Source organism: Ursus americanus, chromosome 12 (genome assembly GCF_024610735.1).
Source record: "Ursus americanus isolate L20-20 chromosome 12, mUrsAme1.1.p, whole genome shotgun sequence".
Taxonomy (NCBI): domain Eukaryota; kingdom Metazoa; phylum Chordata; class Mammalia; order Carnivora; family Ursidae; genus Ursus; species Ursus americanus.
This window is the reverse complement of record NC_142138.1, coordinates 62,497,446-62,568,873: the sequence shown is the minus strand read 5'-3', so window position 1 is coordinate 62,568,873 and position 71,428 is coordinate 62,497,446. Positions and strand designations below refer to the sequence as shown.

The 71,428-nt window shown below is 45.6% G+C and overlaps 1 protein-coding gene across 3 annotated transcripts; it reads left to right on the top strand.

Moving 5' to 3' along the window:
- Positions 1-16,148: 16,148 nt before the first annotated feature.
- On the top strand, positions 16,149-70,527 carry TSPAN2 (tetraspanin 2). Of its 3 annotated transcripts, XR_006780305.2 has the most exons (9): positions 16,149-16,287; positions 32,039-32,141; positions 42,424-42,521; positions 44,290-44,364; positions 45,636-45,734; positions 46,993-47,064; positions 66,811-66,894; positions 69,213-69,411; positions 70,286-70,527. XR_006780305.2 is itself a non-coding variant. In XM_045801437.2 (8 exons), the coding sequence occupies exons 1-8, from the start codon at positions 16,219-16,221 to the stop codon at positions 69,276-69,278; spliced, it is 666 nt and encodes a 221-aa protein (XP_045657393.1). In that variant the 5' UTR covers positions 16,149-16,218; the 3' UTR covers positions 69,279-70,527. The 3 variants fall into 3 exon arrangements, 2 of the variants coding, with proteins under 2 accessions (XP_045657393.1, XP_045657394.1); XM_045801437.2 differs by having other exon boundaries at positions 69,213-70,527; XM_045801438.2 differs by lacking the exon at positions 66,811-66,894 and having other exon boundaries at positions 69,213-70,527.
- The last annotated feature ends 901 nt before the right edge of the window (positions 70,528-71,428 follow it).

Sequence of the window (71,428 nt, the reverse complement as noted above, 5' to 3'; positions counted from 1 at the left end):
CGGGTTCCCGGAGATGAGTGGACATCCAAGGCAGGGGAGGAGGAGGGGACGGGGTTGTTTGGGTCCAAAGGCTATCAGTACTATTCAGACCCTGACGTAGTCACTCACCAATCACAGGCTTCCAGAAAAGTCCTTTTTCCTGGATGGAGGAGAAAAGGAGACATTTTAAAACATAAACACCCAAAAAAGCCCCTGTCCATCTTCCTAAGATTAGCCGGGCTCTCTGTGGGTAACCTGCAGGCATTCCTGAGCTGCCCACGACCGAGGAGTCACTCGATCTTATTTGAAGTGTTCAGACTTAGCCTCCAGGGAATTTTTGGCTTTGACACTTTCTGTCATCTCTGCCGAGAAGGGAAGCGGTAAGCAGTCACTGCCGGCAGAGCTTGGGCCTTGGGTAAACCTCCTGAATCAGCTCATCCTCTACCCCACCTGCCCCAGCACCCCGAAGAGGTGGCCTTATGCTGAGCCCCGCACTGAGAGCCACAAAACCAGATCCCGCTCGAGCTAGTTCCTCTCATCTGTCTAAAGAAGTTTTGAAATGAAACACAACCCAAAAAATTGAAAAGCCATCGGGCAGAGAATGAAGTCCCAGCCTGGTCTTTATCCTCTACCACCTGCCACAGAAAAGTATAAAGGGGACCTCTGTGCCCTACAAAATGCCACGAGGCACCCACAGGGATCTCCCTCAGCTCAGAGCCGATCTGCCGGCCCCACAGACATCACGAGACCTGTGAGAGGGAGCATTTCCCCTCCAGGTTTCCCTGCTGCTCACCAGTCCACGGCCATTTCAGGAAATGGGGTCCCTCGAGCAGGCAGGACATGTGTGGGTTTAGCTCCCCCGAGTAACTCTGTAAGAAAGGGAGCCCCACACCCAGATTGTTCACAATGAGCCGAGCCCTGGAGCCCCAGCTCGAGACTCTGCACACACAGTGGGGCTTACCCGGAGCATCTGAAGGGTGGGAGTGGGAGACGGGGGTACGTGTCCTATCTTCAAGGATCTCCCAGTCCAAAGAAGACATCATGGGTGACAAGTCTCCTAATCTGAAAGGTGGAGGCGAAGCCCCTGCTGTCAGGAGGGGAGCCTCCTCCAGAAAGTTCCCAAGCCCCTAGAGGCCCCTGATGGGGCCAATGAGCACAGAGTTGCCAGATTTAGCAAATAAAGATACAGGGCATCCAGTTAAACTTCCATTTCAGATAAATAAGGGATCTTTTTTTGGTATGTATTATATAGGCCATACTTAAACTAAAAAAAAAAAAAAAAAGATTCCTTGCCTATTCAAAATTTAAATTTAACCAGACATCTCATGTGTTATCTGGTAACCCTAGAAGAGAACAAAATCACAAGGCCCAAACCTCAGTCTAGTATGTGGCAACACACGAGCAAATGAAAATTCAAAAGGCACGGGGTCGTAATGCTGTGGGTCTGTGGGCAGCCAGGGGACGCCTCGGACTCGCCCCATCACCGCAGGTCGCTGCCGGGTACATCCCTGTGCAGTAAGCAGCTTGAGACCCAGAGAGAGAAGTCCGGGCCTTGGCAGCCAGCTGTGTCCTCTCAAGCCAGAACTGAGGCCAAGCACACCAGGAGGGAGAAGATCACGGGTGGGCCCTGGGGGAAGGCAAGCCAAGATCTGGGGGAATGCAGATGGGTGCCCAAGGGACAGTGCGTGCTTTCAAAATGAAGAATAATGGGAGGTCTTCTTGATTGCCAGGAAACAACCCTCCATGAGAACGCTGCTGCTAGGGGTGCTGGTAGCAGGGGAACCTCGAGTGGGGGAAACAGGAAAACAGGAAACGGGCACCATCCAGACCTGAAGCCACAGACTCTGAAGGTCTGAGCTCCCTGCCACGCTGGGCAGCCCAGGCCCTAGGAGCCTGGCACCAGGAAGCCCTCCGGACAGGTTTCTGCCCCCACACCCATGGTTCCCCAGCACCCACCATGTAAGGCAGAAAAGCAGTTCACCAAGTCCAGAACTACTCTGAAATATCTAACCACTCTTCTCCATCAGATCAGTGAACTCAGAGTGCCCCCATCTAAGGAGGTCAGGGGTCTCATCCTATAAGAAGGGACAAGACACAACATTCAGAAAGGCAGGGGTGGTTTCAGCAACCTCAGCTCTCAGTGGCCCGAGGCCTGAGAATCACCAACACCAACGAGTTAGCAGAGCGGATGCTCATGTCCAGGGAGCTGCCTGGCACTCGCCTTGCCCCAGCCCAGCCTTCCTCTTCCTCTCCTCTTCCTTGATTTTGGGCACCAAGCTCATGGCTCCTGGTGCACTCCTGTGAGGAGGGTGAAGAGGGCTGAGAACGTCTCAATGCCGCAGAACATCCCGGAGTCAAGGAGGCTCTCCTCGCCACTGAGAGTCCCACCCAGGGCTGAGGAGCTTTGAAAAGGATCACAATTTGATCACTACTGTTATTACTATTTACCAGTCACTAACTGTACACCGGGCAGTGTTAAGAACTTTATACCCTGCCTCGTGGAGTGCACAACCTGTGAAATGGGCACCATCAACACTATTTTATAGATGAGGATCTGACAGCCGCAGGCGTCTACCAATCTAGACAGTTAACCCTCGGGGGTAGAGGAGACCAGTGAGACAAAATCTCAGGCTTTGGAATTGAGCATCGGGGTTAAACCCCCAGTTCTTGGGAGAACAGGATCAGGACAGAAGTTGCTACGGGCAGGTTCCAAGTCCTTACAACACTGATCTCTGCCAGCAGGGGGCGCCAATGCCTGCAAAAAACTACTTGCCACAGAAAATGTAGACCCCATCCATGCAGAGGAATACAGATACCAAAGGGAAGAAGGGGGGATGATCCCTATGAACCCCAGGAAGGAAAATCAAAACAAAGGTGGCCTGTGCAGCAGGCCCAGATTTAGAGAGAGCTAGATTCCGGCTTATTGAGCCTTCTTATCAGCTCCTCGACAGCTCAGCAAATGCTCCGTGGAGACCAGCCTTGCCTTCAGGGCCCCTCTGGTTTCTCTGGCCTACCAGCCTCTCCAGATGGCCGCATCCTCTGGTTTCTCTTTCCCTCCGTGGAATCTCTGCTCACTCAGACCAAGTGTGCACCTGTGCTCCCTCCCGGCAGATGCCCCCAGGGAAGAAAATGAGCGGGGATCAGCTGGCCTAGGAAAGGCTCTTCCTTCGCTAGTTTAGTTGCTTCCTACTTATTGCCTCCCAGGCTCTCCATTGTCTTTCCAAATATGCTTTGAACAATGTATCCAGTTTTCCTCTAGGTACCGCCTTACTGCAACAGTTGTGGTGGCCTGTTGCAACTCCATATCTCACCCAGAAGCAGATGTCCAAGTTCCCTCCCTCAGCTTCGGCTTCCTCATTTGTGAAATGATGATGATGGTGTGACTTTAAACGAGCAGCGGTCTGGCAGTCAGCCACCCACAGTGCCCAGAGCACAGTGGGCACTTAACAGCATCTGACCCGCAGTCAGCCACCTAAGGGATTTGCAGGGGGAGGCACTGTGGGTCCTGCTGCAGAGCACTGGACTTGGAGTCTGTGGGTCCGGATTTGAATTCCAGCTCCCCATTTTGCAAGTTGTGTGATCTTGAATAAGTTGCCTAACCTCTCCTAGCTTCAGTTTTCTCCTCAAAGGAGGAAAACTCATGTCCCTCTCACAGTCTTGGTCGCATGAAATGAGATCCCATATGGGAAGCCTTCAGCAACCTGCGTGCCTGGCTCTCGGTGGGCATTCGGTGGTAACTAGTAGTATATCTTCTCTCACTTACGAGATGAAGGAAGAGCAGGTGGATTAAGGCATTACAGCATCTGGAGAGCACCTAGAAAAGACTAAATGTTATAATGGATATCAGAAAGATATAAGGCGATGATAAATATTTCTCACATTTTATATCCACTTACCAATTTCCCCAAGTGTTTTGACACTAGCTCTTCATGTTCTCATCACCACCATCAGGTATGAAACAGTAGAAAAAATATTACCCCCATTTTAAAGATGAGGAAACTAAGCTTCAGGGCGATTAACTGAATTAGCTAGTCAGGCACAAAACCAGAGTAAGAATAAGTCTTCACACCCCTGGTTGCTGCCTTTAAAGATCTAATAATCCATGGGGCGCCTGGCTGGCACAGCGGTTAAGCGTCTGCCTTTGGCTCAGGGCGTGATCCCGGCGTTATGGGATCGAGCCCCACATCAGGCTCCTCTGTTATGAGCCTGCTTCTTCCTCTCCCACTCCCCCTGCTTGTGTTCCCTCTCTCGCTGGCTGTCTCTATCTCTGTTGAATAAATAAATAAAATCTTTAAAAAAAAAAAAAAGATCTAATAATCCATGAAATGAGCCTCTGTGGGAGAATATAATCAGGTGGTACACGGTGAACATTAAGCAGGCGTATGAGAGAAGGTCAAAGAGAGGAGAGCTGTGGGAAAGCTTCCCAGCCACGACTGTGTTCACGGGTTTGATTAGAACTCCAGCCACCATTGCCCAGTGCAGACCAGAGCCCTAAAGAGAACAGACGAAGCCCAGGAACCCTGATAAGATGGAGACTGGGGGCGAGTTCATATCTCAGGTGGTCTGGCAAGGTCCAGTTGCACGTTTTTTCTGTATTCATTCAGCAAAAATGTTTTGGACTCTTAACCTCTAGCAGGTGTTATGTTAGACACAGTCAGGAGCAAAAACACAGTTCCTATCCTCATGGAGCTTATGGTCTAGTGAGGGAGACACACAATGATCAAATAAGCCACATGCAGATATATGATTACAAAATACATGTTATGATGAGAAAGTACCAGATGTGTTAAGAGAGCCCCTAGCCGACAAACCCGGGCAAGGGTTGGGAAGGGCATGAAAAGGCCAACTCCGAGAGCGCCGCAGGCAGAAGGCAGCACGGCTGAATCCCCACCCAAGAGTGTGTGGAACACACAGTGAAGGAGAGAAGGCCAGGGAGGTCGAAGACAGACTGATCACCCAGGAGCTGGGGCAGGGAGGCCCCCGGGGCCCATGTGGCCTGGGCCTGCAGGCTGCTCTGGGAGCTGGGTCTTGCTCTAAAAGAAATGGGAAGCTGCCAAAGCCGTTAGCAGTGGGGGGGCTACAAGAGACAGAGAAAAGAGAGCAGAGGGTGGCCTTTTCGAGGTTCTTTGATCATAAACAACAGCAACAGAGTCTGGCTTCCTTCAGAAAAGCTAATTTACTGGAAGCAGATGTTGTGGCATCAAAGGAAAGGCTAAACAACGGGGTCTTGAGAATGACAGGAACAAAGGAAATGCCACAGATCCCAGAAGTGGGATTATAGACAGTCACCATGTCCCCAAGAAGCTGCCTGACCACGTTCCAGTCCTTGTGCGCGTCTCTTGGACTCCAATTCCCCAGAGACAGACTCTGACAGCTCGGTTTGGGTCACATGCTCACTCTTGGCCACAAGACGACACACCTGCACTGGCAGACTCTCAGTTAGACAGCTTCCAAGGGGAGGAGGGTTCCCCCAAAGGGAAACAGTAGAGAAATTGGGGAGATGTTCCCAAAGAAGTGGGAAGGGATTCTGGACCAAAAAAAAAAAAAAAAAAAAAAAATCAGGCATTTAAAACAGACTCTGGAAAAAGGCTAGAGGATCATTAAGGACAAAGTGAATTTACCTGTGATTTTGCCTAAGAAACAAAGTCAGGCAGCACCATGTCAAGGCGTGGGCCATAGGGGAGGTTTGGGAGACAGGAAGTAGAAAAAAGAGGTACCAGATGGCACCTCATATCAGGTCACATGCCACACAACCCTCCCCAGGCCTCATTCTCTGACTCATCCGTAGCATTCAGACAGATAAGGTAACCAACCACTAAATAAATCAGCCGCCAAGCGATGGAAGGGTGGCAGAGGAAACTGAAAAGGAATTTATTTATTCCACCAATAATTATGTATAAACATGTCCATCTAAGGAAGAAGGCTGACTCTGAAGTGTCCCCCTGCTTTGGAAGGTTGAAGGAAGGAGTAAGCATTACCCATCCATGATATTCCGGATGTCAGAACAAAAAGCCAGGAAAACAAGCTGACAGACTCTAAGCAGGAAGCACCCAGAGACAGGCCAGAGCCACTTCTCTTGCTCCTGAAGGTCTATCACGTTAGAAGAGCACCGTGGTTTCCTTCCTGGACAGGCAACTTCCCTCACCATACGCTAATTCAATGCTTAATTTCTCACAGGAAGAACATTTCATTGTGGGTTGCAGGATCTTAAGAAATCCACAACGCTTCAAAGAACGTAGACATTGCAAAAGAACTACAGATAAAAAGGGCACAGGCTTGGACATTAGGGTGGGACGGAAAGCCTTTGCTTGCCTCTGTGCTATTTTGTTTCGCTGGAATAGAGCTCAAGGGTTTTTGTGCAATTCCAAGGCATCAGCCTGACAGTTTCAGAAGCTCTTATTGCTCCCCACCCCCCCACCCCCCACACACACTTTTCACGGAAGACTTCTTTCATTGCAATGAGATGAAAACTTTTTGGTGCAGAAAGAGTGGCTTGATTCTAAGGAAAGAGCTCAGAGATGAAACTGACGTGTAATGTGTCAAATCTTCAAAACACCGCTGCCAAAACCAAGAGATGTCTATTTGCAGAAAGGCAGTGAGGAAAATTGCGGCCACTTCCCACGGCACATGTTGCTTCCACGTGAAGCAAGTTGATGAATGCACAATAAGACCTTGAATATAGGAACGTGTGAAGGAAAAGTAGCGCGTGCTCCTTAAAGAGGAAACTCTTACTACTAACACGTTACAATAGTTTCCTTACTGGTCTCTCCAGACTAGATCACTTTTTCCACTTTACTCCACTTTATACCAGCTCCCAGATTGATCTTTCTACCCAAGCACCACCCTGAACACTAGTGTGCTTACCCTCCTAAATCATTCTAAACTTAGCCCACTTGCCCTGAATTTTTCCTTGATGATTTTTGTCATATCTGTGCACCATCCAAAGTATTACTTCGTGAATACTGATTCAATTGCCTCATTTTCTTTCCTTTCCCTAATTGTAAGCAATATTATCATTACCGTTTAAATATTTCCAGTGTACATTAATATAAATGCCTAACTTATAAACTCTAAAGTGTCCATCATATGCCACCAAAAACCATCTCATACGTCGTCTAGTGGCACCACACTGTCCCCGGCTCCCACCGAGTGCCCTTCATTCATACACCCTGCACTCCAGCCAAAGCAATTTGCCGTTCCCCCACACACACCACTCGCTCCAATGTTTGTCCAAACACCCAGCTCTGCCTCTCAAATCACACTAATTATTCAAACCCTCCGCTGCCACCCCTTCCTGAAGTTTCCCGGAGTCACTCAGCTGGAAGGAATCTTGTCTCCCCGAGCAATCACTGCACTGGAACTTCTCACTTAGGATTCTCGGCTGGCCTCTTCAAAGTACAAGGTTTTGGTAGACACCTTTTCTTTCAGAATATCCGGAGGCTTGCTGAGACCAGAGGTCACATCTGGTTACTTTGCATAAGGTCTTGCTCAGTTAACACTTGCTGAATCAAAGCAATCTCCTCGCTGTCCAGTGTTCTTTTTGGCAAAACACAAATCTGCTCATATCATTCTCCTGCTCCCCACAAAATAAAGTTTCGGTAACTTAGTAGACATAAAGAGACAGGGTCCTTCGTGATTTGGCTTGAGTTGCAGGGGAAAGCATTCTCTTCCCTCTCCCCTCACTCTCCCCTCACCCCTCTCTCTCCAGTTTGTCGATGTATTTTTCTCCTTCTTTCATAAAGCCAAAGTGATAAGGGATGCCCTTAGCTAGCAGACTAGGTTTCATTTAGTCCCTTTGTGAGTCCTGCACAGACAGAAGGATGGTTATTTTATCTGTCAATTGGACCAGGGTCAGCGTGCCTAGATATTTGGGCAAACATTCTGAGCATGTCCGTGAGGGTGCTTCCGGACAAGATTCACAGCTGAGTTGGTAGACTGAGTAAAGCAGATTACCCCCCAATGTGGGTGGGCCTCATCCAAGCAGTTGAAGATCTGAATAGAACAAAAGGGTTGAGTAAGAGAGACCTCCTCCCACCTGAATGCCGTAAGCTGAGATATTGGTCTTTTTCTGCCTCCAGATTTCCACTGAAAAATCAGCTCTGTTTCAATCTTTTTTATTTTATTTTATTTATTTATTTGAGAGAGAGAGAGAGCAAGAGAGGGGGGAGGAGCAGAGGGAGAGGGAGAAGTAGGCTCCTCAATGAGCAGGGAGCCTGACGTGGGACTCTATCCCAGGACCCTAAGATCATGACCTGAGCTGAAGGCAGATGCTTAACCCTCTGTTTCAATCTTAAGCCTGCCCGCTTTTGGACTAGAAGTATGCCATTGACACTGCATCTGCAGACTACAGATCTTAGGACTTCTCAACCTCCCCGATCATGTGAGCCAATCCCTTATCATATATATTCACATACATTGCTTTGGTTCTGTTTCTCTAGAGAACCCTACTAATACAGACAATCATACACCTTGCTTTAGAATATAAAGGTCCTTAAGATCTTGCTCTCAGTTTTGGGGGCCTCTGTCAAAACTTAGAAACAATAAGAAAAGTCACACAAAATTAAACCAGTTTATTGTTCTGTAATTTTTTGAAGTTTTTCCTAATCCAGGTGATGAAAATCTGTGAGATAGGATCATCTATGAGATATGATAAATATTCAGACTTGGGCCTTGAATGGGTTATGTTCTCTCCCTTCCCGACCCCCTGTAAAAGTGAAAACAAAAGTGAGTAGGTTACTCCCATAGGGCCCTATGGAAGCGATCAATTATCCTTTGCGTTTGTTCCCTCTCCTGTTTCCTGGTGGCTTCTCTTGCTTCACACATGTCTGCACAAGCAGGTGTGTGTTCCTTCCCCTCACCAGCAAACACAGAAGCGAAATAAGGATGAAAGGGAGCTACTGTTGCCCGCACGCTACATTGAAAGAGGAGATTCCAGGGACCTGTAACCAAGGGCTTGGGCCGTAATCAGGAAACCAAGGCCCTTGCCTTCCCCCTCTCTCTGGGCATCCAAGAAATGGCTGGTTTACAAACGCTGAGCCCACAGACTATTTTCCAGCAACAATGGCATAGCAACAGTATTCATGCATTGCAAACCCAGGAGTCAAAAACTGTTCACATCCTGCTTATCAAAACCGAAGTTATGGGCACGTGGGTGGCTGAGTCGGTCAAGCATCTGCCTTCAGCTCAGGTCATGATCCCGGGGTCCTGGGATTGAGCCCTACGTTGGGCTCCCTGCTCAGTGGGGAGTCTGCTTCTCCCTCTGCTTCTTTCCTCTGCTCATGCTCTCTCTCTATCTCATATAAATAAAATCTTAAAAAAAAAAAGTTATGATAGCAGAAACACCAGCGGTAGAGCAGACTTGATATCCCAAACTACTTTCTCCATTGAAACTAAAACACTGGATAAAATACACCAGCATCTTTTTAAAAACACGTTGCTTAGCTAGCACAAAAGAAAAAGAATCTACAAAGGCCAAAATGAAGTGAAAGCAAGAATCCTGGGAAGTAAAGGCGCCGAGGCCGCCTCCGGCCCCAAGTTCCCGTTTCAACAGCTGCTAAGTCGTACAGTTCATGAAGTAAAGTGTGAAATCCCACTAAGGTCAAGAGTCTGTTAGGAACCCCTACCCAAACCTGGCGTCCCTGCCCAAGGGCTATGCTCTCAAGGTAGGCAGAGTGAGGAAATAAACCCAGCACACGAAAGGGGCAACAAGGAAATGGATGGTATGATCTTGAGGTCTGGGGGGGCCTCAGGGGGAACCTCTCCTGGGAACTTGTAAAGCCAGCCTTGAAATGGGTTTGCAGTCTGAAGTAGCACGCTGTGGCCGTACTTGAGGTGACTGATCTGCAAAAGTCCAAGTAAATCCTCTCCGGAGAAACAAAACCTCAACTCAAGACACAAACATTTCCACAATCTTCCAAGGAAAATGAGCCACTTACCGTAAGAAAAGAGAAAGAAATCACACAATTCACAAAGAAACAAGATACTAAGATCAACAGGCAGAAAGTTCCACAGGCAGCAAAATCAGGTGGCAGAGAGCTCAAGGGTTGAGATTAGGCAATCTAGAAAGTCGGCTTTTCCTACAACACCGTCCTTGTCTGTTTTCTCCTGTTTCCAAATGTAAATTTCCATCAGTCTCCGTCTCTCCACACCTTTCTATTTCTCCCCGAGGCTCTGCTCTTGCTTCTCCTTCAACCTGTCTTTCTCCACAGGCACCTTCCCAAAGCACTAAAAACATGTCCAAATCTTTCCATTGAGAAAGGAAGGAAAGAATAGAAAATCTGCTTCCCCCGTCCCGACTTGCTCTACCACTCCTATAGCTGGGCTTCCCGAAGAGCGGCTACAGTGACTCCCCCACTGTCCATTCACCCCTAAACTGCAGCCCAGCTTCCACCCCTAACCCCACTCTTCTGATGTAGCCCTTACCCCAGAGTCCTGAGGGACCAGAGCACCAAATCCAGTCAACTCTTATCTCACCTGGTCCTGCTGAGGTTCACACATCGTGCCTATTCCTCCCATTCGGAAACTTCTTCCTCCCCCCCCACCTCTATGACCTCACTTTCTTCTGATTTTGCTCTTACATCTCCCGTCATCCCCAGCCAGTCTCCTTTGAGTGTTATGTCTCCTCTGCCCACTTCGTAAAATGTAGTTGTTTTAAAGTTTCCACTCTCAACACTTCACATCCGCCCTGGCCACATCATCCACTCTCATGGCTTGGAGCAGCCGTCTCACCTCTGGGACATGCATAACCCAGCAGTTTAGGAACTCCAGTATTAATAGTTTCAGAGAATCCATTTCCAGATCCCTCAATCGCCATGCGTATTCCTTCCTAGAGTCAATCTGCTTTGAGAATATGCGTGGGATCAAGCCCGTCTTCCGTCACAAGCTCCTTCTCACGCATCCTAAATCTGAGAAGGGCACATCTCTTCAGAGTTTATGGAAAAATCTCTGGGCCAGCAACTTAAAAAACAGCTGTCAGAGAAAAGAGTCTGGTGGTTGCCAGGCGGGAGGTGGTGGGGGATGGGCAAAATGGGTGAGGGGGAGTGGGAGGTACAGACTTCCAGTCATGGAGGGAGTAAGTCACGGGCATGAAAGGCACAGCATAAGGAATAGAGCCGACAGTACTGTGCCGGCGTTGTGTGGGGACAGATGGCAGCTACCCTCGCGGCTGAGCACAGAGTACGCGGATGGACTTGTCAAGTCACTACGCTGTACACCTGAAAGCAATGTCATATTGTGTGTCAACTATGCTTCAACTAAAAAAAAATTGCCGTAGACTCTGAGACTACCTACAATGACTGTAATACAGTGAATGACTATAATATGGGTAATAAATGCTCTTGTGAGTTAGGAGGGCTCCGGCTCTGCTTTCAATAAAACTGAAGAAAGACCAAATGGAGTTGTCAGCTTATCGATCATTTGATGATAGTGTTTGATGAGACATCTGTATGTGAATTGGGGTTTATAATTCCGAAGGGGTTTAAAGAACTGGTTGGCATTGCTATAACAACTTCTTCCATCCTCATCCACTCACTGATCTAAACAACGTTTCTCAGCATTAATATCAAAGCAATGAGAAATATTAAGAGAACTTATGCTGAGCCCTGTGTCGTTCTAGCAATAAGGAATATCCATCCATGGATACATGAAGTAGTAGAAAAAAATCCCAGCCCCACCAATCTCATTAAGAGACGCAGCTCCAGTAATATTTTACTTTTATGTTTACTAATTACATATTTAAACTATATTGTTATTTTAATCAGTAATCAATTGTGTACTAAGAATAGTTTTAATGACAGCTCAAGCTAGAATAAATTAATTAACACTTAGAGCGTTAGGGTCTTAAGAAGCAAAATTTCTTTTAATAAACATATAATAAGATTTGTTCAGACAAGTGTGGAAGGAGATTCAAGAAAAATGTTTCAAGCATAAAAATTACTTTAGGATTACATTTCATGGAAAAGATGGAATGGAAATACAAGTTCAGGGAGAAAAAGGAAAGCTTTCAAACTTTTGATCTGTTAAGAGGAGTTTATTTATACATTTTTTAAATGGATAATGAATACATACAAATATCGAATCATTATGTTGTACACCTGAAACTAATATACTGTTGTACATCCATTACACCTCAATAAAAAATTATTTGGAGTTAAGTCTCTCATCAGTGAGAAATATTTAAAAATTGAGAGATCGGCATCTACAAGCTTTGATCAAAAATTTCCTGTTGTCATTTCAAGCATTAAGCCTGATACATAAAAAGAAATGGATGATAGTAGGTAGCCGATCACACTGGCACCAAGTTTCTCCCAAGTGCATTAAAATGAGGGATGTGATTTTTTTTAATGTCAATATTTAAAACACATTAGAAACAACATCTTTTGCGAACCTAAAAGTTAAAGAATTTTATATGTCAGTTGAAAAATACATGAGGGCAAATACTGCATAATTCCATTTATATGATGTTACAGAACAGGGAAAATTAATCTATCATGAAAAAAATCAGAACGGTGGCTGCTTCTAGGAGGGATGGGGGTGTAGACTGACTCTAAATGGGCTCAAGGGAACTTTCTGGGGTGATAGTAATGTTCTATACCTTAACAGAGTTTGGGGTTAGAAAGGCAAAATCATCTGTCAAAAATCATCAAATGGTATATTTAAGATTTGTACATTTCATTGAGGTAAATTTTATCTCAAGAAAAAAAGAGAAATATAAACAAATATATGAACTGTAGTTCATGTTACGCATGCCGAAGAATTTAGGGGTGAAATGTACTGGTGTCAAAAATTTATTTGGAAATGTATAAAAAATAAGATAGATTGACAAATGGACAGATGTTACTAAAGCAAAATGTTTGTAGTAGAATTTAGGTGGTGTGTATATGTTGTTCACTGCTCAATTACTTCAACTTTTCTGTATGTTTGAAAATACTCACAAAAAAATATTGGGGAAGTATACAAACAAGAATATATTTTTTCGTAATTCTTTAAGAGTTGTGTGGGCGGAAGTTTGAAGACCGTTGGTTTCTATTATCACCATTTGCTAATGAATCTCTAACCTAAACTTACAGCCCAAACCTCTCTCCAGAATCACAATCATCTTTCCATCTGTCTCCTGGACCGCTCCATCTGGATTTCCCATCAGATCTAAAACTCAACAGATCCAAATATGAATTTATTGTCTTCCTGTGTCGGTTAGAAATACCATCAGCTACAAGTAACAGAATAGAACAAACAAAACGAGGGCAATTTTTCTTACATAACAAGAGATCTGGAGGAAGGTGGCTGTTGGTGTTGGTTCAACAGCCTCAACGATCTCTTGGCTGGCGGGTCTGCCATTCCCTTGGCCTTCCCTCATAGTCATAAAGTGTTCTGCTGCTCTAGGCATCATGTCTGAGTTCAAGATAGGAAAAGGGGGAAGGGAGCAATGCCAGTGACAACTGAACTTTTATCAATACAACTTCAGATTTTCCAGAAGATTCCCAGTGGACTTCCCCACAAATGCCATTAATCAGAACTGTAACCCTAGCTGCAAAGGAAACGAGGAGGCAAGTACTTAACTTCCCTATCCTCTAAATTCGATGTAGGATTGGGTGATGGGTGAGCCTGCCTACAGTATCTGTAACATTCTCCCCAAACCCTCTCCACCTCCTATACTCCCCGTCTGTGTTCACAGTTCCAAGACCTGGCTAGCTACCCAAGTAAGGAGTCCCAGGAGTCATCCTTAGCTCTCTTTCCCCTCTACTGCTCATATCCACCACCTTGATCTTTTCTCAGTCTTAAATCTCTCTCACATCTGAGCCTCCTTCCCATACCTGCTGCCCCCGTCTTGGTTCAGGTTCTCACTTCTTCCCTGAACTGCTCTAACAGTCTCTTAGTCTCAAGTCTTGACTTCAAACCATGCTCCATGCGGCCCCAGCTTGACCATTTGAAAAACAGACCTCTAACCATCTTATCCCCTGCCTAGACCTTGTCTGTGGCTTTGCATAACACCTAGTTTAAAGGCTAACTTTCCTAGTATATCATGTAATGTAGTCCCCCAGTTTCCCTAATAACGTGCTCTTGAAAATGCGTGCAGTTAGAGTGCCCCAGTCCTGTCAAGGATCAGCTCCCCTAAGACACAACTTCCTAGAGGGAGGAGCTGGGGAAGTCGATATTCAAATTCCAAACCTGTTGTGCTAAGCAGGCAGCCGTCTGTCTTCAGTACGTTTGTGCTAAACCATAGTATGAAAGAACAATAGATTTACATGCTGTAATAGGGGTTCTGTTCCCAGAGACTACAGAATATATCATCTCTAAATCTATTGTGTCTTGGAGACATGAAAGTCAACAATATATTTAAAGTATAATATCATTGCTATTCATTCGGTTCAGATATGTACTGAATGCCCACTATGTATCAGACGCTACATTTTAGTTCTTTTCCTTTATAGTAGAACAGAGATGACAGATCTAGAACAGTGTTCGATTGAAGCTATTTGCCTCCTTCTGCATACCTAATGACTTCCATCTTGTTCTCTATTGCACTATTTAAGACTTATTCTTATCACCAGAGTCAGCACTTTCATTTTTCTGTCTTCTACTCATTTTCATAAATAAAATTCATTAGATATTCAAACAAATGTCTAAAGACACAGATGGAGGCAAAGATGGCAACATGGTAGAAACTGGTTGATTGATAGAGTGCAACATGATAATAGCTAAGCTTTATAGAGTACTTATGCTGTGCCAGGCACCATTCTAGGCACTCCACAAATAGTAACTCCTTAATCTTCACAACTCTATGAAGTAGGTACTATGATCACCATGTTGCAGGTGAGGAAACTGAGGCCCAAGGGTCGTTTTGCACCTTTGTCAGCTGAAAGCTATGCCCAGCAGCCCCCCAGACTAAACCCCTGTCTGCTCCACTTGAGCTAACTACATTTCTCCTGGTTCCAGGGGTCTTCGGTCTCCCCAGCCCCGAGCTTTTGCACATGCCGTCCCATCTGTCAGGACTGCTCCTCCTCTGCTCACAATCATTCTTGGAGACCAGGTGAGGCCCACTCTCCTCGGTAAAGTCTTCCCTGTATAATGAGGTGAGGTCAGGCTGTGCTGGCCAGCGCCTTGCCCAACCTCTTCACCCTGCTCTATTTATGTGCTCACAGCTCGCTCGCTCTCTACCACGAGATGATGCTACCAGGCCTGGCTGTCTCCTCACTGTTGAGTCCCCGGGGGCTTGCTACTATGCCTGGCCTATAACAAGCACTTAAAGTTTTGCTGAATTGATGCATAGGATCCCTGGATTTTACACTTTCTTGTCGCCCCCACGCCGTCTGGCACCACATACTGCAGACTCAGTCAATGGGAGCGGGAGCCTGGTTTCCCAGCCAGCAGCCTAACTTAATAAAACAGAGCATAACAAAACTCGCCCCCTTTTCTCCCATCTCCACATCACAATAATCCCCGAGGATTTGAATTCCTTTCCAAGCCCTCCCATCAGTCGAATCCAGGGGGACCCCAGGGGTCTGAGTGACTCCCCTCCCCTGGGTAGGCGGAGCAGAGTGGGGAGCAGCCGTCAGGGCGAAGGGCAGCCGCATCCCGCGCCTTCTGCCAGTTCTTGCCTATTAAGGTAAGAGTTCTCAGAGGAGCGCGGGAGGGACCGATGGAGGGCCCCCTAGAAGGGGCCCCGCGGCCTGTGCGCTCGCCCGGCGCCGGGGGACCACAACCCCCGGCCGCGTGCCCCGCGACGGGTACTGCCAGCTTCAGGGCGGCCCCGGGTCCTACTTTGCTCTTTTACCCGAGGCCACCTTCCTAGGTTTCCATAGCCACCGGGGCCGCGTCCTCATTCTCTACCGCCACCGCAGGCCTTAAATGAGGCTCTGCTCAGGGCGCTGATTAAATGGGTCTCGGGTCCCCAGCGGACGCTCCTTCCGCGCAGATGCCCGCAGAAGAACCGAGGGCGCTGCGCCCGCTGAGCCCTGCATCGGGGGGGACAGACTCGTGTTACGGGGTCAGAGCAGGGGACGCGTCCTTCCGGCAGCCGGATCTCCGCCTCCTCTGCGCCCCCACCCCACGCCAGCCCCTTGGGGTCCCCCGGGGTCCGCTCCCGCCCGGCGCCCGGCCCGGGCCCCGCCCTGCCGCCCCGCCCCCCGAAGGCCCCGCCCACGGCCTCTCGCGCTCCGCCCCCTCCCCGCCGGCTCCCGCCGCTCCCGGCGCTCAGAGCGCGGGCCTGGGGACTCGGGATCCCGCCGCCGGGGCCGCAGCATGGGGCGCTTCCGCGGGGGCCTGCGGTGCATCAAGTACCTGCTGCTCGGCTTCAACCTGCTCTTCTGGGTGAGACCCGGAGCCGGGCAGGCCGGGCAGGGGAGGGTCCGGGCGGGGGCGCGGGGCCGGGGTCCCCAGGGAGCTGGCCGCTGCGGCGTCCGCGCCGGGCTCCAGGGTGTTCAAAAAGGCGGGGGTGAGGAAGAGGCAGACAAAGAGGGAGGGGAGGGATAGCGGGAGGGAGGGAGGGGGGAGCGCCGAGAGAGGGAGAGATTGAGCAACAAGAAACGGTGGAGGGGGGGACACCTTGTGGCTCTTCCCTTTGAGGGACCTCTGCCTCAGCTGGTGACTCCAGGTGCGGGGACACCAGCCCCTCCTCACCTCCTGAGGAGTCGGCTCCCCCCTGCCTCCGGGGCACTCACCCCTTGTCGCTCTGCCTTTCCGCCGCAGCCAGGGCCTGGCCAGGGCGCTGGGAGAGAAACCCCTGTGCCCGTGCGGGGGCTGCCAGGGGTGGTGCCCCAAACGGCGTGTGTGGAGACACCACCTGGCGGTGATGGTTTTGTTTAAGGAAATTGGGGTAGGAGTGAAAATGGTATGGGGGGGGGGGCAGGTGTCGTCCTTATTCTGGATGTCAGAGGAGTGTACCTGGCCGGGAGGAGGTGGTGGTGCTCTTCCGTGAAGGGGATGGACCGAAGAGAGGGGCTTCCAAAGGACAACAGCATCTCCCCACAGCCTCTGCTAAATACCACAGATGATCTCATTCAACTTTGCATTGAACAAACATTCCCCGGATTAGTGGTTCACAGAGAGATAGGGCCATGCCCCTTGTTTCCTCGATTATTGGGACAAGATTAGGGCCACACCATCCCTAGATCCCTGGATACCCTGTCTCAGAGCCTGGAAGACCGTAAGACAAGGTCTAAAAATTATCTTGTCTGCACATTCCTCTTGGGCTTTCTCAAGAAACCGTCAGTCAGTATCACCGCTCAGTTAGACCCTGGGGGAAAATATAAACCTTGCTTTGGGTGAACAGGTTCCCAACGCTAGTGGGAGCAGCAGTGGCCTTTGAAACCACTAGGAGAGAGGAGGATGGCGATCGTCCTATCCGCTCCAGGGAGTTTGTCTTCCCATGACTGCAACTAATGAATTATTGAATGATGGGCTCTGCTTGCGTCTGCCAACCCATTAGCCCAGATGCCTGGGTAACTCCAGCAACTCTAACCTCTCAGAAGACAACTTGCCAGGCTCAGCATCCTTCAGCAGGGGACGGTAGGAAGGAGGCACCCCAAAGACGGCCGCTGAATTTTAAAAAAACACATGGTTTTTGTACACCTGGCATTTACACTCAGCATACTATAGGGAGGGACATTTTTAAAGGTCCTTTATGTTGTGCTTTTTAATAGTCTGGCTTAATTGTAAAAGCTGTTAATTATAGATGTCGTGCTTCGGTGACACCCTTCGCTCTCACTGCTTACAAATTCAAAACAAGTTTCCTATCAGCCTCAGAAGGACTTCTCAGGCTGGGCTCAGTGCTTATTTAGTGCCTGATGTTGTGCCAGCCTTTCCAAGGATCACAGGAAGCATTTATTGAATGTTTTCAGTGTGTCAGGGACAGCGCTAAGCACACTGCATTCCTTATTACACTTAATCCTCACAATGCTCGTGTGTATAATATTGTTATCGTCATTTTTACGGATAAGGAAACAGAGGCTCACGTCGGTTGACTTGCCCAAGGTCACATAGCTAGTGTGTGGCAGAGGTGGGACTCAGACTCAGGCTCTATGGCCTAAGCACTGTGGCACAGGACACTCGTAAGCAGTGGTTCTCGGAGGGTAGTTCCTGGACAAGCAGCATCGGGATCTCCTGCGCACTTGTCAGAAATGCACGCTCACGGCTCCATTCTAGGCCTGCTGAAGCAGGAACTCTGGGGGAGGGACCCAGTAACCTATGTTAGCAAGCCCTCCAGGGACTTCTGATGCCTGCTCACATTTGAGAACCACTGTTAAACAATGATTAAATAAGTATTATAAAGATAATTTATAATATATAAATATAAATAAGTGTATGTAATTTGTAAATCTAAAATGCTGTCCTCTGAGCTGCTGATGTTGTTAAGGAAACAAGTCCAAGGCACATAGAACAACAACAAGTTAATAAGTAGATAATCAAGTGACAAGTATCACACTCTGGCCATAAGCAGAGTACAGAAGGGAAGTAGGAACAAAGTGACGTTTGAGCGTCTGCCATGTGTTAGCCACTGGGGTTAGCCACGACCTGTTTTACATATGATCTGATGAAGGAGTTCAGAGAAAGGTGGGCGCCTGGGCGGCTCAGTCAGTTAAGCGTCTGACTCTTGATTTCAGACTCAGGTCATGATCTCAGAGCTGTGAGATTGAGCCCCACATCGGGCTCAGTGAGGAGTCTGCTTGAGATTCTCTCTCCCTCTCCCCCTTTCCCTTGCTCTCTTTCTGGAATAAATAAATCTTAAAATAAAATAAAATAAAATAAAATAAAAACGAGTTCAGAGAATGGATCACAGCAACAGTGAGGCATCAGGACAGTTGTCCTGAAGAATAGGGTGTTTAAGCTGCACCTCAGAGGACTATAGAACGAAGACTGGCAAGGCGGGGGGGGGGGGGTGACAGGCCACCCACCAGCAGAGGAACAGCACAAGGCTGAGTGTGACTATCATCTGACAAAGGGGTCAGGCTTGAGAGCAGAGATCCCAAGCAGGGTGCGCTTGAGTAAGCCACTCTTACTTCTAGGTGTCTGTTCAAGTATACAATTGGGGTGACAGGGTTGTCAGGAGGATTAAAAGGAAATATGTAAAGTGCCTGACCTCCTCTTCTTATGAATCTAGCACATAGTAAGTGCTCCAAAAACATTGTTATTACTGCCTGCACATAGGAGCATTCAGTGAAAGTTAGCTCTCTCTCCCGAGTCCCTTAATTTGGGGGAATAGCATCTATGTTTGCCAAGTGACTTGCAGCTTGTCTATGTTTTGGGATGACTACACATTATCCTCTCCATTTGTACTTGTGAATTTTACCCCTAGAACTTGGAATGCTTTGAGAGCAGGCATTTTTTTTTCCTGTGATGTTCACAGTTACATCTCCAGTGCCTAGAACCGAGCCCAGCACACAGGAGGCGTAAATATCTGTAGAAAGAATGAATCAATCAATCTGCAGGTTAGAGCACTTGGGACAAATGGCCTTCCCTGTTTGCACTGATAGTCAATGATCTGGAGGACTGATCCTACCTCTTCCTGCGCGTTACCTGTTGATTTGTTCTTTGCTTGCACAGACTGAGCCCAGGAGGGGGCTGTGGGGCCTTCCTCTCCCCCAGCTCCATGGGAGGGTGGGGACCGAGGGTGTCTGAACAGCAGCAGTTACGGGAGGCCTTCCCAAGTCTTAGAGGTGCAACCACCACAGGGAAAGGGCCAACCGAAACCAGTACATAATGCTTTAGGGGAAGGTGATTATTGGGGATAAAGTATCTAGATACCTGCCTTCACTGTACCTGAGGGAACATGATTCCAGAAAAGCCCCACCCTAGTTTCTGAAGTTGTTTTTCCTGGTTGGAGGGGTTTGTGGGAAGTTCTGGAAGGGGCAGAGGTTGGGGGCTGGTTTTCCTAGAAGGCTAGACTTTATCTGTGACGCCGAGTGTCTTATTCACTCACCCTTTGCATGCTCGGGTGCCTGCGCTTCCGAGATATAAGGTCCCCCTCAGTGACCTCACTCTCTTTCCTATCAGGAACTCACCAGAAAGCAGGCAAGGAGGTGGGGGCCGGTGTGTTCTGTGATCTGCAATTTGTCCCTTTCAGTGACCACACTCTCTTTCCTATCAGGAATTCACCAGAAGGCAGGCACGGAGGTGGGGGCCAGTGTGTTCTGTGATCTGCAATTTGACAAATCGATTTGCAGCCTCTGCTGGCAGCTCGGTTTAAGGAAGTTTCCCTAGGCTGTGCTCCTGATTTTATAAACATTCAGCTAGACCCTGTCAGAGCCAGCACAGCACTGCCTGGCCCGGGGCCGCTGACTGTATTCACCACTGCATTTTTAAAAACAAAAGTAAAGCCTAGCCGTGAACCCCACTGAATTCATTTCTGTTATCATGGTTGGTGTCTAACATGGAACCCCTCCCAACGTCTGTCATGCCTAAATTCGGACGCTATAATCAGATAGCACAGCATATGCCCATGCCTCTCATTGGAATCACCTTTATTTTTTTTTTCCTCTGTTGCATAGCAATATAAATAAAACACCACAGTCCACCAAGCCGCATATGTTGGTTTAGAGAAAAACCTGGGCACTGTTTATTCCTTGCTGTATTGTTGTGCGCTCAGTGTTTTCCTATCATTGTGCTGTACTGAGCAACTCGGCGTTAGCGACCGACAGGAAGCAGGACTGTTCATTGTGGAAAGTCACATGCCATATATGGCTTGTCTGAACTTGCTCTCCTTTCCTTCTCACCAGCATTCGTGCAGCTTTGGGGGTTCAGTCAGTGATGCCTAATAGGCGCTGTTAGGAAAGATCGTGCCCCCGAGCCTGGGAGTGGAAGGTGTTTGATGCTCCCGCGGCTTACCCAGGTTGCCGCCTCCTCTTTCTCAAACTGACTTCAAACAGTAATTTCAGAGCTACCACCTGTTGGAAATACTGGTTTTAAAAAAAATACCTGAAGAAAGTATTCTTTGGGGTGCACCCAAAAGCTAGGCCACCCCAGAAGGCAGATAGGAATTTCCTTGGTCTTCTTGTACGATAGTCTTCCTTTCTGATTTCTGTCAAGGTGGGAAGACAGCAGTAGAGGCCAGCCTCCCCTAACGTGGATGAGAGGCACCTGGCATGGCAGAAGGGGCAAGGAGTCTATGATAGGAGCCAGGGGGCAAAGGCTAGAGTGTCAGCAGTCTGGCAGACCTCGGACAGGCCCAGGCAGGATGGCCGGTCAGAGCCAGGAACTCAAAGCCAAGAAGGTGGATGCTGGCATCACACTGCCTGGGTTGACTCTTGCCTGTATTATTTACTAACAAGGGGACCTCGGACATGTTGTTTGACCTGTTTGAGCCTCAGTTTTCTCATCTGGAAGATGGACATAATTAGGTACCAACATCGATCTGTGATTTTTTGTGCAGATAAAATGAGTTAATACCTGTCAAGTAGTAAGTAGTATGGTCCACGTGCATAGTTAATACTCAATAACGTAAGATATTAGTAGTAGTCATATTTAAGCCCTGGAAGCACAAGCAGGAACCAGAATCTAAGAGGTTCGTAAAAATAAAGAGAAGTGACAAATAGGTGTCCTAGGTCCAACGCTGACAAGCGTTCCATAGCTTCTCAGGGGCATGGAATCCGAAGGAGAGATTTCCTCTTCTGCAGGCACCCGGGAAGCATATGCTGACGACCTACTACGTGTCCAGCACCCTGCCAGTGCTTGGGCCTTCAAAAATGAAGATACAGTCCTTGACCTTGAGGCACTCATGCCTCTGATTAGGAATCTGTTTTGCCTTTCCTGTAGTTTATTTCGTCTCTAGAGTCTTTGCTCCTTGCGTCAGTGACTGTTTCTTGCTGGGATCCTCCTTGTCACGTCCCTCAGCCCCTAGAAGAAGTTCAGCAGTGACTGGCAAAGCTCCAGCTCACAGGACGGCATGCACGGACGCCAGCACAGGTGCCCTGCCCTGCCTCTCTGCGACAGAGGGCAAGCCTTGGGAAGGGATGGGAAACCTTGCTGATTGTTGCCCCTCTCATTTCAGTGTGTAGACACATCATCTGAGGGTCTTGTCCAGATGTACAGTCTGTTCAGTAGATCTTTCTTTTTTTTTAAGACTTATTTATTTATTTATTTATTTATTTATTTATTTATTTATTTATTTCGGAGAGAGAGAGCACGTATGTGCACAAGCATGCAAGCCAGGGAAGGAGATAGAGGATCCAAGCAGACTCCCTGCTGAGCGCAGGCGAGGAGCTCAGGCCCAGGACCCCGAGATCATGACCTGAGCTGAAATCGAGAGCTTAACCGACTGAGCCTCCCAGGCGCCCGAGTAGGTCTGCATTTCTAACAAGCCTCCAGCTGATGCTGATGCTGCTGGTCTAGGCAATACACTATGAGAACCATTGGTAAAGACCTACTGGTGGCTCTCATTTCTGAAATGGGGCAGAGGGTGCCCTTGGTCTTGGCTTCCTTATAGCACTTCTCTTAATTCCAGTTACGATTTTACCATTACTGTTGTAAGACCTTTTTTTTAATATTAAGATTTGATGGTTTCTAGAATTACCAGATGGCCACGTGTTCATTGTCCATTGCATTTCACTGTGTAATTCTAGAACATCCAAGCAGTGTCCGTGGGTCTCCAATTCGTGTGGCAAAAGAGAACATAACCTCTGTCCCCTACCTTAATGTTGACAATTAACATCACAACAGGGCTGTTCTCCTAAACTAAGCGACGCTGTACTGACTACTGAGACTATGTCATGGTTGCTAAGGAATCAGGAGAAGGGACGGAGGAACAAGCAAGTAAAATGAGAATATCAGATTGCCTGGAACACATCTTACACATGGGTCAGGGTTACCTGGGCCCACCTTTTCATCTTTTTTGGATATAATTGGGAACAAAAATAATGCTAATTAACGTTCGTATGGTGTTTTATTTTACAAAATGCTAAACACACGCATTATCCCATTTGATCATGAATTGCAGCAATCCTATGAAATAATGTAATTATCCCCATGTTACAGATATAGAAGCTGAAAGTCAGGCCCAGTATCTGAGAGAGGCAGGAGAGCTAGGTTGAAAACACTACAGATCAGTTTAAGGCAGAGGAAAAGCAAGATGGGAATTCAGAAAGGGTGTGTATCAAGAGACGTTTTTAAACTTAATTTCAGTAGCAAAAACTTAAAGACTAGTAAGCGTGATATAAATGCAAGTTGTGTGCTGCTGCTTTTCTGAGCACATTTTGTACACTGGCTTCAATCCTCACAGTGACCCCCTGAAATAGCAGCTGTTGTCACTGCCCAGTTGACACAGGAGGAAGCACGGGTACAGAGTTTAAGAGACTTGCCAGGGACTCCGAGCCAGCCAGCGGCAGGGCTGGGGTTCTATGCGTGGCTCCGGAGTCTATGCTGCCCACCACTGCAATCTGCAAACGGACACGAGAGAAGGTTGGAGCAATGACAAGCATGTGAATTCCAATATGGCGGCCATGCTACTAATCACATGTGGCTATTCAAATTTAAATTAATTAGCACTAAAAGAGATTTAATATTCTGCTCCTAAGTCACAGTAGCCACACGTCAAGTGCTTGGTACCTATAGGTGGCAAGTGGCTGCAATATTGGACAGCACAGAGGGAGGACGTTAAATGTACATCACTGGAGAAAGTTCTATTGGAAGGCTTTTAGCCTAGATATAGTTATTCTTTCTCTCTAAACCATTTTTCTTTTTATCTCTTATTGGGTCTTATAAAACTAAAACTAATGAGAGAGGGGGAGCATAGCTTCTAGAAAGGGGCACTGACATATTGAGTATAGATGATTTAGAAAACTGAAGGGATTCTAGCTGTCCTGGAAAGAGCGTAGAGCTAAAATAAAAATAAGTAGAGAAAGGCAGCAGAGGACTTTGTTATTGGTACTATGGGAGTGGTGTTTCCTACCTTGGGTAGGATTCAGTTTTCGGTTTGAATGTAACATTAGCAAGTCTACCACCATAGTAACACTAAGTGCCGGGCACTCCCCGTTCTAAGTGTGAAACTCGAACTTGTCTAACCTCTTAAGGAGGCTGTATTATTACCTCCGCTTTGCAAAGGAAGAAGCTGAGGATTTGAGCAATCAAGTGGCTTGCCCAAGATCACAGACTAGTAAGTGACAAATCTAGGACGCGTAGAACCCCCCTCCCTTTTCTCTGCTGCAGCTTCCCGACACCACAACACCACAGCTCTGTGCAGTGGATGTTTTTGTTATTATTATGCCTCAGGGCATCACTATGCAGTCTGAATACTCAGAAGAGGTAAAAGTTTCTAGAAGAGCAGTCAGCAATGTTCCAAAGTGCATGCCAAGTCGTCTTCCCCACCATGATGGTGATTGGGAAAAAGTCACCTTATAAACTGGGGCAAGGAAATAGGGCAGGGACGGCAGAGCCCCCAGTGGGGCAAGGGCTGGCGCTCAGCCAGGAAGCCCACTTGCTCGCCCTGCACACGCTCAAATGGGTCCAGCCCCTCAAATGACCCAGTGCTGCCTGCCTTCAAGACTCAGACGGCTTCTGGCAAGATTGCTGTGAAGTAAAAGCTAGCACACCAAGCTGGACTTTTCATGATTTCTCCGGGATTCCATCCAAGCTAACTTTGTAATAAACCCAAGCTTTTAGGCTTGTTCCAAGATAACCTGAGTTCTACCTGAAAGGTGGTTTTTTTTTTTTTTCTGCCCTTGTCTCCTGGTAAAAACTAAAACTGGGTGGAGATCATTTTCGTTGATTGATACGTAAGAATCCTACTTTCTCATGAATAGTTCTTTCAAACCGCCTTGAAAAATACTAGGCTGTAAAACAAATATTGTTAAATGCCCAGTCTTTGCTCATAGAAAGCTCGATATAGATGAGACATCACAGTAGGCATTGTAGCCTCGGGATAAGTGTTTACTAAGAGGGCGAGCCTGAGATAAGAGTCAGCCGATGCTGCCGGTGTTGCCAGGAGGAAGTCAGAGAATGTCGAATGTCGACAAGGCCATGACTGTCCTGGAAATCATCCACTAGGGGAGGGAAGGCAGACATTGGATTTCGTTCAGTTCGGTGACTTAGTGGATTGGGTCTTAGTTCTGTTCGTATTTGATCTTCACTGAATCAAGCCATCTGCTCACCGGAATCATGAGCCAGCAGTCTGAGATATTTGTGTTGCTGTCAAAGACAACTATCCCGCCGTCCTCTTTCTCCTAATTCTTGCTGATCTCTCCTCCCTCCTCCTTTGCCCTGTATTTCTTTAGAGAAAAGGCCTTGTGCAGAACCACTGACTAAACTCAACACGCTTTCTCCCACCTGTCTTGTATCTGCTTGGTCATAACGGCAAGCTTTCCCCCACCCCAGGTCAGTTTCCTTCCCCTGAGCCCAGAATGTCCCCAGCCCTTCTACCCTGCCTCCCAGCAATGCCAGTCAATCCACACAAGTCAATTTCCTAACGACCTAAAAGCAAACAGAAGAAGGTATGTTCGGCTCAAATATATAGCCCAGCATTCCTTCCAGAGATGAATTGCACACTCCTGATTTGGTCATGGTCGTGATTGCAGAACACTACCATCGGTGCGGAAAATTCAACACTGATCGGTTTTAAAATACATCCTTACCTGAAGGAAGTCTTTCAGGAATTTCTTAGCGTGTGCTTGTTCTCATGGAATCATTATGAGAAAAAATAATAGGGAAAATCAGAAACCCTGGTCTCTGACCAGCACATTTCCAAGCTAACGGCTGCCTCATACTCGCTGCCCCAGCGCTGCCTCCAGTCCCACCTCACCTGCTCCTGACGTCACGGCAAAGGCGGGAAGCTTCCTCGCAGGTGATTTTGCGTGGATGTCCTATGGCATTGGGCTCTTGTATTTCTTCGGACAGAATCCTTGATCTTGAGAAAGTGCCGTCTGACTCCTTGCCTTGCTCTCACTAAATAAGAGGATGAAAATCTTGGGAGCTGGCTTTCCTCTTGGAGAAAATTAGTGTCATCTTCCAGAGCAAATGTGCTTCTGACTTTCGCCTGCTAAAAGGACGGAACTCCATTACCCTTATGGTATCGTAATGTGGTTTGCAATCAGATCAAGACTGTGAGTGCTCATTACCTGATTGCGTCTGGGATGGGAATTGCCGCCAGGAGCAAGTATTAGCTTAAAAGCTTTTAATGAAAACTCTAGGGTCACAGTGTCATTGCCAGCTTTGTGTGACTTCATTGCAAAGAAGAGAATTGCAGATGAGTGGGGTTGGGTGGATACCTGGTGTTCACCCTGGGGACGCAAGAATACGGAATTGACCCTGTTCATTCTTGCATTCAAGTGCTGCTCTAATTGCATTAGGTGTGCTAAGCCCCTGCCTCTAAAGGGCATGTGCGGGTGTACCCTGGGTGTCCGTGCAGGCTGCAAGACACACGTCCCCACAGGCTTAAGAAAACACAGAACTGATACTACATGCACTAGTTTTGGTTTGTTTTTCTGTGGGAAAGTATTTTGCTGAGTCTATTCGACAGTGTTCACACCGTGCCTTCTGAGGTGTCTGTACGGTGTCTCCCAGGTGCGGATGTTTTTGAAAAAAGTACTTTGCAAAGAATTCCCTGGGTGGGGAGGGGTGGCAATCACTTCCATCAGCCTGTCTTAGTCAAGTCAGGTTGCCATTTAAAAAACAAAACAAAACACACAGAGTGCCTTACACAACAGGAAGGGATTTCTCACAATTCTGGAGGCTGGAAAGTCAAGATCAAGGCATGGGCTGATCAAGGTATTGGTGAAAGCTTTCTTCCTGGCTTTCAGATGGCTGCCTCCTCACTGTGTCCTCCCATGGCAGACAGAGAGACAGAGAGAGAGAGAGAGAGAGAGAGAGAGAGGGAGCGTTCTGGGATCTCTTACAAGAGAATGCCATTATGGGAGCCTCACCCTCCTGACCTCTAAACCTAATCACCTCTCAAAGGCGCCACCTCCAAATACCATCACACTGGGGGCAGGGCTTCAACAGATGAATGGGGGAGGTACACAATTCTGTCCATAGCATAGCCTAAAGGGTACCTTTGTGAAGGTCCTCCACTCTTCCTTTGAACAGATGTCTGTTGGGAGCCTGCTCTGCACAGCAGAGGGGTAAGTGCAGTATACACCCTGTCCCCATCCCCATGCAGCTCAGGCCTTTTGATTTCTTTTTTTTAATTCCAGAAATATTTAAATAGAAATGGTTATATGAGACATGAAGTCAGGTATATACCCAGGCCAGGGTAGGCTTCCCAGAGGAAGTGACTTGGGAGCTAACTGCAGGTTGGGGGGGTGGGTAGTGAGTTTGGTGGGCAGGTAGGGAAAAGAGCTTTCTAAGCTAAAGAAATAGCAAGAGCAGAGACCCCCAAGTGGGAGAAGGAACTGAAACTGTGTGGCTGGAGGATCTGAAGACCACTGTCTCCCATCGAGGTGAAAAAACATGTGCTGTGTGAGAACTTCCCCAAGGGAAGCTTTTCACCCAGAAAGGGGGCTTTCTGCTGGGGTTAGACATCAGACAGCAGAGCAGCATGTCTCAGGGTTGTGATCAGGGTTGGCTGTCCTCTTCTGGGTGCGGGCGGGGGTGGGGGGAAGCTAGGCAGCCTGGGGGACCCAGGTCTGGCCAGCGATCTTGGCACTTTTACATCTCAGCACTGCCCGATTTCCAACGTAGTGCCTTCCAAAGAACCACGTTCGTGATTCATGAAATTTTTTTTTTAAGTGAAAAAAAAAAGTGACCTCAAGATAGAACATTTCATCAGTGATCCCAGGAAAGTAGAAGTAAATGCAGTTAAATAAAACTGAAATCCTTTAACAAGCTCTGCTTCGTGCTAAATGACCTATTTCTGACAGATAGCCATTACATAAAAGAAACTTCTGGCCCATCCACTTTGCTTTAAATGCTTTCTGAGCAGGTCCGTAGTCCTCTCTTCTGCTACTTCAGTTTTAGCACACAAATTGCCTTCTCTAAAAACATATGCTTACAATTTGCCACTTTGTGTCCTGCAGACTCTCTGGAATATGATTAGAAACTGAAATCACTTGCCTATGAAGAAATACAATATAATATAATAATATAATATAATATAATATAATATAATATAATATAATATAATATAATTGTATCTGGTGTAACCTATTTAATGACGTGGATTGATATGTCACTATTCCTTTCACTGCTGCCTTTTTTTTCTATCTTATTACTTTTTAAATAATGGGCATGCTTTTGCCCTTGGAATCCTGTTTCATCACATTCTCTGAGTTTCTAACACACAGTTGGTACTCAGAAAAAAAATGTGACACAAAGAAATGATGACATCCCGCATCTCCTTGTGGGCTGGATCTGTGATTGAATTCTTACCTGCAAGGTTAGTGTCCCTCCTGGAACACCCAGTGGGAATCAACCTCTCCATGAGCCCCTGAGACCCTCCTGAGAAGGAGCTGAATCTTCCTTTCCTATGAACCCGTGGCTCCTGGCTCACAATAGATGCTCGATAAATGTTTATTAAGTGACTAGCATCAAAGTCCCACCCATGCTATTGCACAAAAAAAGTCCATTCCTGGAAAAACAATATTTCTAGTGATAATTACTCCAAAGGCATGGGGATTGGTACCAGTCCTGGAAGCAGGGCAGCCCTCAGCAAAGTTCTTTAGTCAGTAGAGGGGATCCTTGGTGGTCCTCACTGCTCACCACACCCACTCCCCGGCATCCCCACTCTTGGCTTCAGCCATCACGTCTTTCTCTCTGGCTCCTCACTGGCTGGCATCGGGGAGCACTCATGCTCCTGAATGTTCCCATCAAAATGAATAGGTCCCACCTCCCCCTCCTCAAGGCCCTGCCATGGGCTTTCCAAGATGGTAGCAGGCTAAGAAGAAGCTGTGGGCCAAGCATGGTTGGCCCCAACTTGCCTTTTCCAGCCCCAGATTCTTCTCTCTGCCCAACACAGTCTCCAGGAAAGGAAGCGAAGCCTTACCTATGCTGTTGCCTCTGCCTGGTGTTTGCGCCTCCCTCCAGTCCTCCCCTGCTCAAGGACTTCAAATTCATTCTTCAAGGTGTAAATCAATGGTGTCTTCTGCTGAACACCGTTGTCGCGCTTCGCTCTGCTCCCTGGTGTGATGCTTTTCCCCTGAGCACGCTTCCTGCATTATATTGCACGTACCCGTTGAGGGGATTAGCTCCATGTGAGACTGTAAGTCCTGTCTTTCATCTTTGCTTCCCTGAAGCCTAGCACGTCCCGACCCGGGCCACAGTTGATTCCTTGAAAGACAGGCAGGAAGGGGAAGGAGATGAGAGCAGGGGCAAGAGAAGGAAAGGGCAGTCTCTCATTCCTTACTTGTTCTAACGTTGCCTGAGGGGCGATGCTGTGGCTGAGATTAAGAAGAGAAGAAAGAACAGGGAACAGAGGGGTTTGGGTCTAGAAGGGGTTAAAATTTAGGACTCCGGGGCTCGAAGCCTTTCCCCACGTCGTCGTTCAGTGAGATGTCTCTTCCGGGGCTTGGGACACACAGAGCAGTGGGCCCTCATAACACTAGCCTTGCTCACTTTGCTCCTGACTGGTCTGGAACTGGGGTGAATTTTTTCAGTTCAATTCCATTTCGAGGGTGAGGCTGATCAACCAAAGTCCAGCGACCAGAGTATTACAGGAGCCTTACAGGAATGGTCATTTTGGAAGGACCAAAGGGCTACGTGGTCTTTGTTGATGTCACTTTCCAAAGCAGTGATCGCTGTTGTCACGAGCAACCTCAGGCCTGACGGTTCCTCACCCACGTATTCCTGACCCGGCCAGCGGCTGCGTGCTGGGAGGATTCCCTGCACACAGTGATGACATTCAGTTAAGCCGCAGTTTCCTTGACCCGGGAGGAAACCCGTGTGGTTTGGGGTTGGGGCTGTGGATGAGCAAGCGCAGATTTTTTCTCGTTGCCCCGTGGCTTGAAATTGCAACCTCTCTTTTCATTTTCCATTATGCATCAAGTACATCTGTGCCAGAAGTGGACAAATGTATTCCGTCTGGAAGGATGATCCCAGACAGCAATAAATTAGAGTCTGCGTACAGACATGCCAAAAATGTGGCCGCGTGGTAGGGTGTCCCTGGGACCAGTCACCTCCTCCACAGTCTGCTTGGTGGCTGCAGGCCTTGGCCTGACGCCTCTGTCAATAGATTTTGCTTTGTATTTGGAAACTGTCTTTCCATCAAGTCACCGCAGAGTCACGATGGGGAGGGTTGCCTGCGAGGCTTTGCTGGACACAGCTGTCCCAGGCAGCCTCGGGGAGCTTCTAGGACAGTGCCTTCCCAAGGCCATCACTCTCTTTCCTGCACCAGAACAGCAGTGACCTCAAAGCTGGTTTCCTCCCAAACTAGAGCACGGCCCAAGAAAACCCTCCCCGCTTTTTCTGGATTGAGCAAACTACCATATAATGCATTGAAAAAACAACATTTTTAAATGTACAAGAGTAATTACATGCTTCGTGCGGACAATTTAAAAGATAGAGTGAAAAGAAAAAAGCCACCTGTCATCCTACCTTCAAAGATAAATACTGTGAATGTTTTAGCACGACTTCTTTCAATAATTTTCCATGCCATGCTACCCTTTTAAAAGTGCAAAACTCTTTTAAAGCTGGTTCAGTCCAGCTCCTGTAGCTGTCCCTCACATTATCCAATTAGTGCTTTCCTCTGAGTACTGGAAACTTTTACTTATTCCACATGAGAGAGTCCAGCTGGTAGAGCTCTAGCCCTTCTGACTCCTCGGTGAAGTCACGCGGCTCTTCTGAAGACCCTGGCCTGGAGGGGAGAGAAGGGAATGGCTAAGTCCTCCTGTAAGTCCAGCCAGAGAGCCCCAAAGGGCAGCGCCAGGCCTTGACATGTAGCCCTGCCCATAGAGGGACCCTGTGTGCAGAGGGCTCTGCTCCGACCCTGCCTTTGATACCAGTTTTCCTTATTAAACCTCTACTTGTCGGGCTGCATCCCATCTTCTTGCCAGCGTCTGTGTCTGCTCTTCCCTGTGGGGACAGGGACAGCCTCTAAACTGTTCATCTGGTGACAGGTAGGGACCCCCACACTAACAACAAGATGAGTTGGCGGAACCAGGAGGCAGTCTTTACATCTGCTGACTTCCCCGGGCAGCTTGAGTCCAGAAGGTGCCCGGCGAATATCTGTTGATGGATCAACGTGATGCAATTCGGGGTGGGTGTTTGTGGGTGGAGCCTGCCGGCAGGCCGGCACAACACTCCTAGGATGGTAGAAAAGACCCCGCGTTGATGCGGAGCCTCACAAAAGCCCTCAGAGTGGCCCAGAGGAAACAGGCGATGACTCTACCAGCTGCCAGCCTGCCCAGCCACGGCCTGCGCCAGCCACACGGCCTCACCAGGAGCCGCACAGCACACAGACCATGCTTTTTCAGAAAATTATTTTTTCCTTTCTCACTTTCCATGGAAACTCAAAATAGCAACCAAAAACAAAACAAAACAAAACAAAACACCAAAACAAAACAAAAGAAAAAAAAATGGCCGAGCCACCTCTCTGCCTGCAAAACCATCCCCAGGCAGTACAGTGACCAGGGAGGCCCCGGGGAGAAAGGGTTCTAGATGTTTCTGAAACAGCTTCTAACTGGCACTGCACACTCATGAGGTGTGGACGGGTTCTGAAGGTTGTGTGTTTCATTCCCATTTAGAAGAATGGGTTTCCCCCAGGTCTGAGAGTTCGTCTTACTGTTGGCGACCCAGAGGCTGAAACAGCCCCTTCTCACGGTGATGTTGGTCAGGAGGTCCGGGGTGCCCAGCAAGGGACAGCATGGCAGGGGTCAGATGCCTTCCAGGGGGATTGTGATTGGAACGTTCTTTTTGAGACACCTCCCCAGGCTGTGCTGTCTATGCCCAGCAACCACAGGGCAGCCCAGCAGAACAGGGACAGCTCAGCTTGGAATCAGGAAACCGCAGTTCTGATATCCCGTCTGGGGGCCTGGGGAGCTCTGAGTACGTCGTTTCTCCTCCCCCAGGAAACATGAAGGGCAGACAAGCTGATTTCTAAAGGGATGGCCTCTTCCAGCCTCTGTGCTCCGTGCCCCCAGCCCACTCTGGTGCTATGCGCACCCTGTCCCCTTCCCTTTGCTGAAAACCAGTGTTGTTTCCCTTTCAGCTGGCAGGGTCAGCTGTCATTGGTTTCGGACTATGGTTTCGGTTTGGAGGCACCATGAAGGACTTCTCATCGGAGGACAAGTCCCCAGAGTATTTCTACATGGGTGAGTGACTTCAGCTTCCCCGACCGTTAGCTGGAGCTGCCCCAGAGCCTTAGAGCAGAACCCACACCCGGACTTCCGTGGGAGGGGAAGTAAGGAGGCAAAACCTGAGCCCGGGGCTGGAGGGGCCATGTCGTCGGGGCGGGTGAGGACCCTGCCCCCTACCCTGCCCGCTCCTCACATGGTTCATCAAAATCAAGAAGGACCAGTGTGACAGCGCGGACCCACTGTGCTGCTTTCAGCCACACTCATTTCCAAAGAATTAGAAAACTCCCTTTTGCCCGCTGAGCGAGGTGGATACAGCACCAATCCATCTGGCCTGATGGGGCCCCTGTCGAGTCAGGGGTTTATTCGTGATCTTGTATTTTAAGTTGTCTACGAGGGAGACATAATTCCGAGTGAAGAGACATCTCAAGGTTCGGAGGTACTCAGTCCTTCCCTAACTAGGGACTGTAGAGGGCAGGGCTTCCCCCGGCTGTGGGGAAGGGCTGGGGGGGGGGGGGCGGGAAAGGTGGCCTGCAATTCTGAGACTACGTGGTAAGTAGGGGCTGAGCGTTTCCCTGGGTTTAGTCCCTCTGATCTACTTCTCGTCCTCTTCTGCGGGCTGTCCTCACTCCCCAGCTGAGTGCACCCGGACCCTAGACTTCCAAAAGCCTGAGACCGTTGTCACTACAGGTCACAGCCCCGTGTGACGGGCCGTTGCATGGTCTGCGCCAGCCATGGAGTACATGGGGAGTATGGGGAGAAGCAGGATCCTGGGCGGGGCCTTTGCTCCCTCCTGTGCCCAGAAGAGCACCGTCTGCTCCCTGGGACGGACGGAGCGCCCAGGCCCCCTCCGAGCCTTGTAAAGGGCTGCTCACAGCTCTGCTGCCTCCTCTTGCCAGCGACCTTCCCACAGCAGGGCCTCCTGAGGAAAGCAGCCGTAGCAGCGAGGATACTTCTAGAGGAAAGGAAAAACAAACGTACTATAACATGGGCGGCAGTAAGGACTGTCCACATTTCACCAAATCTTAGATGCAGTCTTTTGTAAAACACACAGTTCTTTTAAGTTCCACTAAGAGAAGAAGAAATGCTGCCAGTTCAACCCTGACATACCAGAAAATATGCATCCTAATTTTAGGGACATTAAAATGTGAATATGGCAGATGTATATTGAAATTGATGAAACACGGTGAAAGAAGTGTGGAGATGGGGACTCTCCAGAGTTAGCCCAGAGTTCAACAAAGTCATCAAGGACCCGGGTTTTTTCCATCTGTCCACTGGCCATCCTCGGGATGACCTCAAATGCATCCCCTCAGGTTTAAAAGATAGCTATGGTGGCTCCAAGTATTATATCCTCATACAGCAACGTCCAAAAGAGAGAGAGAGAAAAAAAAAAGGAAGTTTCACCTCACATGGCCCTTTTTAGGAATGAATACAACCTTTGTCAGAAGACCCCCAGCAGACCTCTCCTTGCAGCTTATTGGCCAGAACCATACTGTCTGCTCATGCTGAACGAGTCATGGCCAAGAGGAGAGCTACCGTGACTGGCTCTTGTGACTAATGGAGAGTCATCCTGGGCTTGGGAAGGGGCCCAGGCTCCCCAGAGGGCCTCTGACACTTGGACAAAGTCAGAGTTTTGTTACAAGGACGAAGCAGAGGAATCTGCCATCATACTACACACTGAACTGCTCTTTCCACCCACACGGTTTCCAGGTAGCACTCACCCCTCCGTCCAAAGCTAACACACACATTGAACATATTTCTCCTTGAGGAACTCCTGGCTCTGTGAACCTCCTCGGAAGCGTTCGCTGTCCCAGAGCGGGCCCCAGTGCCCCTGGACAAAGCTCAGCCTGTCCTTGTCCTGCGCCACCCCCAGGGGACAGATGTGCAGGAACAGTCAGGGGAGGGTAGCAGAAGGCATGCACCTCCCCTCGTGTTACTCATGGCTCCCAGACAGCTTAGTCCGTAACTGTTCCCTGTGATTTCTAACTCCGTTCGGCCATAGTCTCGCCTCAGTGCCCACTGGACTAACCACTACAAAGGTCTGGTCCCGTCATAATGGGATTCTTGCCTCTCCAGACATAGGCACTAATGAATAGCAGACAATAATCACAAGCGTATGTTAAGTGCTAATGGCTGGTACAAAAAGAATCACCGAATTGAGAAGTGAGAAGGGGTGCCTGGCTGGCTCCGTCGGGAGAGCCAGCCACTCTTGATCTCGGGGTGCTGAGTTCAAGCCCCACGTTGGGTGTAGAGCCTACTTAAAAAAAAAAAAGATTCTGTGTGGGAAGAGTGGTGGTATGAGCCTGTGACTTTAGAGGTCACATTTAAAAAAGCATCACGGATTTCGGAGAAGCTTCTAACAACCCCCTGGCTGGCTCAGTACAGCCCACTACTCTGGATCTCAGGGTCATGAGTTTGAGCTGCACATTGGGCCTAGAGCTTACATTAAAAAAAGAAGAAGAAGTGAGAGAGAACCACTGGGGGCCGGCGGGACAAGCCTCAAGGTGGAGGGGTGTTTGAATGGGGCCTCAGAAGACCGCGTTTCAGATAGACTGAGTTAGGGAGAGCCTTCGGGACTCGGAGTTAGCACTGGCCAGTGTAAGGCGGCCGCCGCCCATCATTTCTCCAGCCTGAGGAAGAGATGGCTCGTTCAGGATACTCTTTAGGGTATCTTCCTCACCTAGCTCCTCCAACCACTTACAACTGCCCCTCAGGGTGAACAGTATTTTCTCTCCCTACTCTGAATTCAGCACTTACTTGGCGTCCTAACGTGATGTCAGTCGCAATAAACTGGTGGAAATCTTTTGCTCCTGTAATTCAGGCATGTGGAGGTTCAGGGTATCAGCCTTCAGCCTGTCTTCCCTTCGCGTGCTGCCGGCTCTGCACTGGAATCCTAGTTGCCTCCTCTTCCTCAGGTAGGACTCTCAAGATTTTCCCACAGAAGCTGCATTTGTGCCCGCGGGTGGACGGGGAGGAGTCCGCCCTTCGTTAGGACCAAAACGTGGGAAAACATCCACCCATTCACGTAGAGGCAGACACTCTCCTTCCAGTCGTGCCGCAATAACTCATTGCCTAAAACCCGGCAACCCACCCCCCTCACCCCCAAAGTCGAGGCTGCAAGATGTGAATCTCGATAGTGTAATTCCTGAGCTTGAACTGGGACTTTGGGGCAGCAGTAAAGAGAAACCGTTTTTAAAAGACCATGAAGACCTGGGTTATATGAAAAACACGTAAGAAAGGCTGTCTCTCTTTCAATGAGGATAAACATCTGGCTATCTAAAAATCTCTTCATGGTGTTTTTAATTTGGGGATTTCATCAAGTATTTGGGTTTATGCAAACATAGTTATGCATTGAAGCAGGGGCTCCTCTATTCTTTCCCTCTTTTTTTTTTTTTTAATAGGCTCCTCCACTTAGGAAAAAATGTAATCTATTCATGGATATATCAGCCAGCATCTATAGTCCTGGGCTCTGGAGTCACACAAAAGAGGATGAGAACGCTGCGCTCGCTCCCATGTATCTTTGCGATCTATTTGAAAAGACTCACAGAGTTAACAATTTAAATTCTAATGGAAACGAGCGTGGAACTAAATGCCAGCTAAGTGGTATTTGCCATGGGTGCAGCAGGGGTCATTCTAAACCAGTGAGGCAAGGATCTGATTTAGGTTTGAAAGACCAGGCTGTCATCAGTGAGCGGAAGACAAACGAGGACAGCAGAGGTTGTAGGGCAAAGACTGCAAGGCGCGTCCACGGGACAGTAATCAGCAAGCCTAGGCTGGGCAGACGACTCTGGTTGGAGTGGAACAGATTGGGGCAAGGTGGGAGGTAGGATTAGAAGCGCCAGGGAGGGAGGGGAAGGACAAACACACAGGGCCCTGAATGTCAACGCTTGTTCATTTAGTAAAGCAACAGAGGGATAATTCAGGGTTTGGGGGGAGGGATTGGCACTGCATTTTAAAGAGATTTTTCTAGCAGCAGCGGGATGAGAGGGGAGACAGAAAAGAACATGCTAGGTGACTGATACCATCAGACAGAAGGGCATCACCGTGCTGGTTGTCAACAGCAGGAACTGTGAAGAAAGAGGAAGACAAGAAACATTATTTAACACTATTATTGGACAGTATGAAAGTCAGGGACAGAAGGAATCAAAGTGGTAAAAGATATCAGTGACAGAAGAGTCAAGCCTAGCAGGAAGAATTCATGATTCTCGGTGGGAATCCGAGTTACAGGAGGAAGGGCTCCTGCTCAGAGGGGGGCAAGGTGTGCAGACCTGAGGTGTAGTGTGGGAAGCAGCCTCTCGTTATCCCACGAAGCTCTGAGAGCACTTTCACACGTGTCGATTTGGGTCCAACGTAAGAAAACCTTTTTCGTGATTTTGTAAGCCAAAGAAGCCGAGCCGACTCCCACAGATAAAGCTGAACTTTCTCCTTCATGGGTATTTAATTAACCACTAACATGGCAAAAATCAGAATGGAGTGTTTGTCAATTCAGGAGATTCCTGGGTTGAGTAGGAGGGTGAACGAGTTCGAGGCAGACATTCCTGATCCTATTTGCTAATCTAAACTGAAGCAATATGAACGGCCCAAGACGCAAGAAATGTCGTATCTTTATGGATTTGTCTGTCAGACTCTTTAAATGGCAAATCACAGAAACTTGACGCATGCTTCTTGAGAAAAACAGAAATTTCCTGACTCGCAAAACCGAGAAGTCCAGGGTTCGTGCCCGTCTCAGGGGTGCAGGTGATGTGGTCGGAGTCCAGCCTGTACCCATCCCTTGGCTCGGCTCCCCTGTGGCTCCATTCTCAGGCAGGTTTCCTCAAGATGTGATAACATGGCTGCTCACAGCTCCAGGTGCCAGCTCCCAGTAACCGTGGCAACAGAGGTACCTACTTCTTTCATCCCAGCAGCTCCGACTAAAGTCCTGAGCCCCACTGCCATTGGCCGTCTTAGGCCCGGGGCCTGTTCCCACACCAGTCATTGGGATGGGCTTGTTGGCCGAAGTCTGGCCTTCACGTCTGCCTTCAAGGTTAAAGTCCACAGGGACGGGGCAGAGAAGATTTGTGTCTCTCACAGAGATGAAGAGGAAGTGAATGCTGGCTAGGGAAAACGACAGTCTATACGGCAGGGCCTGAGTCCTTCTGGTGTGTTCTTGGTGGCCTGGGGCAGGGATGTGGGTTCGCCCACCCTTCGTTCTTCTTCCTCGGCCACACCTCCCCTCCCCGGGTCTGCCCTTGAGTGGCTGGTGGTGAAGATGCTTGTGGTCAGTGCTCGAAGTTCGGGGAACCGTGTTATCAAGAATCGTAGCACTAGGTAGAATAAGGAGACAGAACCAGTGGAAAACAACAGGGGGTTGGCAGTCGGCCATGGTTTTCCAGCTCTTCATGGTGGGGCTGGCTCAGCCTGCAAGCCAGGTCTGTGCTGCTTCTGTTTCCCCTGGACAGTGGCAACCACAAACAGTCCTGGGACGTCAGACACCTCTTCTCCACTTCAGATAGTTCTTATAATACAAACGGACCCATATACATGTGTGCAGAAATTGATATGTCTTCCCTCAAGAAATAATTGTCCAAATAGGAAAGATACCTGCTCTCTGGCAGTAAAATGAGAAGGAAAATACACCAAGAGATCATTTATGGACTTACAGAGCCAACGGTGTGAGGTAATAGGACTTTAAAAAAGAAGCAGGCCTGGATTTTGGAAAATCTCGCTTCATGTCACAGGGTGGCAGTCACTAAGCTGTGTGTTTTCTTTTCAGAAAAAGTACCAGAGCAGTCCGCCCACGAAACTCTTATCAGCCCTTTGTTAAGGAGTGTTGGTGAACAGGCTTGGCACACTCAAGTGGCTCTTAAAGAAATAGAGCCTGGCAACGAGACAGACCTCAGGAACACACACAGCCTAGCTCCCTGCTTCTGGACAGATGACTGTAGAACTTTCTGTCTGTCCTTGGGGGGGGGGGGGTATGCTTTCCTGTCTGGGATCCTTGCTTCTTCCTTGTGATGGAGAGAGGTTCCCCTACCCTGACGTCACAGCTGGGGACAGGGCGGAGAGATCCAGCCCTGAGCGCTGAGGGGAGCAGGCGCTGAGGGGAGCCACCTGCCGCCCCTTCTCAAGGTCCTCTGAGTCCAGGCCAAGGTCTGGAGGCAGATGCAGGATGTCTGTGTCCCTGACAGGCTAACGTGGAGAACGGACAGCCTGCAAGAGGGGAACTGCTGGGATAACTGGGGGTTTCCTACACTCTCTCCGCTGTAGTCTCAGCAAACTCCTGGGGGAAGCTCCCCTACCCCCTGTCTTCCAAACCCCACCAATCTGCCCCTTGGACTTCCTGTTACTGTCCCTCTCCAGGGCTGCCTCCTGGAGGGACAGACACCGCAGGGGGCTCCTTCCAGGACTGCTGAGTGGGGAGCCGGCCCCTCAGGCGTCGGAAGCCTGGACAGGGCTGGAGCGCATGAAGCCGTGCCCGTGAGCCGAGGACGTTGGCAGGTTTTCTCCACGAAGGGGCTGCCCACACAGACAGCGGCCCTTTGGCTCTCCGGGGTCACAGGCTGCCCCGTAGCTGTCTCTCCCTGTTGAACTCAGAGTCCGGGAGCCTGGTTTCAATTGTGGCTGGACATTATGTGTAAGGAAAAGGTTCCAGGGCTGAACGCTGCCTTTTTGAAAACTCTGACTCACTGCGATCCTATTTTTTTACTTCTTGGTTTTCGGTTGTCCCTGAGAGTCGTGGTGGCTGCAGAAGAGAGGTGCGATAGCTTCCGTGATTGAGACAGTTTCTCCAGAGCATTTCTACAAGCTAGAGTAGCATTTCCATATCACAGATAACGAAACGGACGAATAGGAGGATGTACGTCGAGGTCAGCTGACAGGCCTGGAGTTCTAGCTCCCAGCCCTGTATTTTCAGAGGAAACCCCAGACATCATCCTTTAGAGGCTCTGCAAGCCCTTTTCTCAAGGAAGAAAGAGCACCCTCCTGACATTTATAAATTGCAAAGTGAACAGCCTTTTCGCTGGGAGTCCCCATGCTTCGGGCTCGCCCTGGACCTGTGCCGGCGGAGTTAGGCCGTGCACTTTGGAGCCGACTCCCCAGCTCGGTGCCAGGGTCGCCCCTGGCAAGTGTCTTACATTCTCTGTGCCTCAGACTCCCCGCTGTGAAATACGAACCCTGATAGCCACAGGCCTCACAGGGGAGGGAGTTCGCGGGAGAGCGCAGCGCACCGTGTGGGCTTGATTATGGTTATGGAGGTAGGTTAGGGGTTCCTCGGTGAAGGAGGAGGCGAGATGACGGCCGATGCGGGAAAGAGAGGCAGAGGGGTGAGCGGTTTAGACGCCCTGTAGTCAGAATGAGGGAATGGCCGACGGCACGGAGGCTTCTTGGCAGCAGGTTCCCGCGCTGATGCCTGGCAGGTGCACAGTGCGGATGCTGCACGCAGCAGGCTGAGGCGTCAGGAAGGGGCGGTTGTCCCTAGTGCTGAATGACTCCGTGGCTCAGACACCTCAGGCTCCACCACAGTGCTCAATACCGACAGCTGAGCCTTCGCCGTCCCCACACGGAAGCCCCGTCCCCTAGTCTAGAGACACGCAAAGTATGCGCCCCCGGGGCGAGCTGGGAGGGAGAGCGGCAGAGGCCGAGGAAAAGCAGTCCTAGATGAAAAATGGTCAGTAGGCGGCTCCGTAAAACCATCTGCCGCCAGAAAGCCACGGAAACTGATGACCATGCCACTATCCAGTCCCCAAAAGGGGGGAGCCATTTTAAAGCGAGTTGATAGAGACAAGGCTTTCTGGTTGCGGGGGAGAGAGGCCTCAGGAATTGGAGCTGCTGGGTCAGTTCAGCGTGTTTTTGCTCTGAGCTCTAGGATTCCGAGAGCCTGAGAATGGCCTACTATACAAATAAAGCAGATTTTCTTGGGGACGTCAACACCTGTGTCCTCCTCGGCCCCGCGCCCATGTCCACGGCACCCCAGCCTCCTCAGCAGCAGCCCTCTTTCCCGCATTCCGGACCCTCAGGACCCCGTTCTCCGGGTGAGCTGGAGGGAGCCCAACCCCGGGCGGCTTTGTGGAGGTTTGCTGACATGTATTCCTAGCATCTCTCTCTCCCCAGAGATGGGCAATGGCGGACGGCTAGTCTGGTCAAGAATCCTGTCTTGTGCTGGGCACAGTCTAGATCGGGTGAATAAGGTTAGTTGGTGGACTTCACGTCGGCAGAGAAAGACAAATATGAGAACCTGCAAAAGCACAAAATGGAAGACAGCAGGGCTGAGTCGGGTCCTGGTGAATTCCCCGGGGGCCGGAGCCCAGGCTGGAGAAGGATCCAGGTGGGCCCGGTCCCTGGGCTGTAACTCGCACCATCTGTAGACTGTACACACTTTCAGTGGGAAATCACTGCAACAATGCAGTCCCCCCCACCCCCCCGTGAGACGTTTTGTGAGGGGACTGACGAAGGTGGCAAGGCTGCTGCCTGCGGCCTGATTGAGCAGGATGGAAATCGGGGCTCCAGGCCTGTGTGTCCTGCCTGGAGCCCTCATGCCTCTCTGACTCCCAGTAGCAAAACAGAATTAGAACCCTTGCCTCACCTAACGGGCTTGTTCGAGAAGCCAGTGAGATGATGGAAATGAAAAGGCTTTGAAAAATAAAAATTTTAAAACAACGAGGTGTTGAGGCCGTGGAGCCAACAATAGCCCTGTTTTTATGACGGAATCATTTCTCTCGTGACCACATCCATTCCACATGAACTCATTCTTTTAATGAAAAGGAAAGGGGAGGAAGGGGCCGAGCTGGCGGGGCAGGAGAGAGAGAAATACCTGCCATGGGACTGCAGACGCAGCAGGGCTTCCCCGTCCCCGTCCCGGAGGCCCTGAGAACAGTCTGGGTGGTACAGGAAGGGGAGCAGCCTGGCCTGCCACCCATCTGTGTCAGGGACCCGACAGATCTGCCCACAAACCACCAGCAGCACCCCAGAGGGGCCCCCCCAGAGGCACCCCGCGGGCACGCTCAGGCTTTCCCCACAGAGGTGGACCGCCGGCTCCCCACCCTTTCAGAGAATGGGAGGGGTTTCCAGGTGACTCATATGAATAAAATGCAAAAAATAAAATAGGGACAATTAGCATTATTCTAAGCAAGTCAAGTACTGGGCATCATATTGTGTTCTAACTTATCTCCAGATCAGAAAAGGAAATAAGAAAGGGCTTGGCTTCATTTCTCTCAGAACAAGAACATTCTGTCCTTTTCTTTCTCTGTGAGAGCAACGGTTCCTATGGCTTGACTTCAGTAGTAAGGGAAATTAGCGCCCAAATTAAGGCTGCTGTTGTTGCTGGACAGGCGGGGCAGGTGAGGGTAATGTTGATGGGACAGCTTTAGAGGTGGATGGGTATTTTTATCCCAGCTCTATGATCTTGGGCAAATAACTTAACCTTTCGGGGCCTAGTTTCTCTAGAAAATGGATATAATAATGGTACCTTGCCTCATGAAGATTAAATTAATAAATCTGTGCCAGTTGCTGTGCTGGCAAAAATAAGCCCTTAATAAATGTAGCTAAAATTGTATTAGTAACAATGTTTGGTGTGTGTTACCTTGTCGCCTCCTCTCCTTGGCTATTTTCTTGGAACACTGCAACCTCCCCTGTGCCCAGCACACACGGTGATGCCCTCTAAAGTTGGTGATTCTCACAAAACTTTGTGGCCTTATTGCTGTGCCCCGTCCCCCGCCCTGCTCCGAAACCAGAGCCTCCTTCTTCTGTCCGCTGTGTCCCTGCTTCCCCATCTGGGCAGACCATCAGCCCTTTTCCCTCCTGAACACTTTGTCCTCAGGGCCTCTCCTGTGATGGAGACAGCCATTAATTCCAGAGCGCCATGAGAGCCCACGGGGCTCCTAGGGAGGTGTGGGTTTGTTCCGGCTCTGGTTCCCTCTCCTGGCCACCCCCGGACTCAACTCCATCACTTTCACGTAAATCATAGTAATAGCCACTTTACAGGGGCGGTAGTGGTCAGAAAGGAGAAGTGCCTGGCATGTGGGAGGTGTGTGGAGGTGATTAAGAGCATGCGCTGTGGGACTCCTGAGCCTTGCCGCTCAGGTGATGGTGAGGAGGCCCCTTCACCTCTGTAAGTACCAGCTTTCTCTGTTCCCTGGGATAACTGTAGCCCCCCGCCTCTCAGGATCCCTGTGCAGGTTCCGTCAGGTGCATTCAACAGGTGTTACCTGTTACCTTATCAGCAGGGGACATGACACCTCCCTCAGCAGGGGTCGGACGCCTGGCCTGGAGCCGCGGGGAGCCAGCCTGCCCAGTGGTCAGCGGCTCCTCTGTCTCTTCCCCGCAGGGCTGTATGTGCTGGTGGGAGCAGGGGCCCTGATGATGGCCGTGGGCTTCTTCGGGTGCTGCGGAGCCATGCGGGAGTCGCAGTGTGTGCTCGGATCTGTAAGTGGGGCATCGGGGAGGGAACTGGTCTGAAGGGGCCCGGAGGTCTGGCCTCCAGCGCCAGCGCCTGGGGCCCACTGAGACCTTGGCACTCACTCCCTCTTCCCTGAGTCTCCGTTTCTCCATTTCTTGCTTAAGAATAATATTATCTTTGTCTCTGCCTCATATGGAAAGTATGAAAAAAATGAGATCATTAGCGTGAAGATGTTTGGGGAGGAAAAGTGCCTAATAATTGTAAGGGGTAATTATGATTGTTCTTTCAAAATGATTTCACAGGGAGGGAGGCAGCTAAGGTTCTTATAGGCAGGGAAGGGCTGTTAACTAGAAGAAAAGAATTGCTGTTTGAGATCAATAACTTGACCAAACATCCCCCTTGTGGTTTATTTTAACAAGCAGCCTCTGGCTTAAAAAAAAAAAAAAAAGAAAAGAAAAAAAGAAAAAGAAGAGAAGAAGAAAAGAAAAAAAGACTGAATTTCAGTTACTGCTATACAGCCAATGCCAGAGTGACCTGAGAGAAACAAGGAGAAGGGAGAGGGGCCGGAAGAGAGAAAGATTTTGTCTTTCTCCACGAGGGGTCAGAAACAGCGATTTTAGGGGGCAGTCTCCCCTTGCTCATTGCCATCTTTGATTTTTAACTGTGGCTGCTTCTCATCTCTTGCCGGGTAGAATCTCTAACCCGTGTCCTCAGTCCTCCACTCTTCCCGTCTTTCCCTCTTATCAAGCCTCCCTGTTGTTGGTCACTGAACACAGAGCAGACCCAAGAGACCAGAACAGAAATCCATCCAGGAGGGCACCCCTCACCGCCACTCCCGCTCCCCAGAGAAGCCTCACAGCCCGCACAGTCTGGGCCACACCTTCCCCAAGCCCAGGCCCCACCAGTCCCTCCCTATCTCCTGGCCTTGTTTTACACCTTTACAGAATCTCTTTGGTTCATAAAATTCCTTGAGCGCCTAGGAGCCAGGCACTGTGCTAAGTGGCGGGATTTCTTTATCACTACCTGAAATTATCTAACTCACTTTTTTATTGCTTTACTCATTTATCATACTGCCCATTTTCTTTGTTTTCTTATTATGTTCAGTTAGCCAACATATAGTACGTCATTAGTTTTCGATGTAGCGTTCAATGATTCATTAGTTGTCTATAACGCCCAGTGCTCATCCCAACGTGTGCCCTCCTTAACACCCATCACCCTGTTACCTCATCCCCCCACCCCCTCCCTTCTGTAACCCTCAGTTTGTTTCCCAGAATCCAGAGTCTCTCATGGTCTGTCTCCCTCTCTGATTTCTTCCCATTCAGTTTTCCCTCCCTTCCCCTGTGGTCCTCTGTGCTATTCTTCATGTTCCACATATGAGAGAAACCATATGATAATTGTCTTTCTCTGCTTGACTGATTTCACTTAGCATAATCCCCTCCAGTTCCATCCATGTCAATGCAAATGGTAGATATTCATCCCATTTTCTAATATGAGGTCCATGATAGTAGAGACGTGGGAATCATATCTTATTCACCACTGTATACCCAGTGCCAAGGACAGTGCCTGGTGCAGAGTAGATGCTTAATGAACAATGGCTGAATGAATTAATGAGCGAATGAATGAATGAACAAACTACAGGGGAATGGGGGTAGATGCTTCCTACCAGGTCAATTCAAACTAATAACCTTGCCTCTGTGTTTTTGTTTTTTTTTTCAAATGGAACTAGCATTAAAGAGGCCAAATAAACTGAAAAGGTATTGAGTTAATGAAGTGAGTATTTTCTCTCCTCTACAGTTCTTCACCTGCCTACTGGTGATATTTGCTGCTGAAGTAACCACTGGAGTATTTGCTTTTATAGGCAAGGGTGTAGTAAGTAGAAATTACAGTTTCTTTTTACCATGGTTAAAGTGTTTCCTTACGGCCAAGGCTATGAGACTGTTACACTCACAATGATACTGGAAAACTAAATAACCCCCAGAGATATGGTTTACACAGAACTTTGTAACCTGAAAGTGTTGTGCAGACCTGTGCATACTGTATGTGTAAGTGTGCGTACATTTACGTGCACACATTTTTCTGAGGAGATAATTCATAGCTTTCATGAGATCTATAAAAGAGTCTATGATTTCTTTTAAAGGATCTCTAGTTTAAGACGATCCCATTTCTCACAGGGAAGTGGGTAGATGGCACACATGAGAAAGAGGGATGGAGAGGAACATGCGTTTTCATCCCTTGTTAGACTATCATTTGCCCAGAGGGCTTGGCCTGAAAAAAGGCCACGTCATCCTCAAAGACTAAAGCCTGACCTGCTGCTGTTTATTTACATTGGTGCTCAAACTATAGGTGTCCAAAATAGGTTATCAAGAGAACGCACAGAGGAATTGACCTTTTCAGAAGGGACATGCTGTTAAGACCCATTGTGGGAAAGAAGGGCATGAAAGGAGGAAGAATGGAATCTTAAGTTTACTTCATTTCACATAAATTCATGTACTATCAGTATTATGTTTATGAACTTTAGATTTTTTTAAATGGTAAACATGTAAAATAAGTAAATATCGCCTCCTTTGGAATATTTCTAAAGTGGTTGGTTCTGTTGGTAGGTTGGAGGAATTGGATCTTGGGACTTTTTGAGACCACTATGGATGTCAGATCACATGCCTTTATACCGGAAGTGCATTGTCTAAGTTTCATATGATATTTGTACACTGAACCAGTTTTCCTTGGTCATGAACATCTTTCAAACCACATCATGAACAGACTTGAGTAGTTTTAACCAGTAGGGTCCCAAGCATGCATAAGTCCCCGCCCTAGTTGTACGTCAGAATCTCCCGGGTGAGCCCAGGGATCGGGGGGCTGATGGATGCTGATGTCCATTCAGGCCTGAGAACCTCTTCTCTAAGAAATCTTTCTAGTCTATGAAAGTTATCCTTGGTTAGTCTATCCTTCCATCTCCAAAAGTATCTGAGAAACTCCAGAGTCTGTAATCTGTCCCCTATATGCAGAATTGTCTTAAAATACAGATAAACACAGGGAAAGGCTGTATTTTCCAAGGGTGAGGGAGAGGGGGTTTCCCTTGATGAAAGGAGAATGTTTGAAACTTCCCACTCACTGTCCCATTGGTTTCCTGGCATTTTTTTCAGGCTATACGACATGTTCAGACCATGTATGAAGAGGCTTATAATGATTACCTGAAAGACAGGGAAAGGGGAAATGGGACTCTCATTACCTTCCACTCAACAGTAAGTAACCTTACTTCTTCCTTAAAATCGTTACCTTTTAAAGATCATTCGTTAGCCAGGTTCTCTCTCATCACGTGGATTAAAGATCAGAATACATTGGGTGAAATGAAGCCGTAGTGCTGTATTCCAGCCCTCGCAGGAGCCACAGTAGGCGTTCTGTGTAGAACCTAGAAGAGGAAGAGGCCTAGTGCGGAGGGTTCACGAGAGGAAGTCAGGCAGTGTGCCCCAGAGAGACAAAAGAGCACAAATAAGAACCCCCAGAAAGCAGCCCGAGTGAATACCAAGGTCTCTCAGAAGGTGGCGTACTGGTGTAACAGAAACGACCTTGACCTTCAAGCTGGGAAAGCTCATTTCTAGCTGCAGCTGCGCCACTGAGCGGCTCTGTGACCTTGAGCAAGTTCCTGGTCTTCCTGATAATCGCTCGGCTCCCCATTTGTAAAATGAAAGGACACGGAGATAGCCATGCTCCTTGTATCCTGGAACATTCCGTGGGACTGAGCTGTCAGTGCAGTGCTGAGGGCTGCGCACAGTTAACCAAGGAGGGCATACAGAGGAGATAGACCAGGCCCGAATCCTAACCCCAGCAATATGGAGAAGTGGCTATGAACTCCTGGGCCAAGTGCTTTCAGGTAGCCCCATTCTTGTTCATCAGGGGAATGTCCTGGAAGGTGCCCACCATTTTTTCTGCTCAGTCTCGGCTGCCCCGCAGGCATCAAGCAGCACACACTCTCCTTTGTCCTTGAGGGGCCAGCCATAGGACAGGACACCTGTTTACTGGCCAGCCTTCAGGCCCTGGTCTTTCAGCCCCTGGGGTTTATTTACTGTGGTCACTTCTCCTCTCCGTCCCAGACTGTCCCCAGTTAATGAGCCCTTCCTGAAGCTCATAAAACTTTAGCTACTCAGCAGGTCAAATTACTCCCAGGCTGAAAAAAAAAAAAAAAAAAATCTAAAGACCCAGTCCCTGTCTAAAAAACAGCAATTTACACAGACACCGTCAACTGGCTTCTTGCTTTGTTTGGGTTGCCTTGAGCCACTTGCCATCGTAAAACTCAGAAAACTTTACAGAAGTCCTTTTCTTGTTTTGCTAGCATGATTATGTGACTCTTCACCATCTTTCTAGAAATGGCAGTTTGAGTTGCAGTGACTGGGTCCCCTAGCTGATTTGCTGCTCTGTCCCCCAGTCTTCAGCAGTGATGCCCAGACTTGCAGCTCCCACTTCTCCCTCCTATGCCCTAAAAACTCTTTTCTGACTCTCTAGTTTCAGTGCTGTGGAAAAGAAAGCTCTGAACAGGTCCAACCCACATGCCCAAAGGAGCTTCTAGGGCCCAAGGTAAGCTTCTCTACCAGGGTCCCTATTCTACCTGTCGTGTAAGATTGTTCTAGCCCGTGGGGTGACGGGTGTGATTCTAGGAGGCCCTCTCCCAGTGGCTTCTGTGCCTCAGCTATCTTCCATGTAAACTAAGTGATGCAATGCTGAGTCCCGGCCTCCTGGTACCATGGGAAATGATGGTATGCTGACTTGCCCATAACGGTGCGATTGCTATGTGCTTAATTAAACTTGCCAGGGCCGGGGGTGCACCCTGAGAATGTTGCCCCCCACCTCTCTGTGGAAGTCACTGATAAAGGCTTCACTAATTAAGTGCTGTGTGTCGGGCACTGTGCCGGGTTCTGAAAATTCTAAGATGAAGAATGGGGCTTTTGTGTCCGTGGCCTTGCAGACTGATCAAGGCAGATGGTGCTGTGCCTGGCCTGTAGAGGGTACAGTGGAGACAGTGGTATTAGGAAAGCTGCACACGGGTTGGAATCCTTGAACTGCGTTTTGACAAGGGAAGGTCATCCCAGGCCCAGAAAGCAGCAGGAAGAGAGGCGCAGCAGAATGGAACTCGAGATTGGCAGGAAAAGAGGGACTGCAGAGGGGATGGTGAGGGACATGCTTGGGGAGGTGGACAGAGGCATTATTTTACACCTGGCAGTTTGGGAAAGGTGTTGCTTTTAGGGGATTAACATAGTCAGTCGTGCATCCTAGAAACAGTACTCAGGCGGCTGGTGTGACAGACGGTTGGAGAGTGGTGGAGGGAGGCCACTTCAGTGGCACTTGTGATCACCGTGGCAGGAGAGGATGAGGAGCTTACGCAGGTGACGAGCAGTGGGAAGCGAGAGGAAGCAGCAGATCCAGAGACGTTCAGGGCTGGAATCCGCAGGCCTCCTGCATGTGAGTGGGGAGTGGAAGGGAGGAAGGTAAGACTTCAGACTTCTGCTTGGGCAGAATGGGTGGGTAGAGGCTCTGCTCCCCATAAGAGGTGACTATAGGGAAAGGAGCAGATCCTGGGGTGGTTTGGGTCAAGTTTGCCCTTGAGAAGTCTGTGGGACTTACACGTAATCTGAGGTAAAGATAAGTGTAAAAATCCCAGCGCCGTGGCCGTAGCTGAAGGCACAGCAGTGGAAGGGAACCCCAGGGAGATTGTGTCGACTAAGGTAGAGGTGCGCTGAAAAGGGGAACGCAGAGGACAAGAAGCCAGAAGACTGGGAAGGAGGAGTCGAACCGGGGAGAGTCCAAAGGCAGTGGTGCCTGGGAAGTGAAGGAGATGGTTTGTCTGTAGAGTCCAATGCGAGGAAGAAGACAAAGACCTGAAGGCCGGGAATAACGTGTTGAATCTGGTCTTCGGAGATCGTTAGTGGTGTTTGCTGTGCGATTTCAGTGAAGGGGTTGGGGAAAGCACAGCTACAATGTGGGAAATAAGGGGGGGAATATGGAATGTGGGGACGATGACATGGAGGCTCTCAGCGTGCAGCTGTGAAGGGACCGATGAGGTCTTCGCTCCAGCTTGTGTCGTGAGTCCTACATTGAACACTGCCGACTCCCTGTGAGCTGGAGCGCAGCCGCTGCCCTCAGCGTCCTCACCATCTGCTGGACAGACCTGCAAGGGGGCCAGCACCACACGCGGACGCACACGAGTAAAGCTTCATGAGAGGGAGCACCGCACACTCAACAGGGGCCTGCGATTTGAAGGGCTGCAGGAGGCCCTCCTGAAGTGATTCGTTTTTGTTGTCGTTCAAGTATCATTAACATACAGTGTTAAATTCGTTTCAGATGTATAAAGATTCGATACTTCTGTACATTACTCAGGGCTCATCACAAGTACACTCCTTAATCCCCTTTGTCTATTTCACCCAATCCCCCACCCACCTCCCCTCTGGCAACCACCAGTTTGTCCTCTGTACTTAAGAATCTGTTTTTTGTCTTTGTTTTCTTTGTTTGCTCATCTGTTTTGTTTCTTAATTTGCACATGTGAGTGAAAGCATATGGTATTTGGCTTTCTCGGACTGTGTTTCTCTATTTCACTTAGCATTATACCCTCTAGGCCCATTCATGTTGTTGCATATTTCAAGAGTTCATTCTTTTTTATGGCTGAGTGATGTTCCATTGTGTATATATACTACTTCGTAATCCATTCATCTCTTGATGGACATTTGGGTTGCTTCCATATTTTCGTTATTATAAATAATGCTGCAATGAACATAGGGTGCCATATATCTTTTCGTATTAATGTTTTTCTTTGGGTAAATACCCAATAGTAGAATTGTTGGATCATATGGTATTTCTATTTTTGATATATTGAGGAGCCCGCATACTGTCCTGCACAGTGGAGGTGACATTCCATTGTGGTTTTGATTTGCATTTCCCTGATGATGAGCAATATTGAGCATCTTTTCATGTGTCTGTTGGCCATCTGGATGTCTTCTTTGGAGAAATATCTATTCAAGTCCTTTGCCCATTTTTTAATTGGATATTTGGTTTTTTGGTGTTGAGTTCTACAAGTTCTTTAGATAGTTTGGATATTAACGCCTTATCTGATACACCATTTGTAAATGTCTACTCCCATTCATAGGTTGTCTTTTTCTTTTGTTGATTATTTCCTTTGCTCTGCAGAAGTTTTTTATTTTGATGTAGTCCCAATAGTTTATTTTTGCTTTTGTTTCCCATACCTCAAGAGACATAACTAGAAAAATGTTTCGACAGCCAATGTCAAAGAGATTACTGCTCATGTTTTCTTCTAGGAATTTTATTTTTTCAGGTCTCATATTTAGGTCTTTAATCCATTTTGAGTTTATTTTTGTGTATGATGTAAAAAGGTGGTCCAGTTTTCCAGCACCATTTGTTGAAGAGACTATCTTTTCCCCATTGCATAATCTTGCCTCCTTTGTCATAGATTAGTTGACCATAAAAGCGTGGGTTTATTTTTGGACTCTATTCTGTTCCATTGATGTGTCTTTTTTTGTGCCAGTACCATACTGTTTTGATTACTGCAGCTTTGTAGTGTACCTTGAAATCTTGGATTGGTTTTCTCCAGCTTTGTTCTTGTTAGTCAAGATTGCCTTGGCTATTTGGGGTCTTTCATGGTTCCATAGAAATTTTAGGGTTATTTGTTCTCATTCTATGAAAAATATTGTTGGTATTTTGATAGGGATTGCATTAAATGTGTAGATTGCTTTGGCTAGTACGTACATTTTAACAATATTTGTTCTTCCAGTCTAGGAGCATGAAATGTCTTTGTGTCATCTTCAATTTCTTTCATCAATGTTTTATAGTTTTCAGAGTACAGATCTTTCACCTCCTTGGCTAAGTTTATTCCTAAGTATTTTATTATTTTGGGTGCAATGGTAAATAGGATTGTTTTCTTAATTTCTCTTTCTACTACTTCATTATTAGTGTATAGAAATGCAACAGATTTCTGTATACTGATTTTGTATCCTGCAACCTTACTGAACTCATTTACCTATTCTGGTAGTTTTCTGTTGGAGTCTTTAGGGTGTTCTATGTATAGTATCATGTCATCTGCAAATGGTGAAAGCTTTATTTCTCCCTTACGAGTTTGGATGCCTAATTTCTTTTTGTTGCCTGATTGCTGTGGCTAGAACTTCCAGTACTAGGTTGAATAAAGTGGTGAGAGTGGGAAAAAAGAAAAAAGAAAAAAAAAATGGTAAGAGTGGATATCGTTATCTTCTTCCTGATCTTAGAAGAAAAGCTCTCAGTTTTTCACCCTTATGTAAATTTCAGCTGTGGGCTTGTCATATATGGCCTTTATTATGTTGCTATATGTTCCCTCTAAACCTACTTTGCTGAGGGCTTTTATCATGAATGGATGTTGTATCTTGTTAAATGCTTTTTCTGCATCTATTGAGGTGATCATATGGTAAAACCTTTCTTTCATTGTTGTGATATATCAAGTTGATTGAGTTGTGAATACCTTGCATACCAAGAATAAGTCCCACTTGATCATATGGTGAATGATTTTTTTATTATTGCTGGATTTGGTTTGTTATTATTTTGTTGAAGATTTTTGCATCTTTGTTCAACAGAGACATTGGCTTATAGTTCTCTTATTTTGTAGTGTCTCTGTCTGGTTTTGGTATCAGGGTAATGCTGACCTCATAGAATGAATTTAGAAGCTTTCCTTCCTCTTCTATTTTTTAGAATAATTTGAGAACAGGTGTTAACTCAGGGAGCCTGGTGGCTCAGTCAATTAAACATCTGACTCTTGATTCTGGCTCAGGTCATGATCTCAGGGTCCTATGATCAAGCCCCACATCAGGCTCTGTGCTGAACATGGAACCTGCTTAAGATACTCTCCTTCTCTCTCCCTCTGCCCCTCCCCCCACTCACGCAGGCTCTCTTTCTCTCTTTCAAAAAAAAGAAAATACTAAAAAAAAAAGGATAGGTGTTAACTCTTCTTTAAACAAGTGGTAGAATTCACCTGAGAAGCCATCTGGTCCTGTACTTTTGTTTGTTGGGAGTTTTTAAATTACTGATTCAGTTTCATTGCTAGTATTCAGTCTGTTCAAATTTGTTTCTAGGGATTTATCCATTTCTTCTAGGTTGTCCGATTTGTTGGCATAAGATTTTTCATATTCTTTTATAATCTTTCATGTTTCTGTGATGTCGGTTGCTTTTTCTTCTCCTTTTTTTCTGATTTTATTTATTTGATGGGTCTTCCTTTTTGATGAGTCTGGCTAAAGGTTTATCAATTTTATTGATCTTTTCCAAGAACCAACTCCTGTTTTCATTTATCTGTTCTACTGTTTTTTTTTAGTCTCTGTTTCATTTATTTCTGCTCTAAAGTTTATTATTTCCTTTCTTCCACTGGCTTTGAGCTTGGTTTGTTTTCTTTTTTCTAGATCCTTTTGTGTAAGTTTAGGTTGTTTGAGATTTTTCTTGGTTCTTGAGGTAGGCATGTATTGCTATAATCTTTGGTCTTAGAACAGCTTTTGCTGCATCCCGAAGATTTTGGAACATTGTGTAATCATTTTCATTTGTCTCCATGTATTTTTTAATTTTCTCTTTGATTTTTTTGGTTGACTTATTCCTTGTTATTTAGCCTCCATGTATTTGTGTTCTTTCCAGATTTTTTCTTGTGATTGATTTCTAATTTCATACTGTTGTGGTTGGAGAATATGTATGATATTATTTCAATCTTTTTGAATTTATTGAGATGTGTTTTGTGGCCTAACATTGTGACCTGTTCTGGAGAATGTTCCGTATACACTTGAAAAGAGTGTGTATTCTATTCTTATTGGATGGAATGTTCTGAATATATCTGTTAGGTCCATCTGGTCCAATGTATCATTCAGAGCCACTGTTTCCTTGCTGATTTTCTGCCTGGGTGACCTATCCATTGATGTAAGTAGGGTGTTAAGGTCCCTACTATTATGGTAGACTATCAGGTTCTTCCTTTAAGTGTGTTAATGGTTGCTTGATGTATTTGGGTGCATAACTATTTACAATTGTTATATCCTCTTGTTGGATTGTTCCCTTTATCATCATGTAGTGACCTTCCTTTGTCTCTTATTACAGCCTTTGTTTTAAAGTCTATTTTGTCCAATATAAGTATTGCTACCCCACCTTTTTTGCTTCCATTGCATGATAAAGGTTTTTCTAGTCCTTCACTTTCAATCCGCATGTGTCTTTAAGTCTGAAGTGAGTCTATTTTAGGCAGCATGTAGATTGGTCTTGTTTTTTTATACATTCAGTCGCCCTATGTCTTGTGATTGGAGCATTTAGTTCATTCACATTCAAAGTCATTATTGATAGGTATGTACTTATTGTCATTTTGTTACTTGTTTTATGGTTATTTTGTGGTTCATCTCTGTTCTTTTTTTCTTTTTGCTCTCTTCCCTTGTGATTTAATGATTTCTTCTGTAATTTGCTTGGATTCCTTTCTCCTTATGTTTTGCATATTATTACAAGTTTTTGATTTGCAGTTACCATTAAGCTCATATACAACATCTTATGCACATAGCAGTCTATAGTAAGCTGGTGGTCACTTAAGTTTGAACCCATTCTAAAAGCACTAAATTTTTACTCCCCCTTCTCCACATTTTATTTATATAATGTCACACTTGACGTTCTTTTATTTCATGAATTCTTTGATTTTTACAGATATAATTGATTTTACTGCATTTGTGGTTTAATCTCTGTACTGTTTTTATAAGTGATTAATCTACTACTTTTGTTTGTTCGTATTTACCTGTGAAATTTTTGCCTTTCATAATTTTCTTACTCCTGTTTATGGCCTTTTCATTCCACTTAAAGAACTCCCTTTAATGTTCCTTGTAAGTCTGATTTAGTGGTGATGAACTCCTTTAACTTTTGTTTATCTGGGAAACTCTTTATCTCTCCTTCTATTCTGAATTATAGCCTTGCTGGGTAGAGTATTCTTGGTTGCAGGTTTTTGCCTTTCAGCACTTTGAATTTTTCATGCCACTCCCTTCTGGCCTGCAGAGTCTCTGCTGAAAAATCAGCTGGTAGTCTTATGGGGTTTCCTTTTTTTTTTGTAACTGTTACTTTTCTCTTGCTGCTTTTAAAATTCTCTCTTTATCACTGTTTTTTGCCATTTTAATTATTATGTGTCTTGGTGTGTATCTCCTTGGGTTCATCTTGTTAGAGGCTCTCTGTGCTGCCTGGACCTGTTTCTTTCCCTATATTAGGGAAGTTTCCAGCTATTATTTCTTCAAATAAGTGTTCTGCCCCCTTTTCTATCTTCTTCTTCTCTTGTATTCTTATAATGTGAATTTTATTATGCTTGATGATGTCACTGAATTCCCTTAACCTGTTCTCATTTTTTTTTTCTTTTTGCTGTTCAGCATGGCTGCTTTCCATTACCCTGTTTTCTAGCTTTCTGATCCATTTTTCTGTTTCCTCTAATCTACTATTGATTCCCGCTAGTGTATTTTTAATTTTGGTTATTGAGTTCTTTATCTTTGATTGGTCCTTTTTTACATTTTCTCTTTGTTGAAGATCTCAGTGAGATCCTCCACTCTTTTCTCAAGTCCAGTGAATATAACCATTGCTCCGAATTCTTTATCGGGAATGTTGTTTATATCCATTTCATTTAGTTCTTTTGCTGTGTTTTCATCCTATAATTTAAGATGTTTTCTCCTAATGTTGTGTGACTCTCTGTGTTTGTATCTATGTATTAGGAAAGTCAGTTATGTCTCCTGATCTTGAAAGTGGTGGCCTATGAAGAAGAGGTCCTGTGGCACGCTGCAGTGCAGTGTGCCCTCTTCACCAGGACTGGGAGCTTCAGGGGTGTCTTCTGTGTGGGTTGCACAGGCCCTACTGTTCTGGCTGAGTCTTGTTTATCTTCAATCCAGACAACTTCAATGGGCCACTTTGCCTATAGTTGACAGGGTTTGGTTCCTATGCTGTTACAGGGTCAGTCTGGGGCCACAGTGGGCTTATTCAGTGTCAGCAGTCAAACCAGATGTCTGCCCTCATCCCATCTACTGGGGCTGTGGTCATGCCAAACTGCAAGGCACTGTCTCTGCCTTGTCCCCTGAGAGGCTTTCATTGGTGGGTGGGGCCTGCAGTCAGACCAGATGTCTGCTCTCAATCCATCTGCTGATGCTGCTGTGACCATGAACTTCAGGGCTCTCTTCCTGTGAGGTCCCAAAGAGGCTTTTGTTGGTGGGCAGAGCCAGTAATGAGATCAGATGTCTGCCCCCAGTCTGTCTGCTGGAGCTGCAGATGCACCGATTGGCAGGGCCCTCTCTTTAAACCACCAGTTATAAGGTTTCGCTACTGGGACTACAGCTGAAATGGTGTGTATGGTTATCTTCCCCTCTTCCCAGGGCAGGAGTTACTTTGGAGTGGTGGAGTCCCTGCCTGGGCTGATTGCAGGTTGAGATATGGCAGGAGCCGCTCTGGAGGGACTCCTGCCCAGTGGGGCTGGTTGAATGGGGTGGAGCCAGATCCACAGGAGAACGCAGAGGCAGGCAATGTGGCAAGTGTTCTCACTGGTTCCTATAGGTATCTAGGTATCTAGGCTGGGGAACAAGGTGAGAGAAATGGTGCCCACCAGATCTTTTGTTCTTGGAAACCTCTCCTAAAGATCTCTGCTCCTCCCGCACACGTTCTGAGATGTAAATAAATCTCCTTCCCGTATACCTCAGGTACTTTCCAAACTGCTGCTTCTAAGCTGTATCTCAGTAGGCCTGTTTATTATGCTGGCTCTTTAAGGATAGTGACTCAGTTTCCTATCACCCTCTGGCTCTCCCAGAGCAGAGCATGCTGATTTTTAAAGTTCCTGGTGTTAAGCCCCACTGATTGTAAAAACTCTCAAAATTAAGCCTCTCTGGTTTTCAAAGCCAAATGTCACGGGGACTTATCTTTTCAGTGCCAGCCCCCTGTGCCTGGGATGCCTGGGATGGGGTCTGTCTCTCTCCTTTCTCCATGCTTGTGGTGCCCCTCCTGTTTGTGGTTAGTCTAACCAGGGGTTTCTTTCCCAACAGCATCTCTGCCCTCGCTATCCTTTTCAGTGTAGCCTCCTCTCTATGATGAACTGTGGAAAGCCTGTTCTGCTAGTCTTTGGGTTTTCTGGGTTGGTTGCACGGATGTAGCTATTATCCAGGTGTGTCCATGGGAAGAGGTGAGCTTAGGATCGTCCAACTCTGCCATCTCTCCAGAAATCCTCTTCCCTGATGTGATTCTTGGGATGACTGTTAAAGGATGAATTGGAGTTTAGCTAACAAAAGAGAAGGGTATTCCAGGTAGAAGAGATAGGGTAAAGGCATGGAGGCAAGAGAAGGTAGTGGTATCCAGAAAAGTGCCAGCAGTGGGGAGTGACTGAAAGCTCAGGTGCCTGTGGATATGAGTCCTTCAAGGAGGAGGGATCTGTTCTTGAAGAGCCTTGAATACTCTTGCGAAGCCAGAAGTCTAGATTTCATGCTGTATGCTTAGGAAAGCACCAAACGTAGGATCTGGGATGGGATTTGCATTTTCCTGAGTTTGTTGTGGTAAGTTTGGAGGATTGATGGCAAATGAATAATCTGGAGCCAAGGAAACCAATTGGGAAGGTTGCTATCTCATTGTCAGCCAAAAGATGTTAACTGGTAACAAGCTGGACTGAGCACCAGGAATGGAGAGAAGGCCATTTAGAAAGTAAAATCTATAGGACCTGGTGACCAGACCAGTTAGACATGAAAGAAGAGGGATAGATGCCAGCTGGATAGATAGTATCATTTATTGAACTAAGGACTAGAGAAAGAATAAATTTTGGAGAAAAGAAAGTGAGTTCAGTGCTTAACATGGTAATTTTGAGGAGCCAGTAGAACTTCCAATTGGAAATGTCCAATAGACAGAAAATCTAGCTTGCAGCTCAGGAGAGAGGTTTGGGTGTCTGTACTTCATGGGAATCTTAAAGCTGTAGATAAGCATTTGATCCATTAGGTTTGGAAAAAAGAACGGCAAGGATAGAATTCCAGGGAACAAGAACATTTAAGGATGGGGAGAAGAAGAGCTGCCAGATAAGAAAACTAGAAAAAACAGACACACATGTGAAAAGACACATGGTGGGGGAGGGATTGGTCACCAGGGTCAGGTGCTGCCACTGAGGTCGGCTCTACATTTATCAATATCTATCTTATGCCTGGCACTGCAAATACAAAGATGAATGATACAAAGTCCATACTCTTGAGGAACTTGCAGTTTAACAGGAAAGATAAAGACAGAAATAAATAAAGTACAGGAACAGAAATATGCACAGAATGTACAAGTGCTATGAAAACACAACGGATTCCTTAGTAAGGCCAGAGGCTGGAGGGATCAGGGGAAAGCTGACTTGAGCAATGATGCCTCAGCTAACTCTTCGGTTAGCTGAAAATGGAAGCATTGGACAGGAGAGGGTAGAGGGAGATCTGCCTGCAGAGGAAATAACATAAGCAATGGCACAGAAGCAGAAAACATGACAGTTTGTATAGGGAACTAAAAGTCCAAGGATGTCCAGTAAGATAACTACTGAAATGTTGACAGGACTGAGCATTTTAAAAAGGTACCTTGATGTCAGGGGCAGAGCGAGGACAGAGCCCATTCTGCATGAAATGAGATGTAAGGAATAAGGGTGCCCTTTCAAGTAGTGTTGGGGCAAAGGACAGGAAAAGAGAGTTCAGAAAAGATGAAATCCAAATTACCATTAAACACACAAAAACGTAGGCAATTAATAGCAATGTTTAAAAAAATGCAAATTAAAGAGCTGCCATTGTTTAACCTATGAAATTGGCCAAGGTTTTTTATTCTTATTAATTATATACGATGTTGGGAAAAATTATATGAAATGAGCATTTTCAGAGAAATCGGCACAAAATTTTTAGAGGTCATTATGACTATAAAATTAGTGAGTTAAGAGAGCTTGCTAAGATGGCAGAGTAGGAGGACCCTGACCTCACTATGTTTATAGCTAGATATCACCCACATCCAAGTCTATAAACTGGAAAGCAATCCAAAGACTGACAAAACAAACTGCACAACTAAATATAGAGAAGCTGCATCTGAAGGGTTAGGAAGGTCAGAAAGGCAGAAGGAGACTGCCTGCAGGAGGGAGGGAGCTGCACGTGCAGATAGGACAGAGAAATGGACTCATGCACCAGAGAGCTCATACAGGGAAGACTAATCCCCATAACGTTTCACTTTAAAAACCAGAGAGGCTAAATTCCCTGAGTTTGTAAAACCTGTGGGACTTGGAGCCTGGAACTGTAAAAGTCAGCTGACTCAGCACTAGGCAAGCTGGGAGGGTGAGAGATAGCTGGGTTACCACCATTAAAGAGCAGCCTGTATGGAGAGGCAACATGAAAATAGCAGTTTACACAATGCCAGGGGAAAACAGGAGACAGATCTGTTCATACTGATTTCAGAGCATGTTGGGTGACTTCGAAAACAAAGGAGTTGGCAGGTGCCATTTTCCTCCACCACCCACCAGCATAAACACAGAGTCACCTGCAGGAAGCAGGACTGCAAAGATACTTGCAACCTAACCTGCTAGCAGTGCACCATGACCACGAGATCTCCTGAAGACTCACCCACTCCAAGCCTGCTAACCTTGGCCCTGGGCTCAGAGCAAATTTTGTTAAAGCTGCCCGCACACCTGCCCAGCCTCTGAGTGCCCAGCGGCTGCATCATGCCCAACTGAGTACCCCTAGCCACCATCATGTGCCAAGTCACAGCTGCATTCCAAGCCCAGCCTCATATCCCTGGCTGACCTGGCACATAGCCCAGTGTTTCAGGGGTCCAGCATAGGACTAGTGGCCCAACACAATATTGCTAACACTGCCACCCTACTCCCAAGTTTTCCCTTTGTAGGCATGCCCACTTAGAGTTGGCCTCCCTGGGTCCCAAACACCACAGAGAGCAACCACAACACGCAACAGGCAGAAAGTCAATGTAGATGATTGCATGGAAAGAAAAGGTGACTCAGACACAACAACAACATAAGCAACACACACAGGATACTCTCCTGAAGTGCCAGGACCTCTTTTTTTATAAAAGAGCAGTTTCAAGAACAGAAGACACAGCTGACTGTCTTAACACTCAAAAACAGACACAGAGAGGCAGACGAAATGGGGAGACAGAAATTTATCCCAAATGAAATAAAAGGACAAGGCCACAGACAGAGATCTAAGCAAAATGCATATAAGTAACATGCCTAATAGCATATTTAAAGCTGTGATCATAAGGATACTCAATGGACTTGAGAAAAGAGTGGAAGACCTGAGTGAGACCTTAGCACAGAGATAGGGAATAACATAGCAGAGATAAAGGATTCAGTAAACAAAATGAGAAACATGCTTGATGGAATGAACAGCAGGATGAAAGAAGCAAAAGAATGGATTAGTGACCTAAAAGAGTAATGGAAAGTAATCAAGCTGAACAAAAGACAGAGAAAAGAATTATGCAAGATGAGGATAAACTCAGGGAACTCAATGACGCCATCAAACATAATAGCATTCCTATAATAGGAGTTCCAGAAGAAGAAGAGAGAAAGGGGGCGGAAAATTCATTTGAAGAAATAATAGCAGAAAACTTTCCTTATCTGGGGAAGAAAACATATCCAGATCTAAGAGACACAGACAACTCCCATCAAAATCAACAAAAGCAGATCCGCACCAAGATATATTATAATTAAATTGGCAAAATATAGTGATAAAGAAAAGAAAATTTTAAAGCAAGACGAAAGTCAGTACAAGGGAAAACCCATAAGGCTAGCAGGAGATTTTCCAGCAGAAACTTTCCAAGCTGGAAGAGAATGGCATGAAATATTCCAAGTGCTGAATGGGAAAAATCTTCAGCCAAGAACACTCTGTCCAGGAAGAATATCATTTAGAATAAGAGAGATAAGGAGTTTCCCAGGCAAAAACAAAACAGAACAAAAACCGGGGCATTCATGACTACTAAACCAGCTCTGCAAGAAATATTAAAGGGGACTCTTTGAGTTTTATCGATAAAGAGAGACCAAAAGTGACAGTATAGAGGTAGGATATACAAAAGGGGGAAAAATGAATATTTCTGTAAAAAATCAGCCCAGGAACTCTTACAAAAAGGATATAAAATATAATAATATAATAACATAAAAACATGGGGAAGAGAGGCAAAAACAATCGATTCAAACTTAAGCAACCATCAATTTAATATAGACTGCTATATGCAGAAGAGGTTATATACAAACCTAATAATGGTAACCATATGTCAAAAACCACTAATAAATATGCAAAAAATAAAGAGAAAGAAAGCCAAATAATCCTAAAGCAAATCAGCAAACCATAAAAGAAAGACAAGAAAGTTTCAGAGAAAATCTTTACAACCAACCACAAAACAAATAATAAAATGACAATAATTACACATCTGTCAATAATTACTTTGAATGTAAATAGATTAATCAAAAGACACAGGGTGACAGAATGGATTAAAAAAGCAAGATTCATCTATATATTGCCTCCAAGAGACTCATTTTAGACATAAAGACACATGCAGATTGAAAGTGAGGGGACAGGGAAACGTCTGACATACAAATGAATGTCAGAAGAAAGCTGGGGTAGCAATACTTAAACTGGACAAACTAGATTTTAAACCAAAGGCTGTAACAAGAGATGAAGAAGGGAATTATATCATAATAAAGAGGACAACCCAACAGAAGATATAACAATTGTAAATATTTATGCTTCCAACAAGGGAACACCTAAATACGTAAAACAGTTAATAAAAAACATAAAGGAACTAATCAATAAGAATACAATAGGAGGGGACTTTAACATCCCACTTACAACAATGGACAAATCATCTAAACAGAAAATGAATAAGGAAACAATGGCTTTGAATGATACACTGGACTAGATAGATTTAACAGATATATTCAGAACATTCCATCCTAAATTTTTTAAAGTGCACAGGGAACATTCCCCAGAAGAGATCACATATTAGCCCACAAAAAAAGCCTCAACAAATTCAAGATCAAAATCATACCAGGCATATTTCTGACCATAATGCTATGAAACTAGAAATCAATCACAAGAAAAAATCTGGAAAGACCACAAATACATGGAGATTAAATAACGTGCTACTAAACAATGAATGAGTCAACTGGGAAATAAAAGAAGAAATAAAAAAGTACATGAAACAAATGAAAATGAAAACAAATGGTCCAAAACCTCTGGGATACAGCAAAAGCAGTTCTAAGAGGAAAGTTTACAGCAATACAGGCCTACCACAAGAAGCAAGAAGAATCTCAAATAAACACCTAACCTAACACCAAAAGGAGCTAGAAGAAAACAAACAAAACCTAAAGCCAGCAGAAGAAAGTAAATAATGAACATTAGAGCAGAAATAAATGAGATAGAAACTAAAAAACAATAGAACAGACCAGTGAAACCAGAGCGCTTCCTTGAAAAATCAATAAAATTGATAAACTTCTAGCCAGACTTACCTAGAAAAAAGGAGAAAAGACTCAAATCACAAATGGGAGAGGAGAAATAACCAACACCATAGAAAAACAAACAATCTTAAGAGAATATTATGAAAAACTATATGCCAACAAATAGGACAACCAAGAAGAAATGGATAAATTCCTAGAAACATATAACCTCCCACAACTGAATCAGAAAGAAATTTTAAAAATGTGAAAGACTGAATACTAACAATGAAATTGAATCAGTACCTTAAAAAGTCCCAAAAAACAAAAATCCAGCACCAGATGGCTTCCCAGGCAAATCCTACCAAACATTTAAAGAAGAGTTAATACCTATTCTTCTCAAACTATTCCAAAAATAGAAAAGGAAGGAAAACTTCCAAATTCATTCTATGAAGCCAACATTACCCTGATACCAAAACCAGATGAAACACCACTAAAAAAGAAAACTACAGGACAATATCCCTGTAGAACATGGATGTAAATATTCTCAACAAAAATACTGGTAAAACCAAATCCAATAATACATTTAAAAAATCACTCACCATGATCAAGTGGGATTTATTCTTGGGTTGCCAGGTTGATTCAATATTCCCAAATCTGTATCACATCAATAAGAGAGAGGATAAGAACCATATGATCAGAAAAAGCATTTGACACAGTATAACATCCATTCATGAAAAAAACTGACAACAAAGTAGATTTAGAGGAAACATACCTTAATAATAAAGGCCATATATGGAAAAACCCACAGCTAACACCCTTAATGGGGAAAAACTGAAAGCTTTCCCCTAAGGTCAGGAACAAGACAAGGATGTCCACTCTTACCACTTTTATTCAAAATAGTACTGGAAGTCCTAGCCACAGCAATCAGACAATAAGAAATAAAAGGCATCCAAATCAGTAAGAAGTAAAACATTCATTATTTGCAGATGACATGATACCATATATAGAAAAACCTTAAAGACTCCACCAAAAAAACTGCTAGAACTGAAAAATTCAATAAAGTCTCAGGATATAAAATCAATGTACAGAAATCTGTTGCATTTCTGCACACCAATAATGTAGCAGCAGAAAGAGAAATTAAGAAAACAATCCTATTTATAATTGCATCCAACATAATAAAATACCTAGGAATAAACCTAACCAAAGAAGTGAAAGACCTGTACTCTGAAAACTGTAAAACACTGATGAAAGAAATTAAAGACAACACAAAGAAATGGAAAGATATTCCGTGATTATGGATTGGAAGAACAAATAGTGTTAAAATGTCTATACTATGCAAAGCAATCTACACATTAAACGAAATTTCTATCAAAATACCAACAGCGTTTTCAACAGAACTAGAACAAACAATCCTAAAATTTGTATGGAACCACAAAAGACCCTGAATAAGTAAAGCAATATTGAAAAAGAAAAGAAAAGCTGGAAGCATCATTATTCTGGACTTAAGTTATAGTAATCAAAACAGTATGGTACTGGCACGAAAACAGACTCATAGATCAATGGAACAGAATAGAAAACCCAGAAATAAACCCACAATGAAAAGACCAATTAATCTTCAACAAAACAGGAAGAATATCCAATGGGGAAAAGTCTCTTCAACAACTGGTGTTGGGAAAACTGGACAGCAACTTGCAAAAGAATGTAACTGGACCATTTTTTTACACCATACACAAAAATAAACTCAAAATCTATTAAAAACCTAAATGTGAGACAGGAAAGCATAAAAAATCCTAGAAGAGAGCACAGGCAGTAACTTCTTTGACATTGGCCATAGCAACGTTTTTCTAGATATGTCTCTTGAGGCATGGGAAACAAAACCAAAAATACACTATTAGGACATCATCAAAATAAAAAGCTTCTGCACAGCAAAGGAAACAATCAACAAAACTAAAAGGCAGCCTACGGAATGGGAGAAGATATTTGCAAATGACATATCTGTTAAAGGGTTAGTATCCAAAATATATAAAGAATTTACCAAACTCAACACCCTCCCCCCAAAAAAGCAAATAATCCAGTTAAAAAATAGGTAGAAAACATGAACAGACATTTTTCCAGAGAATATAATAGAGATGGTCAACAGGCACATGAAAAAATGCTCAACATCATTTATCATGAGGGGAATGCAAATCAAAACTACAATGAGATATCACCTCACACCTGTCAGAATGGCTAAAACCAACAACACAAGAAAGAACAGGTGTTGGTGAGGATGCGAAGAAAAAGGAACCCTCATGCACTATTGGTGTGAAAGCAAACTGGTGCAGCCACTGTGGAAAACAACATGGAGACTCCTCACATAGTTAAAAATAGAACCATCTTATGATCTAGCAATGGCACTATTGGTTATTAACCCAAAGAAAATAAGAACACTAATTCAAAGTGATACATGCACCCCAATGCTTATAGCAACATTATCAACAATAGCCAAAATAAGAAAGTAGCCCAAGTGTCCGTCAACTGAATGGATAAAGAAGATACAGTATATATATACAATGGAATATTATTCAGCCATTACAAAGAATGAAATCTCTCCATTTGCAATGACATGGATGGAGCTGGAGAGTATAATGCTAAGCAAAATAAGTCAAGAAAGACAAATACCATATGATTTCACTCATGTGGAGTTTAAGAAACAAGCAAAGGAGAAAAAATAGAAAAATCAAGAAAGAGACTCTTTCTTTTTTAAGATTTTATTTATTTATTTGACAGAGAGAGAGAGACAGCCGAGAGAGAGGGAACACAAGCAGGGGGAACGGGAGAGGAAGAAGCAGACTTCCAGTGGAGGAGCCCAATGCAGGGCTCGATCCCATAACGCTGGGATCACGCCCTGAGCCGAAGGCAGACGCTTAATGACTGAGCCACCCAGGTGCCCCTCAAGAAACAGGCTCGTAACTATAGAGAGCAAACTGATGATTACCAAAGGGAGGGGAATGGGGGATGGGTTAAATAGGTGATGGGGATTAAGTAGTGCACTTGTCGTGATGAGCTCAGGGTGATGTGCGGCAGTGTTAATCACTATATTGTATACCTGAAACAAATATAACACTGTATGTTAAGTAACTGGAATTAAAATTTAAAAAGACCAGTGAGTTAAGTATGTTCATGTTCTCTGATTCAGAAATTCCACTCCTCAATTTATTTTAAGGAAAAGAAATCAGAGATATGGTATCATTGCAGTGTTATTTATAAGAATAAAATACTGAATAGGCCATTAATATATAACAATAGGGATTGTCTAAATTATGTACTATCATATGATGAATTGTTTTACAACCATTAAAAGCCACTATTTCAAAGAATTTTTAAAGAAATTAATTTTGAAGTCATAATTTTAAATCTAAAAAACACATAGTTGGGTATAAAGAATGAACTAAGTATGTGTTTGTGTTTAAGAATACACCAGGCGTGTCTGGGTGGCTCAATCAGTCGAGTGTCTGACTTTGGCTCAGGTCATGATCTCGAGGTCCTGTGATGAGCCCCACATCAGGCTCCATACTCAGTGGGGAGTCTGCTTGCCCCAGTTCCTCCCCCTGCTCCTCCCCCCCCATGCTCTCTCACTCTCTCTCAAATAAATAAAATCTTTAAAAAGAAAGAAAGAAAGAAAGAAAGAAAGAAAGAAAGAAAGAAAGAAAGAAAGAAAGAAAGAAAGAAAGAAAGAAAGAAAAGAATATACCAATAGGTGTGGCTGGCTGGCTCAGTTGGTAGAGCCTGCAACTCCCGATATTTGGGTTGTGAGTTCAAGCCCCGCGGTGGGTATAGAGATAACTTCAGAAAAATAAAATCATCAAAAAAAGAAAAAGAATACACCAACAGTGTTAGTGATTATCTTTAGTGTAAGAATACAAATATGTCTTATTTTCTTCTTTTTAATCTGCAGTAGTTCCCCCTTATCTGCGGGGGTATGTTGCAAGACCCCAGGGGGTGGCTGAAACACGAATAACACCAAACCCTATATATACTGCCTTTTTTCCTATACATACATACATACCTATGATAAAGTTTAACTTATAAATTAGGCACAGTAAGACATGAACAATAACTAAGAATAAAAGAAAACAGTCATAATCATATACTATAATAAAAGTTATATTAACGTTGTCTCTTTCTCACTCAAAATATCTTGCTGTACCATACTCACCCTTGTTCTTGTGATGATGTGAGATGATAAAATGATGCGATTACTAGGTATTGGGCTACTAATGACCTAACAATATGTTAGGAGAAGGGCCATCTGCTTCCAGACCTGTGGTTCATCACGGGTAACAAACTGCAAAAGCAAAACCACAGATAAGGGGAAACTACCGAATTTCCAAAATTTGAACAGTAAGCACATATTTCTTTTACAATGAGGCAAACCAACACGTTAGTTTCTCAACAAAAAGAAGCTGGGTGTGAAAGCCAGGAGGGAATATGGGCAGAGCTAGAGGAGGACAGTAGTAGAGGGGATTGTTTTGTTTTAGACTGGAGAACATGGGCCTGGCATTATACGATGAGTGGAAACGTCAGTGGAGAAGTAGAGGCTGAATGTATAGGAGAAAAGAAGGTAACTGACAGCACAGGGTTCCCAAGGTGAGGAGAGGGAAAGAGATCCGGTTCTAGTAAAGGGATTAACTTTCCACAGAGATGGGTACTTCTTTGGCTTTGAAGAGGGAGAGGAAGTAAGGAGCAGTGCTGCCTTGTTGACATCGCATGCTCACTGCCTACAACAGTGCCTGGCACTGAATGGAGCATATAAGTTTATAGGTGAAGGAGAAGAAGGTGGAGGATTTCTATAGGTTGACTCCCATTTTCTCCAGGGAGAGCCACTATCTAGTGCAGTCGTTCTCAAACTTTTACCAGAATGTATTATAATGTATTATTTTTTGTGGGTCTATATCATGTGAGCTCCCTAAGGGCAGAAGAAATCCCGTCTTATCGCCATACCTACCACAGTATTCCAGTGACTGCCTGATGCAAGGTAGATGCTCAAGAACTGTCTGTTGAATGAATGAATGAACGAATGAATGAATGAATGAATGAATGCAGTATGATAGGAGACATAAGAATAGTGGTAAAGTTTTCATATAGCTTATGGGCGTACTGAAGGGAGTTGACCAGTGACAAGTAAAAAGACCTGGCAGCCTAAATACAAAATTGCATAGAGAGCATACCTCTGTACTTAAGAGGATTCCAAATAGAAGCTGGAGAAACTAATTATAATTACAAGTGATCTGTTCTGCTCCCTGTCCAATTATCCCCCATTCTTGGAACCTGCCCTGCACAAGTCTCTATGGAGCAGATGAAAGGATAGAGACCCACCCACCCAGCCCAGCCATCATAGAAAAGAGTGGTCCTCTAACTGTTAACATTCAGTTTTCCTTTGTTTAATTCTAACCTGTACAGACTTTTAAGCCTCTTACTATGTAATACCTACCTTGCATAGTAAATTGGACCAAGTAGGTAGAAAGTCTTTTAAATTATTAATAACATTACAAAAGCAAGGAACTTTATTTGGGGGATATTTTACTTATTTTTATATGCTGAAAGCAAGAAGATGCCCCAAATTTTTAAATGCTTCAGGTCCTAGAATAGCCTCCTCCAGCCAGTTTTCAGGGTTCTGAAGCAGTCGTTGGCCTAAATAGGAACATTCCACCAAAAGGAGAGGATTGTATTTTTCCCCGATACACATTTTTGCTTGAAGGTTATCAGAATGGTGCTATGTAAGAGAAGTGGTTTAGATGTGAGCCGAAGCTGACACGGATTAACTTTCACAGGACGCTCTGTAGAGGAGAGGGTTGGGTCAAGTGATGACTCACAGGTACCATTGTTTGTTATTCCTGACTGTTTTCTTTCCAAAACAGAATTGCATTGATGAAATTGAGGCCATAATCAGTGTTAAGCTCCAGCTCATCGGAATTGTTGGTATTGGGATTGCAGGTCTCACGGTGAGAAAGTTCCAGAACTTACCTTTTTTGCTTTCTAAGAAGCCTTTGCATCTTTTTTGTCTTCACGTGTGATATGGCAGTATCTTGGGAGAGATTTCTCTTAAAGACAGACATTTGTTGACAGGACATCTTCTAAGAACAAAGCTCATTTGATGCAGCAATACCCAGTTCTCTGAAATATGATGCCAGTTTTAACTTTAACCTAATTATGACCTTGAGTTTATCATTGCAGTAGGCCAGCAAGCTGAAACGAGACAAGTCCTTTCCAATTCTGGGTCTCTTCTTACTGTTAGAAATTGAAAACAGCCTGCCAGGTTACTCTCTCTCACGTATGATTTGCAGAAGTAGCATAGTGACTGACAGTGCAAGCTCGGGCAGCACACTGTCGGGGTTCGCCCCCTAGCTCCCTCATCTGTAAAATGAGGACTTCAATGTACCAACCTCGTAAGATGGTTGTGAACTGAAATGGGATAATACATATAAAGTATTTGTAGGAATTAACTCATATAAAGTGTCTGGAAGATAGCACTCAATAAATGCTAGCTCTGTACAGAATCCGAGCACTCCCAGACACAGAATCCAGAGCGAGGGAATAACAGACGCAGAGTGTGGTGCCCGGTGCACCCAGGCTCCTGCGCACGGCTCTGGGCCTCCGAAGCACAAGAGCGTGCAAGAATTGATAGGGGCCAAAGGGAGTGACAGGAGCAGCAAGAAGTGACAGTGAGGAGGGTGTGAGGGCCGACGTAACTGTGGTCTTTGTGTGCCCTCTTGAGAGACTGGGCTTTATCCTTAAGGTACAAGGAAGCCACCACGGGTTAGAAGGACCTGTGTTGCCATGTGGAGGTAAGTGGGGGGGAGGCAGGATTTGAGCCAGGCCAGTAAAGAGGTGATTTCCGCTGTCCAGAGGTTGAGCGATCATAGCTAATGCTGAGGCAGTACTTACCCTCCAGCTCTCGATGTAGAGTAAGTCATGGCATAAGCTAAGGAAGGGACAAAGGGAATTACAAGGAAAATCAAGGAATTGGCAGTTTTCCGGAACACACAAGCATCTTCCCTCTTTTCTGTGTTTAGAGCACAGAGAGGTGAGGCAACGGGTGAAATACTGTGCTGAGGACCTCCCGATCCAGGGACATCTCTCAGGCCCTCCTCACCGGCTCTAGGGCTAGCCTGGTTGCTATTCTGTGGCTTCCTGAGGACAATTTTGAGGCAGAAGATTTGAAAATGTGCTGCATTATAGAGGTATCAAAGAGACACTCCTAACAATTCTACAGTCTCCGAGCGCACATCCTGGAGGCAGTCATCCCTGACTCATGACAGTGGCAGGACGGTGCTGAAAAAGTTCCTTTCTGAGGGGATCCCTTTTGAGTACAACCAGGACAGAAGAGAGGGTTGCAACCAACCTGACAACCACACTAAAGGGGGAAGGCCCTCTATTGGTCATCTTGAATCAGCACCCCCAAAGTTCCTTCTGTAATTCCTTTCTTCTTAAGATAAAGAGTTGCACAGTGTAATCAGTTAGCCAAACGTCCATTAGGTGTCTCTCCTGCCATGCTCTGGTGCTGAGTTCTGGCAGCCAGAGGCTTAGAGCCCTGCTCCTGGCTCTTCCCTTACTTAAGCTTACCTCTTCCCTTCCATAATAGCAGATAATATGTGGATTTTAAATTTAACATTTATCGATTCTAGTCTGATGTAGGATAGGATTGAGGAGAGAATCATAGGGTTATGGTATAGATTTCTTTAAACAAACATTGACAGTAGTTTATAAACTTCACACCCACAGATAACATCCTATAGGCTCTGCGAAATTGTAGGGGAAATGATTGACAACAAGCAAGATCTTTTGACATCCTTCTATTCAAACCATACCAGTGGCCATTGGTTTTGCCAAGTATTTGGCTTTTCAAAGAATTATCCAAGAGGCAGAAGACATGAGTAATACCATAGTTCCAATACCTCAGCTTATGCTTTGGGAAAACTATAGAGTTAAATAGTGAAGCGTCATTTTTACCTTAAAATGGAGCAGGAAAAATGAAGAGATGCTCTACTTTGTAATATGCGGTCACTGTTGCACAAGTTCAGAGCTTTTCCAACAACAGGAAACTCTTTAGACCAAAGTGTAAACAACTCGTAGTCGACAGGTTAATACGGCAGTCTTCAGCCAGCGGCCATAATTAAGTAGTATATATAAAAATGCCACTTATAGCCAGTAATTATTGGTTATAATTATTTGTTAGACACCCATGCAGTTTGCTTTTTTTTTTTTTTTAATCAGTTTCTATCACTTGAAAGTCGCTAACGAGTGGTCCCTTCTGTTTCAGATCTTTGGCATGATATTCAGCATGGTCCTTTGCTGTGCGATACGAACCTCGCGAGACGTGATATGAAGCTACTTCTACGTGAAAATCGCAATCTAGAGCTTTCATACGGCGGTCACCGGAACTGTCTCCTGGCTCATTTTTAATATTCAAAGGACATTCGGATCTAAAATAATATGCTGTTAATTGTACATTTGCACATGTATGTATGTTTGGCTCATTATTCGTTTACCCCTCGAGTGAATGCTGTTTATATTGACTGAGAGTCATGTGTGATCTGTGTGCTTCCGGTGTATGCGTTGTACGTAATGAAATCTGTTTGCTGGAAATTCCTGGTTCTTGTTATATCAGAGGAACAACCTATTTGACTCTCAGAAAAAGATCATCAGACTTTGAGAAACTTTAAAAATGATAATGGGTCATTTTCTCAGATTCTAGCCATAGAAAGTTAGATACAGAGAGTTCAGGATTTCTGGTTAACAGAAGCAATAGACTACAGGACTTGAGAGATCGTGGTGTAGTGCTAAAATTGACTGCATCTGAATTACGTGTAAGGGTTTCCTGGGATTTTTTTATATACATACTCTCCCCAGAACACAGTAAACCACAGTTTTAGAACTAAACACATCTGTAAAACTAAATATAGCATGGAAAATCTAATTTGAATAAGTCATACTTTCCTAGTATTTAAAAACAAAAAACTCCCTCTGGAAAGAGTGGTCACACAGACAATCATGTGCCCTATAAAAGTGAGTGTTTTTAGGACTTAAAAAAAAAGCCTTTTAGTAACTTTTTAAGGAAATTTTTTGTTCTTATATAAATACATTTAAATATCACTTTATTGCTTTCTTTTTCTGACTCTGCTCGTAACTACAGCAGCCCTCACATGAACAAAAGGGCATTTATCTCAAATTTTTCCGTGTTTCTCCAAATGTACAGATAGAAAGACTAAAGCAAGAGATCTGGCAGTTGCAAATAGTAGGAAAGAGAATTTTTAATGCCACTGTATCTTTGAAATACCTCATAACTTGAGTTTACATATTTTCCTAATTTTTTGTATTTTCTTATTCACCTAGAGAATTCTTCTTCATAGATTTTGACCTACAATTTTCACCCCTTAAGATAAAACAAATATTCAAATATTCAAATATTATATCACAAGCATCCTTGGCCAAACTGAAAGAAAGAACGAAAAGCATCTACTAGTTGTGTGCACACAGCAGAGACAAGCTAAGGAAATGAAAAGACTGAAACCCACAAAGCAGAAATATGTTTTTTCTGTGTAAATCTCCTATAAAAATAAAATTTTCATATTCTTTATGGTCTTGATGCTTCAATTTAGGAAAGTAAACCCAAATTTAGAATCTAAACTGATATCTTTGTCAATTTTTAACAACTTAGTACGTTTAGTAGATCATGGAGGGTTTTTAATTACATTGTAAAAGGCCACACAAAAGTGAAAGTACTGGGGACTCTGGAAACCCCGGTAAGTTCATACACCTGTGAGAACACAAGTCTTTGGGTATGCACTAAAGGAAAGTGTGCACTCCCAAGAAACTTTTACAAAATGTTTTGCTGAAAAGACCTAACCACTACGAATAGTCTCATTTGCGTAGAGAACCACACTTCTGCCATGCTTGCTACTGCTACTAACTTTGGAGGAAGCTTTTCTGAAAAAAAAAAAAAAAAAAAGATTGGAAGCAAGCTAAAAATGTAACTGTTCATGGCTACTTTACTGTGTCTATAGCTAAAGAAAAGATTTTTTAAGAAAATGACTTCATGAAATAGATGTTTATATGCCAGTAGGTGAGAAATATAACCTCTTAAGTAAAGAACAAACAGCCCATCTCGCTTCATGGCTTTAGTTCGTCCTCTACCTGAACACAGGCCCAAGTGCATAGGTTTCTTCCACCTCGGAGTCATCTCTGATTCACAAACACTGAGTTTCATTCTATACCTGAATTAACAACCATGAGAAGACTACAATACTTAAAAGTGGAAGAGTAGAAATCCGTTCCATCTATGGTTAATGTGTCCCTTTGGGAGTAATTTTTCCAAAATATGTGCCATAAGTAAAATTAGAGAATCCCACCTCTGCGTGAGGGCAGATTTTTATATATCATAAATCTACATATATCTTGAATTCCTAGATATCTTGAATCTATGTGTCTTGAATCTATGTATCTTGAATATATAACTCTTGAATATATATACATATA

What these genes read in the sequence shown, in the direction of transcription:
- TSPAN2 (XM_045801437.2), top strand. Translation starts at nt 16,219, where the DNA reads ATGGGGCGCTTCCGCGGGGGCCTGCGGTGCATCAAGTACCTGCTGCTC. An exon ending in CGCAGTGTGTGCTCGGATCT is followed by an intron (nt 42,522 to 44,289) that starts GTAAGTGGGGCA and finishes TCTCCTCTACAG; the next exon opens with TTCTTCACCTGCCTACTGGT. An exon ending in CTTTTATAGGCAAGGGTGTA is followed by an intron (nt 44,365 to 45,635) that starts GTAAGTAGAAAT and finishes CATTTTTTTCAG; the next exon opens with GCTATACGACATGTTCAGAC.